The 72089-nt window shown below is 36.2% G+C and overlaps 4 protein-coding genes and 1 non-coding gene across 5 annotated transcripts; 2 read left to right on the forward strand and 3 right to left on the reverse strand.

Annotated features, from left to right (window-relative positions):
• Nucleotides 1-19843: 19843 nt before the first annotated feature.
• On the forward strand, nt 19844-19951 carry LOC112719267 (small nucleolar RNA R71). The gene has a single exon (XR_003161575.1). It is a non-coding gene; the product is annotated as a small nucleolar RNA R71 (small nucleolar RNA).
• Nucleotides 19952-27980: 8029 nt separating this feature from the next.
• On the reverse strand, nt 27981-28947 carry LOC112717627 (uncharacterized). The gene is made up of 2 exons (XM_025769607.1): nt 28756-28947; nt 27981-28520 (listed from the first exon to the last, which is right to left on the reverse strand). Exons 1-2 carry the CDS (start codon nt 28945-28947, stop codon nt 27981-27983), a joined length of 732 nt encoding a protein of 243 aa, XP_025625392.1.
• Nucleotides 28948-29114: 167 nt separating this feature from the next.
• Nucleotides 29115-30176, reverse strand: LOC140175666 (uncharacterized). Its single transcript, XM_072204199.1, has one exon. The coding sequence runs from the start codon at nt 30174-30176 to the stop codon at nt 29115-29117; it is 1062 nt and encodes a 353-aa protein (XP_072060300.1).
• A 6418-nt stretch (nt 30177-36594) lies between these two features.
• Nucleotides 36595-37794, forward strand: LOC112715676 (small heat shock protein, chloroplastic). The gene is made up of 2 exons (XM_025767465.3): nt 36595-37036; nt 37256-37794. The coding sequence occupies exons 1-2, from the start codon at nt 36760-36762 to the stop codon at nt 37690-37692; spliced, it is 714 nt and encodes a 237-aa protein (XP_025623250.1). The 5' UTR covers nt 36595-36759; the 3' UTR covers nt 37693-37794.
• An 882-nt stretch (nt 37795-38676) lies between these two features.
• LOC112715677 (uncharacterized) lies at nt 38677-39132 on the reverse strand. Its single transcript, XM_025767466.3, has one exon. It carries the CDS (start codon nt 39130-39132, stop codon nt 38677-38679), a length of 456 nt encoding a protein of 151 aa, XP_025623251.1.
• Between the last annotated feature and the right edge of the window lie 32957 nt (nt 39133-72089).

A 72089-nucleotide genomic window follows, 5' to 3' on the forward strand; every position in this document is an offset into this window, starting at 1 on the left:
CAACTCTCATAATCCCTAGTAATGGCGCCAAAGACTTGGTGCTCACTACCATGGCATAAACACAACTTCGCACAACTAACCAGCAAGTGTACTGGGTCGTCCAAGTAATAAACCTTACGCGAGTAAGGGTCGATCCCACAGAGATTGTTGGTATGAAGCAAGCTATGGTCACCTTGTAAATCTTAGTCAGGCAAACTCAAATGGGTATGGTGATATGCGAAAATATAAAGATAAAGATAGAGATACTTATGTAATTCATTGGTAGGAACTTCAGATAAGCGTATGAAGATGCCTTCCCTTCCGTCTCTCTGCTTTCCTACTGTCTTCATCCAATCCTTCTTACTCCTTTCCATGGCAAGCTTATGCAAGGGTTTCACCGTTGTCAGTGGCTACCTCCCATCCTCTCAGTGAAAATGTTCCTATGCTCTGTCACAGCATGGCTAATCATCTGTCGGTTCTCGGTCAGGCCGGAATAGAATCCAGTGATTCTTTTGCGTCTGTCACTAACGCCCCGCCTGCTAGGAGTTTGAAGCACGTCACAGTCATTCAATCATTGAATCCTACTCAGAATACCACAGACAAGGTTAGACCTTCCGGATTCTCTTGAATGCCGCCATCAGTTCTAGCCTATACCACGAAGACTCTGATCTCACGGAATGGTTGGCTCGGTTGTCAGGCGAGCACTCGGTTGTCAGGCGATCAACCATGCATCGTGCAATCAGGAATCCAAGAGATATTCACCCAATCGAAGGTAGAACGGAGGTGGTTGTCAGTCACACGTTCATAGGTGAGAATGATGATGAGTGTCACGGATCATCACATTCATCAAGTTGAAGAACAAGTGATATCTTAGAACAAGAACATGCGGAATTGAATAGAAGAACAATAGTAATTGCATTAATACTCGAGGTACAGCAGAGCTCCACACCTTAATCTATGGTGTGTAGAAACTCCACCGTTGAAAATACATAAGAACAAGGTCTAGGCATGGCCGTGAGGCCAGCCTCCCAATGATCTAAGAACTAGACGTCCAAAGATGATCTAGAGATCTAAAGTGATCAAAAGATTCAAATGCAATAGTAAAAGGTCCTACTTATAGAAAACTAGTAGCCTAAGGTTTACAGAAATGAGTAAATGACATAAAAATCCACTTCCGGGCCCACTTGGTGTGTGCTTGGGCTGAGCAATGAAGCATTTTCGTGCAGAGACTTCTCTTGGAGTTAAACGCCAGCTTTTATGCCAGTTTGGGCGTTTAACTCCCATTTTGGTGCCAGTTCCAGCGTTTAACGCTGGAATTCCTGAGGGTGACTTTGAACGCCGGTTTGGGCCATCAAATCTTGGGCAAAGTATAGACTATCATATATTGCTGGAAAGCCCAGGATGTCTACTTTCCAACGCCGTTGAGAGCGCGCCAATTGGGCTTCTGTAGCTCCAGAAAATCCACTTCGAGTGCAGGGAGGTCAGAATCCAACAGCATCTGCAGTCCTTTTCAGTCTCTGAATCAGATTTTTGCTCAGGTCCCTCAATTTCAGCCAGAAAATACCTGAAATCACAGAAAAACACACAAACTCATAGTAAAGTCCAGAAAAGTGAATTTTAACTAAAAACTAATAAAAATATACTAAAAACTAACTAGATCATACTAAAAACATACTAAAAACAATGCCAAAAAGTGTACAAATTATCCGCTCATCACAAGCCACGGTACTTTACCCAGGGAATCTTGTATATCAGATCATTCAAATTCATAAGCCATATAAATAATTCAATTATAATTCATCAACATCCACATCATTCTTAATTGCATCTCATTCATCATCATACATCAATCATACTCAATCATTATCCTTCATTATCGCACCTCCCATTCCGTCCATCAATAGTTCCAATTCAAAACATAATTCATTCTTTTCTAAATGAATCAAACTTAAAACATACTCTTTTTCTTCATAACTCAAAATCAAACCATATAACCTTTGAATCTAAATCTTTTTAAATAATCATCTAAACAAAATCTCTAATTTTTATAAAATTTCGATAGTATCTCCTCTAAAACTCGGACTTTGCCACCCATTTCGGGTCCAAACCTACATTCTTTTCAATTCAACGTACCCTTCCTTATCATCATAGCAATCACCATAATAAATCTACCTCAGATCAATAATTATACTCATACAATATTCAAATCCATCAACCAAAATTCAACCAAGAATCATAGTTCACAATCCTAGGCTTTTAACACAAAACCTCCATAACAACCTCATTATCATAACAACCTCCATAATAGTTATACCTCAAATCAATAATTCACCAAATTACTGATAAACCCCTAATTTGGTGGTTTATCTTGTGTTGAATATAGGGGATTTTATCAACTTTTTCCACATTTATTCACTAAAATAGCATGGTTTTGTAAATTCTCCTCTATTTGCGCTTAAGTGTGAAAACATGTTTTTTAGGTCTTAAAATAGCTAAATTTAATTCACATTGATTCCATTCGATGCCTTGATATGTTTGTTAAGTGATTTCAAGTTTAGAAGGCAAAGATTGGATTGAGGGAAAGAAGAAAAAGCATGTAGAAATGGAGAACTCATGAAGAAATGAAGGAATCGCCAAGCTGTCAATCTTGACCACTTCGCGCTTAATCGATCATAACTTGAGCTACAGAGGTTCAAATGAGGCGGTTTTAGTTGCATTGGAAAGCTAACATCTGGGGATTCAAAATGATATAAAATTTGCTATAGTTTCCTAGCGTTTAGAGATGCGTACGCATCATTCCACGCGTCGCATGATCAGCGTGGGTCCATTTTAGCAATTCGTAGTCAGCGATTTCTGAATCATTTTGGGCACAATCCAACCCATTTCTGATGCTATTGAACCCAAGGATTGAAGGGGGATGAACCAAGTAGTGTTAGTTAGAGTTTACACCATGCTTTAGGTAGAATTCTAGAGAGAGAGAAGCTCTCTCTTCTCTCTAGAAATTAGGTTAGGTTTAGATTATGATTTTCATAGATCTAGTTTTAATTTCTTATTTTCATCTTGTCTTCCTTACGATTTCTTGTTCTTATACCTTTGGTCATCTCGATTCTCTTGTTAATTTTCCTTTTTATACCTCTTTTATGTTTATGCACTCTTATTACTTTGATTTCCTTTTAATGCAATTTATGTTTTATGTTCTTTTAGTGTTTAATTGCTTTACTATTGTTATTTCTTTGCCTTGGGTAGTTGAAGATTTACATTTCTTGTCATTTTACTATGCTTTCCTTTTATGCCTTTCAAGTGTTTGATAAAATGCTTGGTAGGATGTTAGAGTAGATTTTTCTCCTCTTGGCTTGGATTGAATAATTGGAGATTCTTGAGTTATCAAACTCTGTTGTTGATTGATAATTGGAAGTTGCTAATTGACTTGAATGCCACTAAAGCTAGCCTTTCCTTAGGATTTGACTAGGACTTGTGGACTCAACTTGATTATATCCACTTGACTTTCCTTCATAGTTAGAGGTTAACTAAGTGGGAGCGATGGACGATTCTTGTCACAATTGATGATGATAATGAGGATAGGACTTCCAGTTCTCATTCCTTGCCAAGAGCTTTCTAAGTTGTTAGTTTATTCTTTTGCTATTTACATTTCTTTGGCTCTTATTAAAAACCCCAAAATATACAATCCATAGCCAATAACAAGAACACGTTCCTGCGATTCCTTGAGAGACGACCCGAGGTTTAAATACTTTGGTTATTTTTATTTGGGGTTTGTACTTGTGACAAACTAAATTTTTGATTGAGGAATGTTTGTTGGTTTAGAATTATACTTGCAACGAGATTACATTTGTGAAATTCTTTACCGATAATTTTTCTCCATCAAAATGGCGCCGTTGTCAGGGAATTACAAATGTGTGCCTAGTTATTGGTTATTGTACATATGTTAATATTGTGAATAGCTTGATTTTTGGATTGCTTGTTAGTTTTTGCTAGTTTTAAGACTTTGCTTTCATTAACTCTTATTAGCTTTTGATTTTATTTTATCTTTTCACCATGAATTCTCATCAATTTGGCTATGAGTGTAGTTACAACTATGTTGTAGGAAATGGGAATTTCAATGAGAATGTGCATCAAGGATGGGACAACTAAATGTGGGAGGAGCCTCAAGCTTATGACCAACCTTTTTGGCCACAACCTCCTCCGGTCTCTTATAGGTATAATTCCATTCCTAATGCATATCTATCTAATGGATGTGGTGAACCTCATTGTGGTTGTCAACAACCACCACTATATGCCTATGAACCACCCCCTCAACCCAGTTTTGAACCACCATACTCACAAGTCCTCTACCACCAAACACCTCCATTTGACCCTAATCCTTATCCAACATACCAACAACCATATGAATCATATGAACCACACATAGAACCACCACAATTCCAACACAATTACTCCCAAGAACCACCTCAATACACACCATCTCTATATTTCTACCAAGAAGAACCATCTTCGTATTATGAACCATTCCTCCCAAATAATAAACCCTCCTATCCACCCCAAGCCCCAGTGGATGATTCTTTCACTTTGTTGCTTCAAGGGCAAAGAGAAATGCAAAGGGAGACACTAGAATTTATGACTGCCTTGACCAAGATAGTAAACATTTTAGCCTCCCAATGTTTTAATACTCAAAGCACTCCCACGGACATATGTGGGGAATCAATTAAAGAGCATAGCATGAAGGAGAGATTGAAAACTCCAGTGGAAAATGAGGAATGCTACTTTGTGTTAGAACAGTTGGAGGAAGCCATGATTATTGAAGAAGAGAAAGAAGTAGTTGAAGATTTAGGAGATGTTGAAAGTCCATGGGAATATAGAATTAGAGAGCCCTCTTCCAAGAAGCTTGACATTGATGTTGAGGAGGGTGCGCAACCTCCAAGACATATCATGGTTGAAGACTTTGAAGAGGTTCATCAAGAGATGGATTCAATCATTGAAGAATTCTTATCTACAATTGAATCCTCTCCCATTGGATATGTGATTGAGATCAAAGAAGAAGGCACACAACCTCCCATGCCCTTGGTAAGTAATAAATAAGAGATTGAATTGGAAGAAAGCTACCAAGAGGAAGAGGTTAAAATTGAAGAAGCTTGCAAGGAGGTGGAAGTTGACAAGGAAGAACACAAGGGAGTGGAGCTTGCAAGGACATTGGAGACGCCTCTCCCCAAGCCATCACCATATATCCTTTCATTCAAGTGGGTAATCTCTTATCTAAGCTTCATTATCTAACTTGAATATGGTTTGCTTGATACGGATGGTCAACTTAGAGCTCTTTGTGGCTTTAAGAGCAAAAGGGAGATGCTTAGCGGTTGAAAACATCACTCTAGGTTTATGATGGTTGTATGTTCAAAGTTTGAGTGCAAGGTTTGGTGTAGAGTTAGATTACTTGGGTCTAGGAGGATGTTTGGGTGTTTAAATGAGAATTCGAAGGCTAACCCACCCGGATGGAATCATGATTATCAACTTGAAGATGGGTATGAAAACAAAGTATGGGATCCTGGATTACAAAAGGAGGATCAACTTTGGGAGCTCATGGTTTGTGAAGTTCTTCATCAAAGCTTGGAGCTATTAATCTTGAATGATGGAGCTTATTTGAAGTCCAAGCTTTGGTGGATGTTCAAGGATGGATTCAAGCACAAGCCACCTTGATGAGAACTCCCCATAAGTCCAACTTAAGGAAAATAAATAAAAGTGCTAGGTGGGAGACACCCCACCATGGTAAACTCTTTCCATTCTCTTGTAAATATAATCAATGAGTGATTTGAGTTGCCATTGTAGGTAGTTTTTCTTATTTTCTATACTCTTATACATTTTGCTTTTATTGATAGGTTGTTTGTTAAATTCATGCTTTGATTAGAATAGTTATTTTTGAATTGTATTTTGCTTATAGTGTAAGTTTTGTTTGTTTTGTATTTGAAAATTTTTCAAAAACCAAAAGATTTGTTGTTAAATTTGAATTTTGGGTGATTTAGAATGTTTATAGGTTAGGAGAGTGTTAAATTCTGTATTTATGCTTCTAAAAAAAAGGTCAATCCACGGTTAAGCATGGGCGATGCTTATGCGTGGATTGCCATATGGGAACTCCTGGTACAAAAACCAGAGAGTTGTGTCTACTTTGTGCTAACTTTGTGAGAAAATCCACGCCTAAGCATGGGTGACGCTTATGCGTGGATTGTCCCTGTTGCAATCCACGGGTAAGCATGGGTCACGCTTATGCGTCGATTGTCCCTGCTGCAATCCACGCTTAAGCATGGGCGACGCTTATGCATGGATTGCACTCTATTTTTCTCCCTTCTCCTTTCTTCTTCTTTCTTCTATTCTTCTTCTTTCTTTCTACTTTTCTTCTTCTCTCTTATTCTCTTCTTACTTTTTTCTTTTCCCTCTCTTCAAAAAAAAAAATAATAAATAAATAAAAAAAATATATATATAAATTATTTTTCTCATCTTTCATTTTTCTTTGTTTATTGCATTTGCATACTTTTATTCATTGAATTTTAATTTTGTTTTCATAACTTATTCTTATTTTCTTTTCTAAATTTCTTATTTTAATAATGTTGTTGAATTTTCCTACAAAATTGTTGAGAATTTCTTGCATTATTTTGATGCCTCTTGACTTGTTTGATATTGATGGGTGATGAAACTTTTAAATCAATGCTTAATCTTTTATGACTCTTGTTTTCCTTGTGCATTGATATGAACTCATATTATCTTTCATGATCCATTTTTTCTTGTTTGAACTTGATGCTCAATATGCTCTTCATGCTTTAACTCTACTCTTACATCAAGTATTAATATGCCTTAGCTTATATTGTTTTCTCACTCACATGCTTAGCTACCATGTAGTTGAGAACATTACCCTTATTTGGCATTAGCCCCCGCCTATGTTCTATTTGCTTTGATATCTTCGTTGTAGGTTTAATTTTCTTTCTTTTTCTCTCCTTTTAGGCTGGCCACCAAGAAGGAAAAAGGAAAAGTTTCTACATGGGGACAAACAAGTTCATATGCACAATCCTTTTAAGAAGCTCATCAATTGTACCAACCCGTCCACCTTGCTCTTTTTTGCATGCAGCGAGGACGGTGCAATCTTCAAGTGTGGGGACGTTCGGTCGATGACCGACTTCCGTGAGTAACCACTTCCTTTCAACACCAATTCTTAATTTTCTCTATTAGATTAGTCGTTGCATTGCATGATAGGTTGCATGTTAGTTAGAATTTGTATATATTTCACCACTTCTTTTTATGTTAGGACTACTTGGTTAGGGTGATGATTTCTTTTCCAAGAAATTGTTTTAGGGCACCCTACCAATCCCTACCAATTTAAAAAAAATTTTGTGTTGAACTTGCTTGAAGAATTTATTTTGGAACATAGTTTTTGAGCTAAGAACACATAAGCATGTGAGTTTTGAGCCCAATTGTGTGGTTACATCTTATAACCACTTATTTCCATTCTTGTGTGCATTATTCTCTTTCTATGATTGTAATCTTTAATTTGTTTGATTCTTTATGTCCATTATTCCATGTATACATGTATTTATATGATTGAGGCCATCATTTCATTTAGCTCACATACCTAAATAGCCTACCTTTCATCAATCGTTGTTAGCCAACTTGGAACCTATTTTAACCCCTTTATTCTTACTTTTAGCACATTACAAGCCTTGAAGTGAAAAATAATAAATGTCCCTTAACTTGGATCTTTGATTAGCTTAGGCTAGTGAGTGTGTATCATTCAAGTGTGGGAAAACTTGGGACATTGGTTGAGATAAGAGTGTGTTTTTATTTTCATTGAAGATTTTGGATATTGAGTACATACTCATGCATTGATGCTCTTGTATATATTTTTGGTTTGAAAAGAAAAAAATTATACAAAGGAAAAATAGAAAAAATATATATACAAAAAAATAAAAGAAAACAAAAATAGAAAAAGAAAAGCAAGAAAAAAGGGACAAAAATGCTCCAAAGTAAAGTTCAACAATATCAATGTATATAGGATATGAATTGAAAAGAGAATGCATGAGTGTGTAAAAAAGTGGAAAATGGGTACTTAGGCTTGTATTAGAATTAAATAGGTTGTGTTTAGGATAGGTGGGAAGTTTAAGTTAATCAAAGATTCAAATCCTAGTCCACTTGTCCAAATAAAACCTCACCTTGACCCTAACCCCATTACAACCTATGGATAAGCCCTCATGATATATGTATGCATGCATTAAATAATTGTTGATTGTTAGATGAAAAATAGATCTTGGAAAGCATGATTAGAAGAGAATTAAGTGATCAACCCTATACACTCAAGCGACTATAGTGCAAACACTTCCGGTGAAGGTTCGATGCTCAATTCCTTGTTCCCGGCTTTCATGAGCTTTCTTCTCGAAAGTCTATTTGAACTTCATTTTGATATTTGAATTGGTAGGATTCATGAATCGTCATACTATGTTAGCCCTACTTGCTCATATATGGTCTTGGAGATTGATTTATTTTTAACCAAGTAGGTAGAATCATTTTGCATTTAGTTGCATTCATATAGATAGGTTTATATAGTTTCTTTGCATTGAATAAATGTTCATTCCCCTTTTCCTATCCTTCATGGTTTAGCATGAGGACATGCTATTGTTTAAGTGTGGGGAGATTTGATAAACCCCAATTTGGTGGTTTATCTTGTGTTGAATATAGGGGATTTTATCAACTTTTCCCACATTTACTCACTAAAATAGCATGATTTTGTAAATTCTCCTATATTTGTGCTTAAGTGTGAAAACATGTTTTTAGGTCTTAAAATAGCTAAATTTAATTCACCTTGATTCCATTCGATGCCTTGATCTGTTTTTTAAGTGATTTCAGGTTTAGAAGGCAAAGATTGGATTGAGCGAATGAAGAAAAAGCATGTAAAAATGGAGAACTCATGAAGAAATGAAGGAATCGCCAAGTTGTCAATCCTGACCTCTTCACACTTAATCGATCATAACTTGAGCTACAGAGGTCCAAATGAGGCAGTGCTAGTTGCGTTGGAAAGCTAACATCCAGGGCTTTAAAATGGTATAAAATTTGTCATAGTTTCCTGGCGTTTAAAGACACGTACACGTCGTTTCATGCGTCACATGATCAGCGTGGGTCCATTTTAGCAATTCGTGGCCAGCGATTTCTGAATCATTTTGGGCCCAATCCAACCGATTTTTGATGCTATTGAACCCAAGGATTGAAGGGGGATGAACCAAGTAGTGTTAGTTTGAGTTTTCACCATGCTTTAGGTAGAATTCTAGAGAGAGAAGCTCTCTCTTCTCTTTAGAAATTAGGTTAGGTTTAGATTAGGATTTTCATAAATTTAGTTTTAATTTCTTGTTTTCATCTTGTCTTCCTTACAATTTGTTATTCTTATACCTTTGTTCTTCTCAATTCTCTTGTTAATTTTTCTTTTTATACCTCTTTTATGTTTATGCGCTCTTGTTACTTTGATTTCCTTTTAATGCAATTTTTGTTTTATGTTCTTTTAGTGTTTAATTGCTTTACTATTGTTATTCCCTTGCCTTGAGTAGTTGTAGATTTACATTTCTTGTCATTTTACCATGCTTTCCTTTATGCCTTCCAAGTGTTTGATAAAATGCTTGGTAGGATGTTAGAGTAGACTTTTCTCCTCTTGACTTGGGTTGAATAATTGAAGACTCTTGAGTTATCAAACTCTGTTGTTAATTGATAATTGGAAGTTGCTAATTGACTTGAATGCCACTAAAGCTAGCCTTTCCTTAGTATTTGACTAGGACTTGTGGACTCAACTTGATTATATCCACTTGACTTTCCTTCGTAGTTAGAGGTTAACTAAGTGGGAACAATAGACAATTCTTGTCACAATTGATGATGATAATGAGGATAGGACTTCTAGTTCTCATTCCTTGCCAAGAGCTTTCTTAGCTTTTGCTATTTACATTTCTTTGTCTCTTATTAAAAATCCCAAAATATACAATCCATATCCAATAACAAGAACTCTTCCCTGCAATTTCTTGAGAGACGACCCGAGATTTAAATCCTTCGGTTATTTTTATTTGGGGTTTATACTTGTGAAAAAACTAAGTTTTTGATTGAGGATTGTTTGTTGGTTTAGAACTATACTTGCAACGAGAATTCATTGAAAAATTCTTTACCGACAATTTTTTTCCATGAATCACCAATTAATCAACAAGCACCAAACCAACCATGTCCATCAACATGATACTAAGTATTAAATATACACATGCAATCCAACTTATCCTATGGTCATCTAACATAAATTTTCACAGAACATTATATATTAAATGCAATAAACCTAAACCATACCTTGGCCGATTTCTTCGTAGTGATCAAGGTAATTTATTAAACAAACACAGCTATTCCAAAACAAACATAGCCTTTCCAAAATTTAGTAAACACTAGGCTCAGCTTCTTCCAAGTTCCAATATTCACAATTCCAAGTTCCAATTATTTATTCACAACCTAATACACATTTATAACACATATATCCAATTTAATACTCAAAGCTCAAATTCAATAAAATTTAAATAGAATTATCATATCCTCACCTTATCCAAGCTTCACATAAGCAAGAGTAAATATTTTTCTCAAGCTAATTGGATCCTAAAACATCAAAGAACAAAGAAATTCAACATCTCTACTGAATTCTCCAAAAATTGGGGATGAAGAGGCTGAGATGAAACAGCAAGTTACCTATAAAATTGTTCTGGTAGAAACGTAGAGCTCGACACGGTGAACGTGTGGCCACAAATGGTGCGGCAATCGAAGCTCGAACGGAGAAGTTACATCAGTTGGAATTTCACCGTAGGGTTACGGGATTCCTTTCTCTCCTTTCCCTTGTAACTTCAATGTTGCTGAAATGGGGAAGAAGAGGACGTGGGTTCTTTTAAAAGGCTGGTTCAGTTGGGCCCACAGCCCGGTTTGGGTCCGGTTCAATCGGTTCGGTCCGTTCGGTTCAATCTTGGACCGATTTCTTTGAAAATAGTGTCAAAATTTTCGTTTCAATGAGCTCTATCCTAATTTAATATAATATTTTCATTTCTAATCTTCTTTATTAAAAACTAATTCATTGACTAATTATCTACTAATTTAACGGGGTTTACAACATGCGTGTTAGCTGTGTCTAATCGTGTTTTAATAAAAAATAAAAAATTCTTCTCCAGACACGTTTGGACACACCTGAATACCATCACGTGTTAGCGTGTCTAATCTTATTCTTAACATGTATTCTTAAAAGAAATTTATAAATAGTATGTATTATTTATTAAAATAAAAAATATTTTAAATATTTTATATAATTAAAATAATTAAAGAATTAATTTATATTTTAATATCAATAAAATATCAAAATATTATTACAATATATCTAAAAAATACTTTATATTTTATATGTATGCGTGTTTCCATATCTTATAAGATTTTAAAATTTGTGTATCGGCATGTCCCGCGTCGTGTCATGTATCGTATCTGTGCATCATAGTTGCTCACCATATTCGAAACATTTTTTTCAAAACCAACATAAATCCAAAATTAAAATTTATATCATAATCAAATATTAACATAATCAAAAACAAAATTTTTGCCATAACATAATTACAAATAGAGCACATAATCAGAACTCATAATAAGAATTTGTTAGTACAATTAAATTTTTTTAGCATAATTAGTGAACAAAAATAGAACCAATTCAGGTGAAGAAGCAGAAGCATAACGTCAAAGAAGCAAAATGAAACAGATGCAAAAGTAGAATCAAAACAAAGTAAAAATAGAACACACTAGAAGCAAGAAAAACCAGTCCAGAACCCAAAGACAACGAGCAATGGAGGTCGAATCTGTCTTTCACTCACTTCAATCATTCTCTCTTTCTCTTTCTTCGCGTTCTACGATGACCATGGCACCAACAACAGTAACAAAGAACAACTGGCTAGCCTAGAGGCGAGGTGATTTGAATGCGAGGCGAAGAAAACTGGATGCAAGGCAGGGGAGGCAGTGGCGAGCTAGAGCGAGACGAAGTTGGAGGTGAAGAGAGCTAGATCGGGTTAGGAGAGGAGGCAGCGAGCTAGAGAGAGACGAGGATGGAAGCAACACGATTTGAACGCAGGCAAAGGGAACTAGACGCACAGTGAGCTAGAGCGAGACAAGGCTGGAGGCGAGGGGAACTAGACGCAAGGCCAGGGGAGATGAAAAGGAGATAGATGCTGGAGGCGAGAAAGAAAAAAGTAGACACTAAAACAATGTTGAGGGCATTTTTGAAATTTAAAAAATAAGGATGTTGTCAATTTTTTTGGCTTTATGTGGTATATTCGATTTTTTAACGGAATATTCTGTTAATTTTAATATTTTTGTTATGATAGGGACTTAATTACAAAATTTAATATAGTATAAGGATCTAATTAAAATGAAAAAAATATAAAGACCCAATTGAAAATTTAAAAAAATTATAGAGACTATCAAAATAATTAAATTTTCTTTATTTATAGTATTTGAATTGCAGCAGAACAATTTATTTTTACTTGAACTGTGTATATATGTTTTACTCAAATTTTTGTTCCATTGTTAACAACAAATAAATCAACAATTTTCGAGTTTTGTTTCACAATCTTAATTCAAGGAGCGGAAACGACTCCTTTTGTGGGTGTCTCAAAGTCTCAATTGTAGTTTCGAAAGTAAAATTAAAGATAAAAAGAAAAACATAAAAGGTGCCGGAGGCAAAGTAAAATGCAGAAATTAAAACAAATAGGAAATTAAAAAGAAGATGAAAAAGACATAAGAGCAAAGGAATTTTATTAATAAAAACTGGAAAAAAGTAAAGTACAAGTGTTTGAGTTCAGAGGAATTACTTAGGATTCCCAATGTTACTCTGTGATGCCAAGGGGCTGAGAGCGTTTTGGGTTTCCAAGTGTTTTCCAAGAAGAACTGAACTGATTACAACCTATTCCTAAAGCTCTATTTATAGACCAGCCTAATCTCAATGGGCAGTTACTCTTTGTACACCACTTGTAGGAAATTTGATTTTCTTGTAGCTGTTTTCCACACTTCTTGCTTGATGTTAATTTCAAAATTTAAATAAATAACTAACTATCAAATGATCTAACTTAATTTAAAATAGATATAAATATTATATATAGGAATATTACCAAACAACTAATTATTTATTTTTATAATTTTCTTATGAAAATAATATTTTGTCTAACATAATGCCCCCAAAAATTTTCACTTGAAGTCATACAGGGATTGAAAGTGAACAAATTTTGTTGTTTATGATAATAAGGGAAGTATATACAAGTGTATGTTTATTTATTTATTTTTTTTAGTATATAAATGATAATAATAAATGCTGATAAGGATGAAATTTTGAAACAACATCTAGAGAGTACGTCAGAGTACTATACTCTTTCCCCTTTTTTTCATTGTTGTTTTGTTTATTTTTTTGAATTGGCTCAACAAAAATGAAATGACTCAGTCTTCTTATCTTCTTGTGGTACGTGTGAGAAAGATAATTGGTAGCGCGAAATTGTGATCAATACTTTTCACAAATCAAATAATCCTTGGTAATGAAACCAAAAACTTGGTGTTCAATACCATGGCATAAACACAACTTCGCACAACTAACCAGCAAGTGTACTGGGTCGTCCAAGTAATAAACCTTACGCGAGTAAGGGTCGATCCCACAGAGATTGTTGGTATGAAGCAAGCTATGGTCACCTTGTAAATCTTAGTCAGGCAAACTCAAATGGGTATGGTGATAAACGCATAAAACATAAAGATAAAGATAGAGATACTTATGTAATTCATTGGTAGGAATTTCAGATAAGCATATGAAGATGCCTTCCCTTCCGTCTCTCTGCTTTCCTACTGTCTTCATCCAATCCTTCTTCCTCCTTTCCATGGCAAGCTTAAGCAAGGGTTTCACCGTTGTCAGTGGCTACCTCCCATCCTCTCAGTGGAAATGTTCAATGCACCCTGTCACGGCACGGCTATCCATCTGTCGGTTCTCAATCAGGCCGGAATAGAATCCAGTGATTCTTTTGCGTCTGTCACTAATGCCCCGCCCTCAGGAGTTTGAAGCACGTCACAGTCATTCAATCATTGAATCCTACTCAGAATACCACAGACAAGGTTAGACCTTCTGGATTCTCTTGAATGCCGCCATCAGTTCTAGCCTATACCACGAAGACTCTGATCTCACGGAATGGCTGGCTCGGTTGTCAGGCAAGCACTCGGTTGTCAGGCGATCAACCATGCATCGTGTATCAGGAATCCAAGAGATATTCACCCAATCGAAGGTAGAACGGAGGTGGTTGTCAGTCACACGTTCATAGGTGAGAATGATGATGAGTGTCACGGATCATCACATTCATCAAGTTGAAGAACAAGTGATATCTTAGAACAAGAACAAGCGGAATTGAATAGAAGAACAATAGTAATTGCATTAATACTCGAGGTACAGCAGAGCTCCACACCTTAATCTATGGTGTGTAGAAACTCCACCGTTGAAAATACATAAGAACAAGGTCTAGGCATGGCCGAATGGCCAGCCTCCCAAAGAGGGTTCAATCATAAAAACATGATCAAAAAGCTCAAAAGATTGAAAGCTCTCCTAATACAATAGTAAAAGGTCCTACTTATAGAAAACTAGTAGCCTAGGGTGTACAGAGATGAGTAAATGACATAAAAATCCACTTCCGGGCCCACTTGGTGTGTGCTTGGGCTGAGCAATGAAGCATTTTCGTGTAGAGAGTCCTCTTGGAGTTAAACGCCAGCTTTGGTGCCAGTTTGGGCGTTTAACTCCCATTCTTGTGCCAGTTCCGGCGTTTAACGCTGGAATTCCTGAGGGTGACTTTGAACGCCGGTTTGGGCCATCAACTATTGGGTAATGTATGGATTATCATATATTGCTGGAAAGCCTAGGATGTCTACTTTCCAACGCCGTTGAGAGCGCGCCAATTGGGCTTTTGTAGCTCCAGAAAATCCACTTCGAGTGCAGGGAGGTCAGAATCCAACAGCATCTGCAGTCCTTTTTAGTCTCTGAATCAGATTTTTGCTCAGGTCCCTCAATTTCAGCCAGAAAATACCTGAAATCACAGAAAAACACACAAACTCATAGTAAATTCCAGAAAAGTGAATTTTAACTAAAAACTAATAAAAATATACTAAAAACTAACTAAATCATACTAAAAACATACTAAAAATAATGCCAAAAAGCGTACAAATTATCCGCTCATCACAACACCAAACTTAAATTGTTGCTTGTCCTCAAGCAACTGAAAATCAAATAAGATAAAAAGAAGAGAATATGCAATGAATTCCAAAAACATCTATGAAGATCAGTATTAATTAGATGAGCGGGGCTTTTAGCTTTTTGCCTCTGAACAGTTTTGGCATCTCACTCTATCCTTTGAAATTCAGAATGGTTGGCTTCTTTAAGAACTCAGAATCCAGATAGTGTTATTGATTCTCCTAGTTAAGTATGATGATTCTTGAACATAGCTACTTATTGAGTCTTGGCCGTGGCCCAAATCACTCTGTCTTCCAGTATTACCACCGGATACATACATGCCACAGACACATAATTGGGTGAACCTTTTCAGATTGTGACTCAGCTTTGCTAGAGTCCCCAATTAGAGGTGTCCAAGGTTCTTAAGCACACTCTTTTTGCCTTGGATCACAACTTTATTTCTTTTTTCTTTTCTCTTTTTTTTTCGAATTTTTTTTTTCATTGCTTTTTCTTGCTTCAAGAATCATTTTTATGATTTTTCAGATCCTCAGTAACATGTCTCCTTTTTCATCATTCTTTCAAGAGCCAACATTCATGAACCACAAATTCAAAAGACATATGCACTGTTTAAGCATACATTCAGAGAACAAAAGTAATGCCACCACATCAAAATAATTAAACTGTTATAAAATTCAAAATTCATGCAATTCTTCTCTTTTTCAATTAAGCACGTTTTTCATTCAAGAAGGGTGATGGATTCATAGGACATTCATAACTTTAAGGCATAGATACTAAGACACTAATGATCACAAGACACAAACATGGACAAACATAAGCATTAAAATTCGAAAAAAATAGAAAAATAAAGAACAAGGAAATTAAGGAACGGGTCCACCTTAGTGATGGCGGCTCTTTCTTCCTCTTGAAGATCCTATGGAGTGCTTGAGCTCCTCAATGTCTCTTCCTTGTCTTTGTTGCTCCTCTCTCATGATTCTTTGATCTTCTCTAATTTCATGGAGGATGATGGAGTGTTCTTGATGCTCCACCCTTAGTTGTCCCATGTTGGAACTCAATTCTCCTAGGGAGGTGTTTAGATGCTCCCAATAGTTTTGTGGTGGAAAGTGCATCCCTTGAGGAATCTCAGGGATCTCATGATGAGTGGGGTCTCTTGTGTGATCCATCATCTTCTTAGTGATGGGCTTGTCCTCATCAATGGGGATGTCTCCCTCTATGTCAACTCCAACTGAATAACAGAGGTGACAAATGAGATGAGGGAAGGCTAACCTTGCCAAGGTAGAGGACTTGTCCGCCACCTTATAAAGCTCTTGAGCTATAACCTCATGAACTTCTATTCCTTCTCCAATCATGATACTATGAATCATGATAGCCCGGTCTATAGTAACTTCGGACCGGTTGCTAGTGGGAATGATTGAGCGTTGAATGAACTCCAACCATCCCCTAGCCACAGGTTTGAGGTCATGCCTTCTCAATTGAACCGGCTTCCCTCTTGAATCTCTCTTCCATTGGGCGCCCTCTTCACATATGACTGTGAGGACTTGGTCCAACCTTTGATCAAAGTTGACCCTTCTAGTGTAAGGGTGTTCATCTCCTTGCATCATGGGCAAATTGAATGCCAACCTTACACTTTCCGGACTAAAATCCAAGTATTTCCCCGAACCATAGTAAGATAATTCTTTGGATCCGGGTTCACACTTTGATCATGGTTCTTGGTGATTCATGCATTGGCATAGAACTCTTGAACCATCAAGATTCCGACTTGTTGAATGGGGTTGGCAAGGACTTCCCAACCTCTTCTTCGGATCTCATGTCGGATCTCCGGATATTCACTCTTTTTGAGTGAAAAAGGGACCTCGGGGATCACCTTCTTCAAGGCCACAACTTCATAGAAGTGGTCTTGATGCACCCTTGAGATGAATCTCTCCATCTCCCATGACTCGGAGGTGGAAGCTTTTGCCTTCCCTTTCCTCTTTCTAGAGGTTTCTCCAGCCTTGGATGCCATAAATGGTTATGGAAAAACAAAAAGCAATGCTTTTACCACACCAAACTTAAAATGTTTGCTCGTCCTCGAGCAAAAGAAGAAAGAAGAGAGTAGAAGAAGAAGAAATGAGGAAGAAGGGAATGGCTTTGTGTTCGGCCAAAAGGGGGAGAAGTGGTGTGTTTGTTGTGTGAAAATGAAGGAGTGAAGGAGGGTTTATATAGGAGAGGGGGAAGGGTAGGGTTCGGTCAAGTGAGGGTGGGTTTGGGTGGGAAAGTGGTTTGAATTTCAATGGTGAGGTAGGTGGGGTTTTATGAAGGATGGATGTGAGTGGTGAAGAGAAAGAAGGGATTTGATAGGTGAAGGGTTTTTGGGGAAGAGGTGTTGAGGTGATTGGTGAATGGGTGAAGAAGAGAGAGAGTGGTGGGGTAGGTGGGGATCCTGTGGGGTCCACAGATCCTGAGGTGTCAAGGAAAAGTCATCCCTGCACCAAATGGCAAGCAAAATCTCGTTTTGTGCCAATTCTGGCGTTAAACGCCGGGCTGGTGCCCATTTCTGCCGTTTAACGCCAAGTGCTTGCCCTTTTCTGGCGTTTAACGCCAGTCTGGTGCCCCTTTCTGGCGTTAAACGCCCAGAATGGTGCCAGACTGGGCGTTAAACGCCCAACAGCTAGCCTCACTGGCGTTTAAATGCCAGTGGGTTCTTCCTCCAGGGTGTGCTGTTTTTCCTTCTATTTTTCATTCTGTTTTTTGCTTTTTTCATTGATTTTGTGACTTCTTATGATCATCAACCTACAAAAAAAATATAAAATAACAAAAGAAAATAGTTAATTATAAAACATTGGGATGCCTTCCAACAAGCGCTTCTTTAATGTCATTAGCTTGACAGAGGACTCTCATGGAGCCTCAGAAATGCTCAGAGCTATGTTGGAACCTCCCAACACCAAACTTAGAGTTTGAATGTGGGGGTTCAACACCAAACTTAGAAGTTGGTTGTGGCCTCCCAACACCAAACTTAGAGTTTGACTGTGGGGGCTCTGTTTGGCTCTGTTTTGAGAGAAGCTCTTCATGCTTCCTCTCCATGATGACAGAGGGATATCCTTGAGCCTTAAACACCAAGGATTCTTCATTCACTTGAATGATCAACTCTCCTCTATCAACATCAATCACAGCCCTTGCTGTGGCTAGGAAGGGTCTGCCAAGGATGATGGATTCATCCATGCACTTCCCAGTCTCTAGGACTATGAAATCAGTAGGGATGTAATGATCATCAACTTTAACCAGAACATCCTCTACAAGTGCATGGGCTTGTTTTCTTGAATTGTCTGCCATCTCTAGTGAGATTTTTGCAGCTTGCACCTCAGAGATCCCTAACTTCTCCATTACAGAGAGAGGCATGAGGTTTACACTTGACCCTAAGTCACACAAGGCCTTCTTGAAGGTCATGGTGCCTATGGTACAAGGTATTGAAAACTTCCCAGGGTCCTGTCTCTTTTGAGGCAGGTTCTGCCTAGACAAGTCATCCAGCTCTTTGGTGAGCAAAGGAGGTTCATCCTCCCAAGTCTCATTTCCAAATAACTTGTCATTCAGCTTCATGATTGCTCCAAGGTATTTAGCAACTTGCTCTTCAGTGACATACTCATCCTCTTCAGAGGAAGAATACTCATCAGAGCTCATGAATGACAGAAGTAAGTCCAATGGAATCTCTATGGTCTCATTTTGAGCCTCAGATTCCCATGGTTCCTCATTGGGGAACTCATTGGAGGCCAGTGGACGTCCATTGAAGTCTTCCTCAGTGGCGTTCACTGCCTCTCCTTCCTCCCAAAATTCGGCCATGTTGATGGCCTTGCACTCTCCTTTTGGATTTTCTTCTGTATTGCTTGGGAGAGTACTAGGAGGGAGTTCAGTAATTTTCTTGCTCAGCTGACCCACTTGTGCCTCCAAGTTTCTAATGGAGGACCTTGTTTCAGTCATGAAACGTTGAGTGGTTTTGATTAGATCAGAGACCATGGTTGCTAAGTCAGAGGTATTCTGCTTAGAACTCTCTGTCTGTTGCTGAGAAGATGATGGAAAAGACTTGCTATTGCTAAACCTGTTTCTTCCACCATTATTATTGTTGAAACCTTGTTGAGGTCTTTGTTGATCCTTCCATGAGAAATTTGGGTGATTTCTCCATGAAGGATTATAGGTGTTTCCATAGGATTCTCCCATGTAGTTCACCTCTTCCATTGAAGGGTTCTCAGGATCATAGGCTTCTCCCTCAGATGAAGCCTCCTTAGTACTGCTTGGTGCATTTTGCATTCCAGACAGACTTTGAGAAATCATATTGACTTGTTGGGTCAATATTTTGTTCTGAGCCAATATGGCATTCAGAGTGTCAATCTCAAGAACTCCTTTCTTCTGACTAGTCCCATTGTTCACAGGATTCCTTTCAGAAGTGTACATGAATTGGTTATTTGCAACCATTTCAATCAGTTCTTGAGCTTCAGTAGGCGTCTTCTTCAAATGAAGAGATCCTCCAGCAGAGCTATCCAAAGACATCTTGGATAGTTCAGAGAGACCATCATAGAAAATACCTATGATGCTCCATTCAGAAAGCATATCAGAAGGACACTTTCTGATTAATTGTTTGTATCTTTCCCAAGCTTCATAGAGGGATTCTCCTTCCTTCTGTCTGAAGGTTTGGACTTCCACTCTAAGCTTACTCAATTTTTGAGGTGGAAAGAACTTTGCCAAGAAGGCATTGACTAGCTTTTCCCAAGAGTCCAGGCTTTCTTTAGGTTGAGAGTCCAACCATGTCCTAGCTCTGTCTCTTACAGCAAAAGGGAATAGCATAAGTCTATAGACCTCAGGGTCAACCCCATTAGTCTTGACTGTGTCACAGATTTGCAAGAATTCAGCTAAAAACTGATGAGGATCTTCCAATGGAAGTCCATGGAACTTGCAATTCTATTGCATTAGAGAAACTGATTGAGGCTTAAGCTCAAAGTTGTTTGCTCCAATGGCAGGGATAGAGATGCTTCTCCCATAAAAGTCGGGAGTAGGTGCAGTAAAGTCACCCAGCACCTTCCTTGCATTGTTGGCATTGTTGTTGTTTTCGGCTGCCATAGGTTCTTCTTCTTTGAAGAATTCGGTTAGGTCCTCTACAGAGAGTTGTGTCTTAGCTTCTCTTAGCTTTCTCTTCAAGGTCCTTTCAGGTTCAGGATCAGCCTCAACAAGAATGTTTTTGTCTTTGCTCCTGCTCATAAGAAAGAGAAGGGAACAAGAAAATGTGGAATCCTCTATGTCACAGTATAGAGATTCCTTTAGGTGTCAGAGGAAAAGAAAAGTAGAAGACAGAAGTAGAAAATTCGAACTTATCAAAGGAGATGGAGTTCGAATTTTGCATTAAGGAATAGTGTTAGTCCATAAATAGAAAGATGTGAGAAGAAGGGAAGTAATTTTCGAAAATTAAGTGAAAGATTTTGAAAACATTTTTGAAAAACTTTGATTGATTTTCGAAAATGAAAGTGGAAAAGAAATCAAGTGATTTTTGAAAAAGATTTTGAAATTAGAAATCAAAAAGATTTGATTGAAACTATTTTGAAAAAGATGTGGTTAAGAAGATATGATTAGTTTTAAAAAGATGTGATTGAGAAGATATGATTTGAAAAACATTTTAAAAAGATTTGATTTTGAAAATCAATGACTTGGCTAACAAGAAAAGATATGATTCAAACATTAAACCTTCCTCAACAGAAAAGGCAACATACGTGAAATGCTGAATCAAATCATTAATTGATAGCAAGTATTTTTTTTTTAAAAATAGAAAGAAATCAATTTTGAAAAAGATTTGATTGAAAAGATATGATTTGAAAAAGATTTGATTTTGAAAAACTTTGAAAACTTGAAAAAAAATTGCATTGAAAACAGAATCTTCCCTCTTGTGCCATCCTGGCGTTAAACGCCCAGAATGGTGCACATTCTGGCGTTTAACGCCCAAAACTATACCCTTTTGGGCGTTAAACGCCCAACCAGGTACCCTGGCTGGCGTTTAAACGCCAGTCTGTCCTTCTTCACTGGGCGTTTTGAACGCCCAGCTTTTTCTGTGCAATTCCTCTGCTGTATGTTCTGAATCTTCAATTCTCTGTATTATTGACTTGATGAGACACAAATAAAAAATATTTTTGGATTTTTAATAATCAAAATGCAACTAAAATCAAATAACAATGCATGCAAGACACCAAACTTAGCAGTTTGTATACTATTGACACTAATGAAAATGCATATGAGACACATAAAACACTCAAGTTAAGAGAATTCAAAGATCAGAGTAAGAAATCATCAAGAATTATTTGAAGATCCTTAAGACACATGAATGAATGCATGCAGAACAAAAACATGCAATTGACACCTAACTCAAAATGAGAATAGAGTCTCAACAGGAAAAATATTTTTGGTTTTTATGATTTTGTAATTTTTTTTTGTGTTTTTCAAAAATTAAGTGGAAAAAGAAAATAAAGGTATCAAAATTCTTAATGAGAATTCCAGGAATCATGCAATGTTAGTCTAAAGCTTCAGTCTAAAGAAATTAGACATGGCTGAACAAGCTTCAGCAGGACATTGCATTCAAGAGCTAAATTGATGAAAATCAATCAGCTTTGGTGATGATAAGAACATCACCTTGAAACACTAGAATTCATTCTTAAGAACTCTGAAGAAAAATACCTAATCTAAGCAACAAGATGAACCGTCAGTTGTCCAAACTCAACAATCCCCGGCAACGGCGCCAAAAACTTGGTAGCGCGAAATTGTGATCAATACTTTTCACAAATCAAATAATCCTTGGTAATGAAACCAAAAACTTGGTGTTCAATACCATGGCATAAACACAACTTCGCACAACTAACCAGCAAGTGTACTGGGTCGTCCAAGTAATAAACCTTACGCGAGTAAGGGTCGATCCCACAGAGATTGTTGGTATGAAGCAAGCTATGGTCACCTTGTAAATCTTAGTCAGGCAAACTCAAATGGGTATGGTGATAAACGCATAAAACATAAAGATAAAGATAGAGATACTTATGTAATTCATTGGTAGGAATTTCAGATAAGCGTATGAAGATGCCTTCCCTTCCGTCTCTCTGCTTTTCTACTGTCTTCATCCAATCCTTCTTCCTCCTTTCCATGGCAAGCTTAAGCAAGGGTTTCACCGTTGTCAGTGGCTACCTCCATTCCTCTCAGTGGAAATGTTCAACGCACCCTGTCACGGCACGGCTATCCATCTGTCGGTTCTCAATCAGGCCGGAATAGAATCCAGTGATTCTTTTGTGTCTGTCACTAACGCCCCGCCCTCAGGAGTTTGAAGCACGTCACAGTCATTCAATCATTGAATCCTACTCAGAATACCACAGACAAGGTTAGACCTTCCGGATTCTCTTGAATGCCGCAATCAGTTCTAGCCTATACCACGAAGACTCTGATCTCACGGAATGGCTGGCTCGGTTGTCAGGCGAGCACTCGGTTGTCAGGCGATCAACCATGCATTGTGTATCAGGAATCCAAGAGATATTCACCCAATCAAAGGTAGAACAGAGGTGGTTGTCAGTCACACGTTCATAGGTGAGAATGATGATGAGTGTCACGGATTATCACATTCATCAAGTTGAAGAACAAGTGATATCTTAGAACAAGAACAAGCGGAATTGAATAGAAGAACAATAGTAATTGCATTAATACTCGAGGTACAGCAGAGCTCCACACCTTAATCTATGGTGTGTAGAAACTCCACCGTTGAAAATACATAAGAACAAGGTCTAGGCATGGCCGAATGGCCAGCCTCCCAAAGAGGGTTCAATCATAAAAACATGATCAAAAAGCTCTAAAGATTGAAAGCTCTCCTAATACAATAGTAAAAGGTCCTACTTATAGAAAACTAGTAGCCTAGGGTGTACAGAGATGAGTAAATGACATAAAAATCCACTTTCGGGCCCACTTGGTGTGTGCTTGGGCTGAGCAATGAAGCATTTTCGTGTAGAGAGTCCTCTTGGAGTTAAACGCCAGCTTTGGTGCCAGTTTGGGCGTTTAACTCCCATTCTTGTGCCAGTTCCGGCGTTTAACGCTGGAATTCCTGAGGGTGACTTTGAACGCCAGTTTGGGCCATCAAATCTTGGGTAAAGTATGGATTATCATATATTTCTGGAAAGCCCAGGATGTCTACTTTCCAACGCCGTTGAGAGCGCGCCAATTGGGCTTCTGTAGCTCCAGAAAATCCACTTCGAGTGCAGGGAGGTCAGAATCCAACAGCATCTGCAGTCCTTTTTAGTCTCTGAATCAGATTTTTGCTCAGGTCCCTCAATTTCAACCAGAAAATACCTGAAATCACAGAAAAACACACAAACTCATAGTAAAGTCCAGAAAAGTGAATTTTAACTAAAAACTAATAAAAATATACTAAAAACTAACTAAATCATACTAAAAACATACTAAAAACAATGCCAAAAAGCGTACAAATTATCCGCTCATCAATAATATGCTAGTGTTAAACTTTTCTTCAACAACTCTGTACTCCCCACGTACTCTCCCAAATTTTATCTATTACGATTGGCCTTCTCTGTTCACACGGGTTTGATTATACCTAATTTTTCCAATATTCCAAGTAAGATTTTACTGCTAGCTCTATCTCTATCTTTTCTTTTCCAAAATCTTTTCTTTTCTATCTTTATCCCATCTTTTCTTTTCCAATATCTTTTCTTTTCTATCTTTATCCTATCTTTTCTTTTTTTATAGCTTATTTGTTGATCGTTGACAACCTTAGCACTCAATACTTGAATTTTTCAATTTGTATCATTATGGCAACCTCAAGCCACCATCTGTCAACAATTCCTCCTTCTTCATCTAAAGCAGCCACTTGCGATAAACCTGTTATCAAGAATGGCAAGAATTTTTCTCCTGAACCAGAGGCCTCAGAATCGAAGACATGGGAATCTCAGGTGCTACTCCCTTTAACCATTGACGGTATAGATTCGGCTTTTGTTGGTCCTATTATTTCTCTTGAAGTGGCAAATAAGATAAAAAAAATATTTTTCCTGGTCACCCTCAAAGAAGGCCCGTCACTTTTCAAGACTCCATTCTCATTAGATACTTCGATTCCAACAACAGGCTATTCAGAAATTCCCCAAAGACCAACATTGGAGGTTACCACGGTTGGTTAAGTAGGGTTGAAACTGAGAAGACGACCTTGTGGAAAGAGATTGGGATATATGACCTAATTCAGCTTAGTAAAATCACCTACACTGTTAATTCAGGATTAATGGGAGGTGCATTGTACTTTTGGGACGAGACTTCTCATACATTTCACACCTCCTATGGTATGATTACTCCTACTCTTCTAGATGTAGCTGCAATAACTGGCCTATCTCCCTTAGGAGAGGAAATTTTAACCACTACCTGGTCAACCACAGGTGCTAAGTATGCCATTGACATTTCTTCTACTACTTACCAGAGTTTCATTCTTAATAACAGAGGTCGAGATGGAGAACCTGTTTTTGATAATGAGCACATAGCCTTCCTTCTCTATTGGTTGAGTGGCGTTGTTTTCTGTGCCAGAAATATTCAAGTTGAAATCGCCTATGTCCCATTAGCCGTTATGTTAGCTGAAGGCAAAAGGCTGTGTTTGGCCAAATTGTTCCTAGCTCGACTATATCTCACTCTAGATTGGATCACAGCCCATATGAGGGAAAAGAAAAGAATCACTAATGCTGATGGTCCCATTTGGTTTTTTCAATTGTGGTTATCCGCTATTTTTGAATCCGAGCTACAATCGCGTTCAACCCAAAAAAGTCTTACGGATTCTGCGATTGTCGGACAACGTTTGCTCAATTTAGTCTTTCCTGATAGGTTGATGCCTTCACATGATAAGATGAAACACTTCTTCCGCACTTTTTATTACTTGCCAGAGAAAGACCACAACGTCAATTTGACTCCTTTTGCTAATTGTCAAACTGGTCCAGAATGGTTGACGCAATCTCTTACCCCAGCTGGGGTTACACAAAAAGAAAGCATCATTATTTGGTCACAGTTCTTAACTCCTCAATTACTTTTTGCTGGATTCCCAGGTGAGAATGACCTAAGAACAGCGGTCTATATGCCAAATGCAGTTTCACGACAATTTGGGTTAGCTCAAGCTATTCCGTCTCCATATCATTTTCAAGAATCACAACCCTCGCATGTCAAAACTATTTCATTAGAAGACATGCTGCGTATTCAGAAAGATAATGCTGTACGGAGAAATAAATTCCACCTATTCCCTTTCAAGCCTTGCCCATTGACCACCTATTCATTCTTTTCTTGGTGGAAAAACTATTACTCCTCTATTGAAGTTGCTTTCAGTACTTACTGTCAAAGGATGACCACCGTTCTTGTAATGCAACAAGTGAGAAGAGCGAAAAAAGGTAATTACTACTAAACTATTTGCTCATTCCATTATTATTATTACTATTAGTTAAGGTAATTTCCTCTATTAGTAACATGTCCTCTCTGTGTTGTTACTATCCATTTTCTTCATATACAATGCCTTCTAATGCTATCACAATGGCACCTGTTTTAATTATTATTATTATTATTATTATTATTATATATATATATATATTATTACAGAGAACACAACTACCCCACTTGCCGCAAATCCTCTTTTGAGAAAGTCTTCTAGTAAGCTTATAGGAAAAAAGAAATGCAATTTTAATAGCTCAAACCATCTGGTAAAAAGAAGACTTGAACCAATTGAAGTTTCAGTATCTTCAAGTAGTAATGATAAGAATGACATATCAAATACATCCAATGACAATCTTGATGGACTGGTAATTTCTCAACACAATAAAAGGGACAACGAGAACATCTCGTCAAGTGATGAATCAGTCAGTAAATTCTCTTCGGAAGAAGATGTCAATGCTCTTAGCCCCAATGACCGGCTTGCTTCTCAGGTATTCTTATACATTTTCACATTGAAATAACATCATCTTAAAGAACTTACATGGTGATGGTATACTCATGTTGAGTCCCCTTTTATTACCTTTGTCCTCATTTTACTTTTTGATTTAGATCACTGTGACTCCTACCATTTCTTTGATCGTGCCTAATACTGAAAATATGATGGCTGCCATATCTAATAAACCTATGCCCAAAACCAATGCAAATAAGGTATGGCATGTCATTTAGCCTGATGGTTGGTATCTCCTCCTTGTATCTTCCTTAGTTTTGTGTTAACGTTTGCTTTTGTATTTTTGTCTAGCTTCAAGCTTCTGAACTCCCCCCAAGTGAGCGGTCAGAAAAATAAATACCCATCACTTCCATCCATGCTCAGACCCCTAATGTGGTGAATGATTTATTGGCTGATTTAGAAAGTTTAAATGAAGCATATGCATATAGCATGGATACACAGAAGGCCATAGTTGAATCTTGTTCCACCATTCAAAGTCACCCTTCAACAGAGCAGCCCCATACTATTCCTCCCACAACCAAGATTGTTGACACTTCCATCCTGCTTCCATTAAGCCAACAACTCAGTGTCATTCTATCCAAACCTGTTTTGACACTTGCTACGGATCCGCAGTTTAAGGCTCAGCTTTCTGATATTCTTCAAACTTTTTCAACTACACCACATCTTGAGACTACTGATCCTTTGTTGGCTCACTTGCGGATGGTCTATGAGGATCTTTATGCCAAATTTTCAGATTCTCAAGCAGCCATCTCATCGTGTCAACAATTAACTGAATATCTTTCTAAGTTGAAACAAGACACCTCCTCTTTTGAGACTGTCAAAGTTACCCTAACTGTCCATATTACAAAAGCTAAAGATCAGGGTCATGAGCTATCTGAGGAGATTCGAGACTTAGAACAACAGCTGGATGTCAAGAGAGGAGTAAAAAGTAGGCTGGACGTTGCTTTGACAAAGAATGAGGCTCAATTTGCCAAAGCAAGTAGCATGCTTGACAGTAGTAATGCAGCTCTACAGTCACTTGAAGAGAAGATGCTCTCCACACAGGAAGCTGCCAAAGAAGCCAGAAACTTCCAAACCGCTCTCCAAGCTGAAGTTATTCGCTTGAAGGAGATCTTTGAATCCTAGTCTTGCATTTCTTGTGTGAACCTTTGTGATTTTAATATGTGTCTGCAATCTTTACTCTTTGAACCTTCAGAATTTTGTTTATTATTTGCTTTTGAATGCACTCTATCCTTACTTTGGAGATTGGACACTTGCTATTTTGTTTTATAAAAATAAATGCCTACTAGTAATAGACTTAACAGAATTTCTAAGTCTATAAAATTTTTACATTATTAGTTGAACTGTTAGTGGGGTCTATTCTTTTGTATGAAATAGTCTTGACTCTCAATAGTTAATATCTCCACACTAACATTCTCAATAGTTAATATCTCCACACTAACATAAATATCTCCACACTAACATTCCAATAGTCTTGACTCCAAGCGCTAATAGACTCAACAGAATTTCTAAGTCAATTAGGCTCTTGTATTTATGAAGTGCATACCCAAATGTCAATGAGAGATTATTTTTGTCCAAGATTTTAAACCTGATGCTTTGGACACATATTTGTCTCATAATCTTAATGCTTTACACTGTCAGTAGAACTTGCAATTCAAAGAAATCACAAGGACATGTTAGCTTTTACGAACTGAATTGAAAATATTAATTAGCTCTTTACTTTTTCCTTTGACACTTCAACTAGATATTTTTGTGTCTTTAAGCATGTGGAATGTTTATCTCATGTATGTCTGGCCTATATACTTTTAAATATTTTCCATTTATTGAAGAAATTCTTCTTCGTGATCCGATTTCAATAATCTTATAGGCATTTCCAGGGTAAACCTTGTCAACTACATAAGGTCCTTCCCAAGTTGGAGACCACTTACCATAAGTTTTTGACTTTCTTTCTATAGGCAAGATTGTTTTCCACACTAAATCTCCAACTGCAAATGTCTTTGCTTTAACACGGCGGTTGTATGATTTTGACATAATCTCTTTTTGTCGAATCACCCGCTCTAAAGCTCTTAACCTTTCGTCATCTAGTTCATTAAGCTCATCATGCAAAGAATCCCAATAATCTACTACTGGTATCTCATCTTGTCTAGCCACCCTTATACTTTGCAGATTAATATCAATTGGCAACACTGCATCATGACCATAAACTAACTTATACGGGGTGGTTCTAGTAGATCCTCTCGGAGAATTTTGGTAAGCCCAAAAACTTGACTGAGAGTTTGGTGCCAATTTCTTGGCTGCCTTCCAATGTGTTTTTTAATTAATGCAATCAGAATTTTATTCGCTGCCTCCACTTGTCCATTGGCTTGGGCATAATATGGTGTAGAAGAAAGCATTTTTATATCCCTAGATTTGGCATATTCCATGACCTTTTTCCCAATAAACATGGTTCCTTGATCAGTGGTAATAGACTGAGGAATTCCAAACCTATGCACAATATGCTCCTCAATAAATCTATTATTTCATTGTAAGTCACCTCCCTTAGAGGGATAGCCTCTACCCATTTAGAGAAATAATCAACACCAACCAAAATGAACTTATGACCTTTAGAAGTAGGTAGGTGAATCTGTCCGATAAGATCTAGAGCCCAACCTCTAAATGGCCATGGCTTAATTATAACATGCAATTCTGACGCTGGAATATGTTGAAGCTTCCATGTTTTTGGCATTCTTCACAGGACCTGGCATAGTTTATACAATCTCTTTGAATAGTTGGCCAATACAATCTTCTCCTATTTATCACCCATTTCATTTTTTCCCTTGATTGATGGGCACCACAAATTCCCTCATGCACTTTAGCAAGAGTCAAGTACGCTTCTTTTTCTCCCAAACATGTCTAGAGGTTTCCATCAACAGATTTCTTAAACAAGACATTACTTATTAGAACATAACTTTGAGCCCTATATTTAAGTTTTCTATCGACACTAAGACTTGGATTTTTTAAATATTCTACAATTGGTACTCTCCAATCTTCTGGGTCTAGTTTTTCTAATGACAACACTTCTCTTTCTCTCAAAGGCATAAATATGTCCTTTATCCTTACCAATTTTTCTAGTGTTGAGGGCTTGATCTTATATCTTGAAGCAATTTGAGCTAATTCATTTGCTTCTTGATTTAACTCCCTTGGAACATGCCTTACAATGACACTATCAAATTTACTCAACAACTCTGTAGTCACATTGAAATACTTTCTTAAATTTTCACTAACACACCTATATTCAAGTGATACTTGACGGACTACATGCTGTGAATCTCCAAAAATTTTCACATTTTTAACTTCTCTTTCTAATAATAATTCCAGTCCCATTATTAATGCTTCATACTCTGTCTCATTGTTGGAACATGAATAATTCAATTCAAAGAGGAATTTACTTGGCTCACCACTTGGAGAAATAATTAAAATTCCTATACCAACACCACCCTTATGGCATGAACCGTCAAAATATAATTTCCAAGGCACCAAACTAACGAAACTCAGTAAATTCTCATCAATGTCAATACAAGGGTGATCAACCAGGAAATCGGCTAGAACCTGACCCTTAACCGCTCTTGCAGGAATAAAATGTAAAGAAAATTCTGTTAAGGCCAGCATCCATTTTCCTAGTCTACCATGCAATATTGGAGAAGACAACATATATTTAAGAACATCAAACTTAGAAATTACATAAACATTCCTAGGAATTAGATAGTACTTAAGTTTTAAATAGGAAAAATATAAAGCTAAACAAAGTTTCTCAATTGGAGAATAACGGCTCTCAACATCATTTAGCACACGACTTAGATAATAAATCACTCTCTCGTTGCCATTCTCATCTTCTTGAGCCAGCATTCCACCAATTGTTACTTCAGAAGCTAACACGTAAAGTTTTAGAGGTGCTCCGTGCCTTGGAGGTGTCATAATAGGAGGATTAGTCAAATACTGCTTGATGTTGTCAAAAGCTTCTTAATGCTCTGTTTTCCATTGGAACTCTTCCTCTTTTTTCAACTTGATCAGAGGCGCAAAAATCTTGGTTTTTCCTGACAGCTTGGAAATGAACCTTCTAAGGTAATTGACCTTCCCTAAAAATGCTTGCAGTTGCTTTTTGTTAGCTGGAGGAGGAGCCTCTAAGATAGCCTTTGCCTTATTTTTGTCAATTTCAATCCCTTTTTTCTGCACCAAGAAACCAAGAAAATTTCCTGCACTCACACCAAAGGCACATTTTAATGGATTCATTTTTAAATTTTCTAGATGCTCTTTTTTAACATTTGATTTGACAACCACATCATCAACATAAATTTCCATAAAATTTTCAATAAAGTCATGAAAAATTTTATTCATCGCCCTTTGATAAGTTGCACCAACATTTTTTAACCCAAATGGCATCACAACCCATTCAAAAGTTTCTAAAGCACCTGGACACCTAAATGCTGTTTTTGACACATCTTCCTCAACTATGTATATTTGATTATAACCTGAATATCCATCCATAAAATTTAACATTTCATGACCAGTAGTAGAATCTATCAACATATCAACTATAGGCATTGGATATTCATCTTTTGGTGTTGCAGAATTTAAATCTCTAAAATCAATGCAAACCCTTAATTTTTCATTGTTTTTCATGACAGGGACAATATTAGAAATCCAGTTGACATACATTGCTGTTCTTATAAACTTAGCCTTAAGAAGTCTTTCAATTTCTTCTTTAATATTCTATACGACTTCAGGAGCAAATCTCCTTGGTGGCTGCTTGACATGTTTAACATTAGCTTTCAATGGCAATTGATGTTCTACCAATTCACAACTCAAGCCTGGCATCTCTGCATAATCCCATGCAAAACAATCGCAATATTCCTTCAAAATCTCCACCAATTCTTTTTTGAAATCATCAGGCAGCATCTTGCTCACATATGTTGGTCTAGGATAATCACCATTACCAATATCTACTTCCTCCAAAGGATCCTGCACTTCAACCTTTTTTACAGTGTCAGTATTATTATTTTTTTCAAAACCTAAAGGACCATCATCATATATACAATCATAAGGTACACTGTCAGTGCACCCTTCTCTGTCTGCCATATAGGCTGACAGCCGAGCCAGTTGGCTCATCAAGCTCATATAAGTTTCTTCTGAGGCCGCATTCGGCCCGGCCTTAGGGACCAAAATAAAACCATTCATATCTATTTTGCACATCTCAATATTTTCAGGATTAAATGCATTGGTGTCAACTGTCAGCGGCTTGACTCCAGGATTATACATCCTGAACTCCACATGCATCTCATCGTAGTAACAGGTACTATTGTCTGCAAGAACTTCTTCTACTCCTCCATCTTCATTCCAGAAAATCAATTTTTGATGAAAAGTGGATGGAATAGCACCCATTCCATGAATCCAATCACGTCCCAAAAGCAAGTTAAAACCAGCCTTTGAAGGAACCACAACAAATAGAGTTGGCCTATTGACAAAACCAACCTCAATTGACAGCAGAACCACACCTCTAAGAGAAGAAGTCTTTCCATTAAAATCTGTCACCCTAATGCTACTTTTAATCAGATCTTTTTCAGTCTTTCCAAGCCTTCCCATCATTCTTTCAGGCATGAGATTAACAGCAGCTCCCCCGTCAACCAAAATCTTATTGACTATCCTTCCGTCAACACGAGCCTTGATATGCAGTGGACGTAAGTGTTCCTTATCATTTTCAGTAGGCTTCTCAAATAATCCTCCACCACACATATTGTCGTCTAGCAATAAGCATTCGCTTCCAGGAAAGACATCATAACAATCATCTTCTAATGACTCTACTTCCTGGACTTGACTATACTCCTCAGCCAGTATTGACACCACAGCTATAGGTTGCTTAACACCAAATATTGCTTCTAAGCTGTCATCAAAACCAGTGTCAAAATTATCAGTAATTAAATCTTCATCCTTTTCTCCCTTGTTTTCAACCATTACCCTCTTCCCAGCAAGATTCTTCTTGACATTTTTATTGCATTTAGGGTGATTAGAAGAATTGCCTGTTTCTGCAGACTTGGCCATGGTTAGCAAAGGAGGAAAATCTACTCCGTGTCCCTTGTATGGATCCAAAGGAACATACTCAGGTATATTCTCTTTCTGCTCAAAAATTGTAAAAGGAAAATATTTTGAAATATTTTGACAATTTGGCCAAGGAGAATAATTAGGAACCTGTTGCATGTTAGGATTATAACAAGAATAAATTGGCTTTGAGGGAATAGGCACATTTTTTGGAATATATATACTACCTCCGTCTTGTGCATGATTCATGTTCCATAACTGAGACTCATAGTACCTGGGCTTGAAAGGTCTAGCCTTCACCCATTTGTTTTTTCCTCTTGCAAAAGTAGTAGGTTGATTCTGCATATTTCTCACATTCTGGACCCATTTATTGTTTGAGATTTTGGTGGGAGGAACTCTTGTCTTTTGAGAAAATCCATCAGGTCTTCCATCAATCATGACCACAGTCTTCATCTTCTGGTTGACGGGTTGTACTCCAGTGTTATTGACGCACTTGTTCAAATGAGTTTGACCGTCCAACTTTTGTTTTTCCTCGGCTATCTTCCGCTTTAGCTCGTTAGTTTCATTTTCTTTTTCAACAATCTTCTTTCTCAACTCAGCCTTTTCTTTCTCTTCAATTTTGTACTTTTCAAACTCTTGCAGCTTCCTTGTCAAAAACAGCATTGCACTTTGGGCACATGGTGATGGTGCTGTCAGATTCTTTAATTCTTAACAAAAAATCTAACAGATCCTCACCAGGACGAGGATAAACTAGCTTCTTATCCTGCTCAAAGACTCTCAGGTCTTTATTTTCAGCACTAACCATTGTGGCATCAACTTCTACCATGTTGATTGACAAATTGAATGGCTCGACATAATTTGAGTTAGCAGCAAATGATTCGGTGTCCACCTTCATAGTAGTTTTATCCTCAAACTTCAATCTTCCCTCCTCAATTGCCTTTTGTATCAAGTCCCTGAAACGGACGCAATTGTTAGTGGTATGCGAAAATACCTAATGAAACTTACAAAATTTCTTATTCTTTATTTCATCAGTTGTAGGTATCTTTTTTTCTTCAGGTAAAATAAGCTGCTTATCTTTTAATAAAACCTCAAATATTTGATCTGCCTTAGAAATATCAAAAGAATAAGTCTTATTTTCAACTTTAGAATAAGAAGAAACTTTTTCTTTTCCTTTAACAGGCTTCAAAGATTTGCATACATAAGGAGGACCTCCACATAATTCGGCAATATAAATCTCTTTCTCATCTGAATCACTACTATCGAAAAAACAATCAACATATGCAACCTTTTTTGAACCCTTTTTAAAATTTTCTTTTTCTTTCTTAATTTGTTCTATCTGTCTTACTCTCTCAGCTAATTGGGAAAGATCTAAAATATGTAAAATATGTTGATTAACAAGTTTCTTCCTAACTCTAAATTCTAGCCCATTAGTAGCCATTTTGACAACTTCAGATTCTGGAATTGGAGTAAAACATTTATTCCTCATGTTTCTAAACCGTGCCAAATAAGTGTCAATGGATTCTCCTTCTGCACACTTGACAGAGAATAAATCTGTAAGACTAACTTTCAATTCACCTTGAAAAAATTGATCATGAAAATTTCTTTCTAACTGCGCCCAAGAATGAATAGAATTTGGTCTCAAATTGGAGAACCATGTAAATGCATTTTTTGTTAAAGAAGAAGGAAAGTATCTCATCTTGAGATATTCATTAGAAGCCGCTTCCCCAATTTCAACAGTATATCGAGCAATGTGCTCTACTGTAGACTCATTTTCTTCTCCATTTTGTAAGAGATTTTGAAATTTTTCAACCCCTTGGGAGCTCTACTTGTTGGACACATTCAGGAAAAGCAGATACAAAATATGACCTATTTAAGCAACCAACATTAAATCCCAAACGGTTTAAAACTTGTTCAACATTTCTTGCTAGATTATAATGCCCCCTAAGTTGTTTTGCCTAAGTCTTTCTAACATATCATCAGCATTTTGACCATGTCTAGGCATATGGACATCATAATTAGGAATTGCTCCACCATTTTGATTGACATTATCAAATCTTAAACCCTGATTATCATTTTCTTCTAAATTTACCACAGTAGCAATCCTATTGACTTGCCTATTTAATTGTTCAATTTTAGTGTTTGTGTTTTCTAAAAAAGGATTTAAAACTGTCACCATTTGATGAGTTAACATGTTTACTAGATCATGGTGGCTTTCATCCACCTGTTGCCTAATATTTGCTAAAGATCCCACAGTTTGACTAGGTTGGTTAACAGGCATTGCTCTTGACATGTCAGGAAATACAGGTCTGGAATTTTCTACCTTAGTGACAGTGGACGTAGTAAAATTAGATACACTGTTATTTCCTGTATTAATAGCATGTGAAAAATTTTGTTGTGATACGTGTGAACCTAACACCCCAGAAACAGGTACATTTGACATGCCATATGGATTTTGATAAAGAGGATTTTGAAAAGTTGAGTAAAGAGACACAGGTAATCCCTGTGTCACCATGGAGGGGACATACCCCGATGGCAAGCCATATGGCGGCCACCCCACGGTATTTATGTGAGTTGCATTTAACCTTGTATGGGCATGGCCAACGCCATCATGCCTCACTGACATCAAGGTAGGCTCTGCATTTGAAATCACAGGAGAATTCCCAGATTCATTTCCTCTAATCTCATCACTAGAAGTTGAAGAAGATGCTGCAGAAGTATTTGACATGCCAACTGACGCTGATTTCCTTGGCTCTGGACGCATGAACTTACCACTGCGCAACCACATGCAAATTCAAAACTCTTGATTTTTCTTTTGACAAACTACAATCTATTGACAATGTCCCATGGGGCGCTCAATTTTTTGTTCCATTGTTAACAACAAATAAATCAACAATTTTCGAGTTTTGTTTCACAATCTTAATTTAAGGAGCGAAAACGACTCCTTTTGTGGGTGTCTCAAAGTCTCAATTGTAGTTTCGAAAGTAAAATTAAATATAAAAAGAAAAACATACAAGGTGCTGGAGGAAAAGTAAAATGCAGAAATTAAAACATACAGGAAATTAAAAAGAAGATGAAAGAAGAAACATGAACGTAAAAAAGAAAAAGACGTAAAAGTAAAGGAATTTTATTAATAAAAATTGGGAAAAAGCAAAGTACAAGTGTTTGAGTTCAGAGGAATTACTTAGGATTCCCAATTTTACTCTGTGATGCCAAGGGGCTGAGAGCGTTTTGGGTTTCTAAGTGTTTTCCAAGAAGAACTGAACTGATTACAACGTATTCCTAAAGCTCTATTTATAGACCAGCCTAATCTCAATGGGCAGTTACTCTTTGTACACCACTTGCAGGAAATTTGAATTTCTTATAGCTGTTTCCCGCATTTCTTGCTTGATGCTAATTTCAAAATTTAAATAAATAACTAACTATCAAATGATCTAACTTAATTTAAAATAAATATAAATATTATATATAAAAATATTGCCAAACAACTAATTATTTATTTTTATAATTTTCTTATGAAAATAATATTTTGTCTAACAATATAAAATAAACTTAATTACATAAATTTTAAATCCAAACAAACTGAAATTTTTTATCTAGTCAGGAATCCTTTGTTGGTTTGAGGTGAAGTGAGAAGAAAATTAGTATAATTGTAGAAAATCAAAGAAAAATAAAAAAATAGTGAAATTCACTTAAAAATTTTTTTTCCTTATAACAGAGAAAAATGAAGAAGAAGTTTATTGAATACACTTCTTTTTATCCAAACAATTAAAGAGAAATTAAAATTTTACTACACTTTTTTTTTCATCTTTCCACGTACTTTTACAGTTTACTTCACTTATTTTTTTCTATTCAAACAAAGTCGAATTTTGTTATGTTTCTTGTTTGGGAAGAAAAATTTTAAATAACATAGCATATAAATTCTTTTATTTTTAAAACTTGTTTTTTCTTTTTTGTTAAACTGAAAATAAATGAATTGAAAATATTTAAATTATAAAATAAATAAAATAATTTTAAAAATCCTTAATTATAATTAACTGTTTATTTGATTTTAAAAATCTTAGTTGGTCAGTTGGTTTTGTTATTCTTAATTCAACCATTTTCATTTTGAAAAAAAGAAAAAACATATCATATTCTCATCACTTAATCATAATTAATCATTCAAAAATAATTTTCATTCCAATGGTGCTAGTATCCATCAAGTCAAAATAGTGAAGATTGGAAGAGGCTTCCGGAAAGCATGAGATTGATCCGAGATGAAGACAAATTAAAAAGGAACGGCGAGGATTGAAGGCACATTCCGGAACTTTCATACTTGCTCTCAAACTCTCACGAGCCTTCTCCATTTTTCACTTCCTTGTCACAAACCCCCTCACTCTATATATTCACCACCCATCTCCGCTTCTCAATCAGTGTATTTATTATTGGGTCCATTACTCTTCTTCTTGTTCTCCAATATCCACGCGCTATGGTTATGGCTCAAGCAATGGCAGTGTCGTTGTCAACTACTACTTCTTCTTCTCCCCTGCTGTCCCAAAAAGCAGGGCACTCTGCTTCAACTTCTTCAATGGCCTTCTTTCCGCAGAGGAAACCATTGTCAAGGTTGGGAAGGGTGAGAGCTCAGGCTAATGCCGACAACAAAGACAACTCTGTCGACGTTCATGTTACCAAAGGTAGTAGCAACGACCAAGGCACCGCGGTGGAAAGGAAGCCTCGCAGGCCTGTTATGGACATTTCACCATTCGGTAACTAAACTAACAATTCTTGCGTAGCGTGCGTGTCTCAAATTTATCTGCAAATTAAAACTATCATGTTTATATTTTTTACACATGGCGTATGGCAAATTCGTTTTCGTACCAGAACGAATTGCGTTCCATACTTGTATGTAACTATGGATTAACCATTATAACGATTTTTGTTAATGAAAATTCACTGATCAATAATAAATGTATTTTTATTTGTAGGTCTGTTGGATCCATGGTCACCAATGAGGAGCATGCGGCAAATGCTGGACACAATGGACCGAATTTTCGAAGACACCATGTCAATGTCATTCCCCGGAAGAGCCGCGGGAGGAGCAGGCGAAATTCGAGCCCCGTGGGACATCAAAGATGAAGAGCATGAGATAAAGATGCGGTTCGACATGCCGGGACTATCGAAGGAAGATGTGAAGGTGTCTGTGGAGGATGACATGCTCGTTATCAAAGGTGGTCAAAAGATGGAAGAAGGTGGTGATGATTCTTGGTCTGCAAAGAGCTATAGTTCCTATGATACCCGTTTGATGCTTCCTGATAACTGCCAGAAGGACAAGGTCAAAGGGGAGTTGAAGAATGGTGTGCTTTACATTACAATTCCTAAGACTAAGGTTGAACGCAAGGTCATTGATGTTGATATTCAGTGACATTAAGAATTTAAGATATCAAAAATTTCATAAAGCTTTTGTACACTACTTCTTGTGGAAGCCTATGTGATATATATAAAGGTTACCGTTTGTTAATAATAATGTTATACGCGTTTAGGGTTTAGGTTAATCTCAAAATTACTATCATCATGTTTAATACGAAATTAGTGGTGCTAATTCTAAATTTTTAAATTTGATAATATTTAATTAATTAAAAATTTGAATTTAAAATTTAATTTTACATTTGTTTTAGTTTGTTGTTAGTGTTGTTTAATATATATATTGTTCTCCTATATTTTTTTTTATTTAAAATATCAGATTTATTAAAAATTTTGAAGGGCATGCCAGAATTGAATAAAATAATAGCTTAATAAGCACAATTACCTAGCCTCTATTCTAATCCCAGAAACATACACATGAAATCAGTGAGCCCAACAACGGAATTACCTAACCTCCTATACAAATAGCATACTATATATATAGCCAATATATGAAACTAAGAAAATAAGAGTTCATTGGTAGATCGACCGTGCATTTGGAGCATCAAATTTATGATGAAGCACCAAGCAGATGCCAAAATTAAGGTTCTAGCCTAAACTCTCAAAGTCTAAATATGTCATTTTGTGAGCACAATACTGAATTAACCTAATCTCCATTCCGAGTTAAAAACAAATACAAAACCTAACATAACCGATCCGTGAAAATAAGATTAACATGAATCAAGAAAAGCTTCCAAAAGTGCAAAGAGAATGCTGAAATTTGAAAAACCAGTACTAACTATTTATTCTATATAAGGTCCTATGTCTATATCCCTTACATTCTTCCTTTCTTTTGTCCTTACAAACTTTACGAACCCCCCAAAAGAGAAAATAAAAGCAACAAAGATGGGAGAAGGGAAAGGAAAGATTTAAAACAGCCAAAAAGGAAAAAAAAAACAAAAAAAGACAAATATAAATTTTTCCTTATTCTATATTTGTATGGTACTCAATTTTCTTCAGGTATACAGTCCAATTTTGGCTTCCTATTATTATGAGCACCAACTGTTTGAAGATGAACCTCTGAGAATATATCCTCTACAGAGATCTGTTTGGTCACTAACTGTTGAAGCTGCTGCTTTGTTATGACAACTTTGATCCTCTTTAAGCCATTATTGTTGTTATTATTGTTATTACCTTGCTCTTTGACTCCTTGAGATGGAAGCAAGTAGTATAATCTTCCAGGCTTCAACTCATAATCTGGGGAGAGTGATTCTGAGGATACCTTCGAGATACCAACACTTCCAAAAGCTTGAAAATTTGACAAGATTTCTTTGACATGGATTGGGGTCCTAAATTCTAGGACCTTCCCATCTGGTTTGGCTACCCTCACAACTTTATTACCATGATTTGATGATATACAAGATCCTGAAATGGGTCTACAAAGAGCAAGATAATTTCCCATTTTTGATACAAAAGTGTATGTGGTTTAAGAGAATATAGATGATGAAATTCAAGCCAAGGTTTGTTTGATATAGCTATAGAGATAACTGAATAGAATGATCAACAAAAAATGTGTGTGACAGATTGTGTGAGAGAGAAAGCAGGGGAAGGGAAAGAGAGTTTGAGAGGAAAATATATGTGCGAGTTTATGGGGGATTGAAGGAAAAGCAAAGTGAGATCATGAGATATATAGTGAAGTGGGGTTATGTTAAACATAAAAATAGAGGGGCTTGTTTCGTGTGGAGTGGAGTAGAAAGTTGCCTTTCTGTTGTGAGTAAAAAACTTATGAAATAGGGCAAGAAAAGAGTGAGTATATAGAAAAGGATTAAGAGCAATGCTATTTAACCAAGCATACACTAAAATTAATCACTAATAAATAAAATACATATTAAAATATAAAATAAACACTAAAATAAATTATATAATAATTAATTTTAATATATAAATAATATTTTTATATACTAATAAAATTTTATCATTTTTTATTAATATTTAGTCAATAGTTTAAGAATTATATTTTAAATCTTAAATTTAATAGTATAAAAATAAAATATTAATTTAAAATTTTGACTAATATTAATAAAAAATATTAACTTGTTAATATTTAATTAATACTTTATTTTTATATTATTAAATTTTAAAATTTAAATTTAAGATAACATTTAAAATTTAAAATATTTGATGAAAAATAATAAATTTTAATAATCGTACAACATTATTTTAAATACAAATATATGATAGATTTTGTGTTGGGATGGAAAATGAAATGTTTGTCAACACGCATGGGACATAGGTCGGTTAGTGGAAAGTGGCGCAATTGCATTGCTCATTTTGGCTACTATATTTTAAGGCCCCCTCCACCCTTTAATAATGGATGTAACTATATTCCTATACTTATTGCTGTCCCATAAATAGTGCATGCTATTGCTATGTATGAGAGCTTCAAAGCTAAAATGGTACAAGTGGCATGATGTGTGGTAGACTGGTAGGGTGGGCCTGCACCCATAGGCATTGCTTTTCGACTAAACTAACATGTCCCTAATATGGTGGAATAAAAATCTGCATCAACCACATAACAGTGGCCAGGATATTTTTGTTCCATAATGTGCGTCTGAATATATATCACATATCTTACTTTTTTTAATAAGCCATGACATGCTTCTTTTGTTATTATTTTCATATTGCATATATATATAAGACGTGGTTTTAAGTGATGTCAATGACATATTTATAATAATTAAAATATGGAAGGCTTAAAGGCACAACACAACAAGCAGATACAACAATGGAATATCTTCTTTCATTTTTGCTTTCGGTAGGAAGAAAACGAAGAATTGAAATGGATAATATTAATGTATTTGTCATGCTGAGGCAGTGACGTATCTGAAGCAGTTCATATAAAGAAAGTTCTGGTAATATAATGCCAAGAGTAATGTATAGGTTGTACTTGATTTTTGTAGTTCTATTTATATTCATATTTTATGTGTTTATATAGAGTTAGAAATTGCAAATTAGTTAACCCTTCTTATCAAGAAAAAGAAATTAGTTAACCTATGCCAACGACTACTTAACTGCTACTTTGCTGTTACTCTATGCATGGCGACTTCTAAGTTGGTCATATATGTAACAGTATAATTGATGATATTACATTATTAATGATGCTGTTATAGTATACTTTATAATGATAACAAATTAACAATAGATGATTGTATTTGATATTAAAATCAGCTAGCATACGTGTATAATTAAAACCATCTATAAAATTAATTATTTATATCAAATATATATTAAAATATAAAATATATATTAAAAATGAGTTAAATAATATAATAATTAATTTAATAATTTCTTTTTAATATACACATTACATTTTTGCTTATTGTTCCGACCAGTTCAATAAGGATCGAAAATCCATTCTATAGACTACCGATATAACAGACTATCAATTTGTATATATGATAGTAACCCATACTTTACTTTGCTTTATTTTTTAATAAAGACCTAGAAAATTGACAAAATCTTTCAGATAGACAGGTTCAAGTCAGAAAATCCACCCGATTCACCGATAATCAGAACAACATCTCTCCATAAAACTCGCATCCAAATTCAAATATCACCTTCACTCAACCCATTATTCACGATCCGACATCTATCCGATCTACCATTCTAATTAGTAACTAACCCGAACATTTATGTAGTTATGTTCAGATAGAATAGAATTATAATGATTCCTTCAAAACGGAGAGTAATAGATAGTACGCCAAAATTAAGAGGGTAAGATCAAGTTAGGTGGCAAACTACAGCTGTAAAATGATACCAACGATAGTAACACACCTTAAAAAGTGTCTGAAAAATAATCAAAACCATGTAATATGTCACATTCTTCAATTATAGTTACATGAGGTTCAACAGCTACATCTAACCGTTCATTGAAAACACCCCTTTACCTGTAACTATTCTTCGATTCCATCATACCTTCAATTTCTCAGATTAACGTCTAGGAAGCTCCACACTTGGGGGGTAGAATCAAGTAGATTTTAATCCAAGACTAGTTTAATTTGCGATGGAGTTAAATAGAAAAGAAAAACTTTAACATATTAATTAATTTAATGGGAGTTGATCCTAACTTTTTTTTAATCTCTATATTATTATTCATAGCAAATTTACTTTTATTATGTAAATTTTAAGATACAAAATTAACCATTTATTTATAACACATAAAAATTGATACTAAATTTTTCTACAATAATAAATTTAAGCTATTTTTTGCTAATAGTACCATCTCAACAATTCTAATGACTTGATAAAAGATGAAAATCAACTAATTACTTTTTAGAAAAAAATTTAAAAATTAAAAGAAAAAGTTTTTATTTATTATTTTTCAATTAAAACGTAAAATATTAATAAAATACAGTAAACATACATTAAAAATATCATAATAATAATAATTATAAAAACTTTTAATTATAAATATTGAAATTCTATAATTTATATACATCTTAAAATTCTTACTACTATACTAATATTTGGTCTATTCATATATGTTACATAAGATTTGTATTATTCTTTATTCTTAATATCTCATACCAATTGATAAAGACTCTTTTAAGTAAGTTAAATTTGGCACGTCTCTTTACTAGATACATTCAAATATATTATCATTATAAAGTTAATTCATAATTTTGTATTACATTTTTGGTTTTTTCATTTTTTTTTCTAATTCAAGTTTAAATTTGACATATTTTTTATTAGGTACATTCAAATATATCATGATTATAAAGTTAATTCATAATTTTATATTATATTTTTGATATTTTTATGTTTATTTATTTTTTCTAACCTTTTTTTCAATTATTTGCAAATCAAAGAACTATCCTATAAAAAGACTAAATATGGTACCTAAAACAAATATAAAAATGGAAACAACCAATTAAATGAAGATATAATTTTACAAAATTCAAATATAAAAGACTTATGTCATTTTAAAAAAAAGGAATTAAATTTTTAAATAATAAATTATATTTTAATTTGTATTATATTTTAGTTAAATAATTATATATAAATTATCAAATAAATATTTTATAAATTTAATATAAAATATTCTAAATTTAATATTAATTTATATATATATATTATCTAATTAATTTTTAAATAATATAATATCGATTAAAATATATTATATAGTATAATTAATTTATTTATACGGATAGTGAGACTCTCTTTCTAATATTATTAAAGCCACCAAGCGTCTGTTTCATTATTATGGACTTTGCATTTTGTGTGTTTGTATTATGGAAAGAATTTGGGAATCAAAATAATTCAACAATAATTAGTCAAAAAAATTTTAATTTGATTTTATTTATATAATTTTTTTATATTTTGATTTTTTTATTTCACTCTTTATTTTATCACTCAACTTATTATTATTATATTTTTAACTATAAGGATATAACATATCATATATTAATGAAACACTTTATAATTTGATTTTTATATATACTATTGCATTAAAGATTAATCATAATAATATACTTTAAATGTCATTAATATTATTTAATTTTTTTTGTAACCACTAATTTATTATTTCCTTATTGTTTTACTGTACTTAGTAGAAATTTGAGTAATTTAAATTTTAATTATTATTAATTTTAATTAATTTATTTTGTAATCACTAATTTATTATCTCACTTACGTAATATTTGTTTCATATTTTTTAAAGTGGAATAATAATTTATTCTATTTTTAACACAAATATTTTCAAATTTTATCATAATTAAATTTAAAAAATATCAAATACTTAAACTAATTTATTCAATTGACAAATTTACTCATAACATCTATAGTTTCATATTAATAACATCCATAATTTCATACTCATAACATTCATAATTTTATACATATAATATATATATTTAAAAAATTCTTATAATTAATATTACGAAATTTTAAACTATGTGTCTTATTGTATTTTTCAAATTCTTATCTCATATGTACAGTAATGGGTCATAAATTTAATTATTTTAACATTTTTATTTAATATTCATATGTATGTTTATTTATTGAATTTAATATAATATATATGTTAATAATTATTTTTAAAAATTTATTTTTTAATTTTTGTTTATATTTTATTTTTTATTTTTTTATTTTTTAATAGTTTATATGTAAAATATGGGTCATGTAGTAGAAGTTGTTCAAATTTTTTAATTTAACATCTATAATTTTATATGTATAATATTTATAATTTTAAACACATAATATCTATAATTAATGAATTGGTGTTAATTTATTATTTATTATTTTATTTTGTAGGTTAAAAATTAATAATTTTGGACGTTTTTAATAAATAGAGACTAATCAAATATAAGATATTTTTATTTTTTATAAAATGTATTGAGGTGATTTGAGATATTTTTAAGATTAAAAATATCAAAATTAAATTTTTATTAGAAAAAAATTATAGAATTATGAATATAATAATAATAAAAGAGTATTTTTTATATTTAATTTATATTAAATTTAGAATTGATTTTTAATATAATTAAATGAAAAAATAGTTATAAAAAGAAATTAATTGTGTTAATTAAATTTAAAAAATAATTCATACTCTCTTATAAATACAAATATTATTAATCATATATTTTTATTTATTATCTATAATATTTTGACTACCTAATATTACTCTTGTATTATATTATACATGTATAATCATAATTATTTTAGTTACATTGAATCAACTCAATTGTTTTTAAAATCAAGTGTACAATCTAAATTTAATTATATTCTTCGCACATCATCTAATACTAAAAAAAACTACTATCAATATATTTGAAAAAAAATCATGTACAATTATTTTTATATAAAATTAAAAATTAAAAATTATTAAATAATTATTTAATCAAATTTATTAAATTATCCAACCTTCTAAGGTATTAATTTCTCATCAAAACAATTGTACTTAAGTTTCTACCCTACAAAAATCGCAAATTCAATTAATATTGTAAGATTCTCCCATCCATGGGTATATAAAATAGTAGTTATAGTGCTGCTCATTCGCTAAGTATGCACCGACTAATAAACACACCACAAACCAATAAACAAAGTTTGTATTCCTTAAAGTGCTCGTAGGTAGCTTTGGGTCCAACAAAAACTAATGTATATGTCATTATCATACTTAATAAAAAGATCAGACAAAGATCTTCTAAATCCACAAAGCCCCTTTTGTTGAATTTGTCGACCTCTACCTGACCAAAAAAAAAAAAAAAAAAAAAAGAATTTGTCGACCTCTCAGCTCTTTCTTTCTTAAAATAATAAGAATAATAATAGTAACATAAATATTTGATAACAAAAAAATTAATTATAAATAATTAAAATTTATTTTATTTAATATTTATTAATTATTATAATAATTAATAAATATTAAATAAAAAGATTTTAATTTTTTAATTTTTTTAATATTTTTTAAATATTTTTTTATATTTTAAGTAGAATATCATTTTCAAAAGAAGGAGAGCAAGATATCAAAGTAGCAACATTTTAGTTCGTACAAGACTGAACTAACATGATTACAACTTATAATTATAAAGCCAAACACATATAAATTACACATACGAACTCTTATTCCATAATAATAATGCTAATGTTATATAATCAATAAATATTATTTTATATCAACAGTTAATTAATAATAATTTATACGTATATTTAAGAAAATTTATACAAATAAAGCATATAATTTATACGTACACATAAATTAATATAATTTATATATATATTTATTAAAATGTATACATATAAATTAATAAAATGTATTTATTAAAAATAATTTAATATTTATACGGATCAATTATTGACCAAAATTGATAAAATCTGCTTGCCCTCCAACTTTTTTATTCCCAAAAATATATTTCCTCACCATCACCTTTGCAACCGTGTCTTGTAAATCACATTCATGTTTTAGCAATTACCATGAAGCAGATGGTCACACTAGTCCAAGGGTTAGTTTTAAATTAATTCCAAAGGACATTTTGGTATAGTATAATTCTCGAATATAATTATATTCCAGTAGTTTCCATATATTGTTAGGATTTTTTTATTCCTTAACTCAAAGATTATGTATATTAAATCATTAAAAAATAAAATACTTGAATAAGCGTACCTGAATTTATAAATATGAATTCTGATTGGAAGAGTTTGAATCTTGTGATTCTTTCGATCTTCATCAAATAAAGTTTTTTGTATTTCTAGGCGGTCGAATTACAACTTCTTTGATGGGGAAAGAGTTGCTGAGGCATCTTTAGTATCTTGGAGATCGAAATCCTAAAGACAGTATTTATATTTGAGTATGACATTCATTAAATCCTAAAGCCCAAATAAAATAGTATCTAAAGTCCAAAAGATAATATATCTAAAATCTAAAAGATAATTATCTAAAGAACAAAAGATAATATATGGTTTTATTCTCATTTAATTCTAAATTAAAAGTAATTATGACTTATTCAAGTTAGCATTTATAACAATAAATGAGATCACCATTATATAAGTCATTTAATTTGAAATAGCATAATTTGTGATTATAATTAATATATGTATTATCCACAAACAAATTAGGAAATTAAAATAATTTTCTAACAATCTCCTACTTGGACTATACATATATTCTTTCTTAACATAATTACATCTTATAAACTTTATGCGCGCATCTGAATGTTATTTTCTTTATTACTTTAACAATTTGGTTCATCCATACATTAGATATGGAACTACCACAACTTTTATCACATTAATGTCGTGACTAAAGCACGACAATCACCATCCTAATATATTTGATGACATAGATCAAATTTGGATGAGTAATATGGAAACTACATGCCAAGTGATGTCATGCATGTCTATTTCCAACTGGTCTAACTTTAAAACTTTATTAAGATCAAACAAAAAATAAATATTGCAAAATGAACATTTCACATAACATGAAATAAACCATCAACTTAATTCTGCAGAAAATAATTCAATATCTGTCATAGGACATATAGCATAAAATAAACTCCCACTAAATTAAGGCATCACAAATATTGACACCCATCCGGGCAGTGTGCTCATGAAAGACTTTAGGGGTCAATCCCTTGGTAATGGGTCTGCTAGCATATACTATGTTCCTATATATTCTATGGAAATCTATTTTTCTTAACCTTTCTCTTTTACAACTAAGAACTTGATGTCTATATGCTTCAATTTTATCAAGCTCTTACTGTTGTTGGAGTATAGTATTGTTGACTTATTGTCACAAAATATCTTTAATGGCCTTTCAATGTCATTTATTATATGAAACTCAGTGACAAAGTTTCGCAACCATATGCCATGAAATCGGAATCAGAGTATGTAATGATCTCTAAAATTTTTCTGATCTCCGATAAATAAGCATGTAATCCTTTGTTCTCTTTAGATAACGCATTACACATTTAACAGCTATCCAATGATCCATGTCCGGATTGCTCAAGTATCTACCTAACACTCCCACTGAACTTGCGGTATGCATACATTCATCTATAATGTTTACCTCAAAATCATGAGATAATGACTTGATGAACTTGTGATACCATCGACGGGAAGCTTGTTTGAGACCATAGATGGATTTTCTCCTTTCTCTGTTGGATCTCCTTAATGACACTTTTTGAGGTTGTTGAGCTTGCTGTATGGGTTGAGATTTAGGAGGATTCTCATTATTTCACGTGCTATAGTAGTATCGTGAGCAACAACAATATTCTCATTATTCTCTTGTATTGTAACTGGATCTACAGTAGGATTCTCATTGTGCTCTTGTACTATTATTGTATCTTGAACAATAATAGAAACAAAGACCTTATCATTGTCAGTTATAGAATTCTCATCAAAAGCATCATTCCTAATATTTTCTTCCCCCCAAACTCAATATCCTCAAGAAATCTCGCATTTTCCGTTTTCAAAAATAGACCTTGATACAGGATTGTAACACTTGTACCCCCATGAACGCTCAACGTAACCAACAAAGTAACAACTAATTGTCCTTGAGTCCAATTTTCTTTTATGTAGCCTATAAGGTCGCGCCTCAGCTAGATGATGCACGAAATTGTGATCATCAATGGCGCCATCAACATGGTACGCTCAATTGCAATCTCAACTCTTTATCACAACTTCGCACAACTAACCAGCAAGTGTACTGGGTCGTCCAAGTAATAAACCTTACGCGAGTAAGGGTCGATCCCACGGAGATTGTTGGTATGAAGCAAGCTATGGTCACCTTGTAAATCTTAGTCAGGCAGATTCAAATGGTTATGGATGATATACGAATAAGGCATAAAGATAGAGATACTTATGTAATCCATTGGTGAGAACTTCAGATAAGCGTATGGAGATGCTTTGTCCCTTCCGTCTCTCTGCTTTCCTACTGTCTTCATCCAATCCTTCTTACTCCTTTCCATGGCAAGCTGTATGTTGGGCATCACCGTTGTCAGTGGCTACAATCCCGTCCTCTCAGTGAAAATGTTCAACGCACCCTGTCACGGCACAGCTAATCATCTGTCGGTTCTCAATCAGGTTGGAATAGAATCCATTGATTCTTTTGCGTCTGTCACTAACGCCCAGCCTTCAGGAGTTTGAAGCTCGTCACAGTCATTCAATCATTGAATCCTACTCAGAATACCACAGACAAGGTTTAGACCTTCCGGATTCTCTTGAATGCCGCCATCAATTCTAGCTTATACCACGAAGATTCCGATCAAGAGATCTAAGAGATAAACATTCAAGCCTTGTTTGCTTGTAGAACAGAAGTGGTTGTCAAGCACTCGTTCATAAGTGAGAATGCTGATGAGTGTCACATAATCATCACATTCATCATGTTCTTGGGTGCAAATGAATATCTTAGAACAAGAATAAGATGAATTGAATAGAAGAACAATAGTAATTGCATTAATACTCGAGGTACAGCAGAGCTCCACACCTTAATCTATGGTGTGTAGAAACTCTATCGTTGAAAATACATAAGAACAAGGTCTAGGCATGGCCGTGAGGCCAGCCCCCAAAACGTGATCAAAAGATTCAAAGATCTAAAGATGAAAAATACAATAGCAAAAGGTCCTATTTGTAGAGAACTAGTAGCCTAGGGTTTACAGAAATGAGTAAATGACATAAAAATCCACTTCCAGGCCCACTTGGTGTGTGCTTGGGCTGAGTATTGAAGCTTTCATGTGTAGAGACTTTTCTTGGAGTTAAACGCCAGCTTTTGTGCCAGTTTGGGCGTTTAACTCCCATTCTTGTGCCAGTTCCAGCGTTTAACGCCGGGCAGTTTTGAGCTGATTTGGAACGCCAGTTTGGGCCATCAAATCTCGAGCAAATTATGGACTATTATACATTGTTGGAAAGCCCAGGATGTCTACTTTCCAACGCCGTTGAGAGCGCGCCAATTGGGCTTTTGTAGATCCAGAAAATCCACTTCGAGTGCAGGGAAGTCAGAATCCAACAGCATCTGCAGTCCTTTTTAGCCTCTGAATCAGATTTTTGCTCAGGTCCCTCAATTTCAGCCAGAAAATACCTAAAATTATAGAAAAACACACAAACTCATAGTAAAGTCTAGAAAAGTGAATTTTAACTAAAAACTAATAAAAATATAATAAAAACTAACTAAAACATACTAAAAACATACTAAAAACAATGCCAAAAAGCGTATAAATTATCCGCTCATCACAACACCAAACTTAAATTGTTGCTTGTCCCCAAGCAACTAAAAATCAAATAAGATAAAAAGAAGAAAATATGCAATAAATTCCAAAAACATCTATGAAGATCAGTATTAATTAGATGAGCGGGGCTTTTAGCTTTTTGCCTCTGAACAGTTTTGGCATCTCACTCTATCCTTTGAAATTCAGAATGATTGGCTTCTATAGGAACTCAGAATCCAGATAGTGTTATTGATTCTCTTAGTTAAGTATGATGATTCTTGAATACAGCTACTTTATGAGTCTTGGCCATGGCCCAAAGCACTCTGTCTTCCAGTATTACCACCGGATACATACATGCCACAGACACATAACTGGGTGAACCTTTTTAGATTATGACTCAGCTTTGCTAGAGTCCCCAATTAGAGGTGTCCAGGGTTCTTAAGCACACTGTTTTTGCCTTGATCACAAATTTATTCTTTTTCTCTCTTTTTTTTTCGTTTTCTCCCTTTTTTTCTTTTTTTTTTCCATTTTTCTCCCTTTTTCTTTCTTCAAGAATTATTTTTATGATTTTTCGGATCCTCAGTAACATGTCTCCTTTTTCATCATTCTTTCAAGAGCCAACATTCATGAACAACAAATTCAAAAGACATATGCACTGTTCAAGCATGCATTCAGAAAACAAAAGTATTGCCACCACATCAATATAATTAATCTGTTATAAAATTCAAAATTCATGCAATTCTTCTCTTTTACAATTAAGAACAATTTTTTCATTTAAGAAAGGTGATGGATTCATAGGACATTCATAACTTTAAGGCATAGACACTAAGACACTAAGACACTAGTGACCATAAGACACAAACATAGGTAAACATAAGCATAATTTTCGAAAAACAGAAAAATAAGGAACAAGGAGATTAAAGAACGGGTCCACCTCAGTGATGGCGGATTGTTCTTCCTCTTGAAGATCTTATGGAGTGCTTGAGCTCCTCAATGTCTCTTCCTTGCCTTTGTTGCTCCTCTCTCATGATTCTTTGATCTTCTCTAATTTCATGGAGGAGGATGGAATGTTCTTAGTGCTCCACCCTTAGTTGTCCCATGTTGGAACTCAATTCTCCTAGGGAGGTGTTGATTTGCTCCCAATAGTTTTGTGGAGGAAAGTGCATCCCTTGAGGCATCTCAGGGATTTCATCATGAGGAATTTCCTCATGCTCTTGATGAGGTTCTCTTATTTGCTCCACCCTTTTCTTGGTGATGGGCTTGAGGTCATGCCTTCTTAGTTGAACCGGCTTTCCTCTTGAATCTCTCTTCCATTGAGCGCCCTCTTCACAAATGTCTATGAGGACTTGGTTCAACCTTTGATCAAAGTTGACCCTTTTTGAGTTTGAAAGGGACCTCGGGGATCACCTTCTTCTTGGCCACAACATCATAGAAGTGGTCTTGATGCACCCTTGAGATGAATCTCTCCATCTCCTATGACTCAGAGGTGGAAGCTTTTGCCTTCCCTTTCCTCTTTCTAGAGGTTTCTCCGGCATTAGATGCCATAAATGGTTATGGAAAAACAAAAAGCAATGCTTTTACCACACCAAACTTAAAAGGTTTGCTCGTCCTCGAGCAAAAGAAGAAAGAAGAGAGTAGAAGAAGAAGAAATGAAGGAGATGGAGATGGCTTTGTGGTTTGGCCAAAAGGAGAGAAGTAGTGTTTAGGTTGTGTGAAAATGAGGTGGTAAAGATGGGTTTATATAGGAGTGGAGAGAGGGGTAAGGTTCGGCTATGTGAGGGTGGGTTTGGGAGGGAAAGTGGTTTGAATTTGAGTGGAAAGGTAGGTGGGGTTTTATGAAGGATGGATGTGAGTGGTGAAGAGAAAGATGGGATTTGATAGGTGATGGGTTTTTGGGGAAGAGGTGTTGAGGTGATTGGTGAATGGGTGAAGAAGAGAGAGAGTGGTGGGGTAGGTGGGGATCCTGTAGGGTCCACAGATCCTGAGGTGTCAAGAAAAAGTCATCCCTGCACCAAGTGGCGAGCAAAAATGCTCTTTATGCCAATTCTGGCGTTAAACGCCGGGTTGGTGCCCATTTCTGGCGTTTAACGCCAGCTTCTTTCCCTTTCCTGGCGTTTAACGCCAGTCTGGTGCCCCTTTTTGGCGTTAAACGCCCAGAATGGTGCCAGACTGGGCGTTAAACGCCCATTTGCTGCCCTTACTGGCGTTTAAACGCCAGCAAGGTCTTCCTCCAGGGTGTGCTATTTTTCTTTCTGTTTTTCATTCTGTTTTTGCTTTTTCAATTGATTTTGTGACTTCCCATGATCATCAACCTACAGAAAACATAAAATAACAAAGGAAAATTAGATAAATATAACATTGGGTTGCCTCCCAACAAGCGCTTCTTTAATGTCAGTAGCTTGACAGTGGGCTCTCATGGAGCCTCACAGATACTCAGAGCAATGTTGGAACCTCCCAACACCAAACTTAGAGTTTGACATTGGGGGCTCTGTTTGACTCTGTTTTGAGAGAAGCTCTTCATGCTTCCTCTCCATGGTGACAGAGGGATATCCTTGAGCCTTAAACACAAAGGATTCTTCATTCACTTGAATGATCAATTCTCCTCTGCCCACATCAATCACAACCTTTCCTGTGGTTAGGAAGGGTCTGTCAAGGATGATGGATTCATCCATGCACTTCCCAATTTCTAGGACTATGAAATTAGCAGAGATGTAATGGTCTTCAATCTTTACCAGAACATCCTCTACAAGCCCATAAGCTTGTTTTCTTGAATTGTCTGCCATCTCTAGTGAGATTCTTGCAGCGTGTACCTCAAAGATCCCTAGCTTCTCCATTACAGAGAGAGGCATGAGGTTTACACTTGACCCTAGGTCACACAAGGCCTTCTTGAAGGTCATGGTGCCTATGGCACAAGGTATTGAGAACTTCCCAGGATCTTGTCTCTTTTGAGGTAATTTTTGCCTAGACAAGTCATCCAGTTCTTTGGTGAGCAAAGGAGGTTCGTTCTCCCAAGTCTCATTACCAAATAACTTGTCATTTAGCTTCATGATTGCTCCAAGGTATTTAGCAACTTGCTCTTCAGTGACATCTTCATCCTCTTCAGAGGAAGAATATTCATCAGAGCTCATGAATGGCAGAAGTAAATCAAATGGAATCTTTATGGTCTCATTATGAGCCTCAGATTCCCGTGGTTCCTCATTAGGGAACTCATTGGAGGCCAGTAGACGTCCATTGAGGTCTTCCTCAGTGGCGATCACTGCCTCTTCCTCCTCTCCAAGTTCGGCCATGTGGGTCATGTTAGTGGCCTTGCATTCTCCTTTTGGATTCTCTTTTGTATTGCTTGGAAGAGTACTAGGAGGGAGTTCAGTAATTTTCTTGCTCAGCTGTCCCACTTGTGCCTCCAAGTTTCTAATGGAGGACCTTGTTTCAGTTATGAAACTTTGAGTGGTTTTGATTAGATCAGAGACCATGGTTGCTAAGTCAGAGTGGCTCTGCTTAGAATTCTCTGTCTGTTGCTGCGAAGATGATGGAAAAGGCTTGCCATTGCTAAACCTGTTTCTCCCACCATTATTGTTGTTGAAACCTTGTTGAGGTCTCTGTTGATCCTTCCATGAGAGATTTGGGTGATTTCTCCATGAAGGATTATAGGTGTTTCCATAGGGTTCTCCCATGTAATTCACCTCTTCCATTGAAGGGTTCTCAGGATCATAAGCTTCTTCTTCAGATGAAGCGTCCTTAGTACTACCTGGTGCAGCTTGCATTCCAGACAGACGTTGAGAAATCATATTGACTTGCTGAGTCAATATTTTGTTCTGAGCCAATATAGCATTCAGAGTATCAATCTCAAGAACTCCTTTCTTCTGATTTGTCCCATTGTTCACAGGATTCCTTTCAGAAGTGTACATGAATTGGTTATTTGCAACCATTTCAATTAGTTTTTGAGCTTCTGCAGGCGTCTTCTTCAGATGAAGAGATCCTCCAGCAGAGCTGTCTAATGACATCTTGGACAACTCAGACAGACCATCATAGAAGATACCTATGATGCTCCATTCAGAAAGCATGTCAGCGGGACACTTTCTAATCAATTGTTTGTATCTTTCCCAAGCTTCATAGAGGGATTCTCCTTCCTTCTGTCTGAAGGTTTGGACTTCCACTCTAAGCTTACTCAATTTTTGAGGTGGAAAGAACTTTGCTAAGAAGGCATTGACTAGCTTTTCCCAAGAGTTCAGGCTTTCTTTAGGTTGTGAGTCCAACCATATCCTAGCTCTGTCTCTTACAGCAAAAGGGAATAACATAAGTCTGTAGACATCAGGGTCAACCCCATTAGTCTTGACAGTGTTACAGATTTGCAAGAACTCAGCTAAAAACTGATGAGGATCTTCCAATGGAAGTCCATGGAACTTGCAATTCTGTTGCATCAGAGAAACTAATTGAGGCTTAAGCTCAAAGTTGTTTGCTCCAATGGCAGGGATAGAGATGCTTCTCCCATAGAAGTCGGGAGTAGGTGCAGTAAAGTCACCCAGCACCTTCCTTGCATTGTTGGCATTGCTGTTGTTTTCGGCTGCCATGTCTTCTTCTTGTTTGAAGATTTCTGTTAGGTCTTCTACAGAGAGTTGTGCCTTAGCTTCTCTTAGCTTTCGCTTCAAGGTCCTTTCAGGTTCAGGGTCAGCCTCAACAAGAATGCTTTTGTCTTTTCTCCTGCTTATATGAAAGAGAAGAGAACAAGAAAGTATGGAATCCTCTATGTCACAGTATAGAGATTCCTTGAGGTGTCAGAGGAAAAGAAAAATAGAAGAAGAGGTAGAAGAATTCGAACTTATCAAGAAAGATGGAGTTCGAATTATGCATTAAGGAGGAGTGTTAGTCCATAAATAGAAGGATGTGAGAAAATGAGAAGAAATTTTTTGAAAATTAAGTAAAAGATTTTAAAAACATTTTGAAAAACACTAATTGATTTTCAAAAACTAAGAGTGGAAAAGAAATCAAGTGATTTTTGAAAAAGATTTTGAAATTAGAAATCAAAAAGGTATGATTGAAAACTATTTTGAAAAAGATGTGATTAAAAAGATATGATTTAAAAGTTATGGTTTTTTTTAAAAAAAAGATGTGATTGAGAAGATATGATTTGAAAAACAATTTAAAAAGATTTGATTTTGAAAATTAATGACTTGGCTAACAAGAAAAGATATGATTCAAACATTAAACCTTTCTCAACAGAAAAGGCAACATACTTGAAATGTTGAATCAAATCATTAATTGATAGCAAGTATGGAAAGAAATTGATTTTGAAAACATATGATTGAAAAGATATGATTTGAAAAAGATTTGATTTTGAAAAATTTTGAAAACCTGAAAAAAATTTGAATTAAAAATAGAATCTTCCCTCTTGTGCCATCCTGGTGTTAAACGCCCATAATGGTATCCATTCTGGCGTTTAACACCCAAAACACTACCCTTTTGGGCGTTAAACGCCCAACCAAGCACCCTAGCTGGCGTTTAAACGCCAGTTTTCCTTCTTCACTGGGCGTTTTGAACGCCCAGCCTTTTTCTGTGTAATTCTTCTGCTGTATGTTCTGAATCTTCAATTCTCTGTATTTTTGACTTGAAAAGACACAAATTAAAATTTTTTTTTGGATTTTTAATAATCAAAATGTAACTAAAATCAAATAACAATGCATGCAAGACACCAAACTTAGCAGTTTGTATACCATTGACACTAACAAAATGAGAATGCATATGAAAAACAACAAAACACTCAAGACAAGAGAATTTAAAGATCAGAATAAGGAAATCATCAAGAACAACTTAAAGATTAATGAAGACACATGCATGAATGCAAAAAATAGAAACATGCAATTGACACCAAACTTAAAATGAGATACTAGACTCAACAAGAAACATAAAATATATATTTTTTTATTTTTATGATTTTGTAATTTTTTTTGATTTTTTGAAAATTAAGTGGAAAAGAAAGTAAAGATATCAAAATTCTTAATGAGAATTCCAGGAATCATGTAATGTTAGTCTAAAGTTTCAGTCTAAAGGAATTAGACATGGCTAGCCAAGCTTCAGTAGGACATTGCATTCAAGAGCTAAATTGATGAGAATCAATCAGCTCTGGTGATGATAAGAACATCACCTTGAAACACTAGAATTCATTCTTAAGAACTCTGAAGAAAAATACCTAATCTAAGCAACAAGATGAACCGTCAGTTGTCCAAACTCAACAATCCCCAGCAACAGCGCCAAAAACCTGGTGCACGAAATTGTGATCATCAATGGCGCCATCAACATGGTACGCTCAATTGCAATCTCAACTCTTTATCCCAACTTCGCACAACTAACCAGCAAGTGTACTGGGTCGTCCAAGTAATAATCCTTACGCGAGTAAGGGTCGATCCCACGGAGATTGTTGGTATGAAGCAAGCTATGGTCACCTTGTAAATCTTAGTCAGGCAGATTCAAATGGTTATGGATGATATACGAATAAGGCATAAAGATAGTGATACTTATGTAATCCATTGGTGAGAACTTCAGATAAGCGTATGGAAATGCTTTGTCCCTTCCGTCTCTCTGCTTTCCTACTGTCTTCATCCAATCCTTCTTACTCCTTTCCATGGCAAGCTGTATGTTGGGCATCACCGTTGTCAGTGGCTACAATCCCGTCCTCTCAGTGAAAATGTTCAACGCACCCTGTCACGGCACGGCTAATCATCTGCCGGTTCTCAATCAGGTTGGAATAGAATCCATTGATTCTTTTGCGTCTGTCACTAACGCCCAGCCTTCAGGAGTTTGAAGCTCGTCACAGTCATTCAATCATTGAATCCTACTCAGAATACCACAGACAAGGTTTAGACCTTCCGAATTCTCTTGAATGCCGCCATCAATTCTAGCTTATACCACGAAGATTCCGATCAAAGGATCCAAGAGATAAACATTCAAGCCTTGTTTGCTTGTAGAACAAAAGTGGTTGTCAGACACTCGTTCATAAGTGAGAATGATGATGAGTGTCACATAATCATCGCATTCATCATGTTCTTGGGTGCAAATGAATATCTTAGAACAAGAATAAGCTGAATTGAATAGAAGAACAATAGTAATTGCATTAATACTCGAGGTACAGCAGAGCTCCACACCTTAATCTATGGTGTGTAGAAACTCCACCATTGAAAATACATAAGAACAAGGTCTAGGCATAGCCGTGAGGCCAGCCCCCAAAACGTGATCAAAAGATTCAAAGATCTAAAGATGAAAAATACAATAGCAAAAGGTCCTATTTGTAGAGAACTAGTAGCATAGGGTTTACAGAAATGAGTAAATGACATAAAAATCCACTTCCGGGCCCACTTGGTGTGTGCTTGGGCTGAGTATTGAAGATTTCATGTGTAGAGACTTTTCTTGGAGTTAAAAGCCAGCTTTTGTGCCAGTTTGGGCGTTTAACTCCCATTCTTGTGCCAGTTCCGGCGTTTAACACCGGGCAGTTTTGAGCTGATTTGGAACGCCAGTTTGGGCCATCAAATCTCAGGCAAAGTATGAAGCATTATACATTGCTGGAAAGCCTAGGATGTCTACTTTCCAATGCCATTGAGAGCGCGCCAATTGGGCTTCTATAGCTCCAGAAAATCCACTTCGAGTGCAGGGAGGTCAGAATCCAACAGCATTTGCAGTCCTTTTCAGCCTCCGAATCAGATTTTTGCTCAGGTCCCTCAATTTCAGCCATAAAATACTTGAAATCACAGAAAAACACACAAACTCATAGTAAAGTCCAGAAAAGTGAATTTTAACTAAAAACTAATAAAAATATAATAAAAACTAACTAAAACATACTAAAAACATACTAAAAACAATGCCGAAAAGCGTATAAATTATCCGCTCATCACTAGACATCTCCAAATATGCAAATGCTTTATACTAGGCCTTTTTTCAGTCTAAATTTCATAAAAAGTTTTATTAGCTGCTTTGTTTGGCATCCTATTAAGGATGTACACTGCGGTCTTTAAGACTTCTCCCCAGAGTGATTAAGGTAAGGAAGAATGACTAATCATACTTCTCACCATGTCCTTAAGGCTGCGTTTGTTTATAGAGACAGGACACTGGAACATGGACACAGAGACACAAAATTATATTTGACAGAGGAGACACGGATAGAGACAGTGTGTACATGGACACTGAATTAGTGTATTTTGTGTCCATCCTGACAGGAAGGACATGGGAACACTAACAAGGGACACAACTTATTTTTTATTTTTTCATTATTTTTGTTAATTTTTTATAATTATATTTTTTATTATTATATTTTTTATCTCAAATTTTTTGAATGAAAAAAATGAGAATAAAATAGATTTTCATAATTTGTTCTAGTTTATTACCAAACAGAATACAAACACAAAATTTTGTGTTTTTGTCCATCAGTATCTTGTCCTGTCCTGTTCTTAGTGTCTTGTCCTGTCCTGTTCTCAAAAACAAATGCAGCTAAGAGTTCGGTTCATTCGCTCTGCAATACCATTCATGCTAGGTTTGTCTGGCATGATGTATTGCGGAACAATACCACACTCCTCTAGGAAAATAGCAAAAGGTCCAGGACGTTGCTCAAAAGAACCGTCATATCTTTTGTAGTATTCACCACCACGATCAGATTTGCCAGCTTTAATTTTCTTTCCAAGTTGAAGTTCAACTTCAGCTTTGAAATACTTAAAAACATCCAAGGCTTGGGACTTTTCATGAATTAAATATAGATACCTGTAACGAGAGTAATCATCTATGAACGTAATAAAGTACCGTTGTCCATTCCAAGAGACAGTAGGAAATGGGCCACATATATCGGTATGTATCAGTTCTAAGACATCTTTAACTCTCTCGGAACCTAATTTCCTTTCGTTTGTCCTTTTTCCCTTTATGCACTCAATGCAGACTTCAAAGTCCGCCAAATTTAGGGGTCCAAAAATTTCATCCGACATGAGTCTCTGAATTCTTTGTTTAGAGATGTGACCTAGGCGTTTGTGCCATAATGATGCCGAATTCTCATTTAGGTTTTCTTTTGCACCTGTTTGCAGTATTTCATTATTATAGGAATTTAAATCAAGCTTATATAGATTATTCACCAAATGACCAGAGCAAATATTATTCGAATTATAAAAGAGATTAATTTTATTGTTTTCGAACGAACAAAATAACTTGATTTGTCCAAACGAGAAACAGAAACTAAATTCCATCTAAATGACAGTAAATAAAATGTCTCTAATAAATCCAAGTAAAATCCACTCGTGGAACATAATCTAAAGGTTCTTATAACTTTGACTACAACTATATTGCTGTCTGCCACATAGATGTATCTTTCAGCATCATTTGGCGGTTGGCTCCATAGGCAACCCCTTCATAGTAACACTTACATGAGTAGTAGCAATAGAATCTACCCACCAAGTATCAACAGGTGCATAACTCAAACAAGCCTCAGAACAAACAAAAGTAAGAATTATACCTTTCTTTACACGCCAAGTGACATATTTAGTATAATCTTTTTTCATGTGTCCCACCTTCTTATAGAAGAAACAGGTTAAAACTTGATCCTGTTTCTTAGCCTTTTTCTGCTGAGAAGGCATATCCGCAGTAGTATCACGCTTTCTTTTATATTGAGAAGATGAAGCCATGTGAGCACTTTCAGTCTTATCTTACTGTAGCCTCTCTTCTTCTTGCACACAGTGAGATATGATGAGCGGATAATTTATACGCTTTTTGGCATTGTTTTTAGTATGTTTTTAGTATGCTTTAGTTAGTTTTTATTACATTTTTATTAGTTTTTAGTTAAAATTCACTTTTCTGGGTTTTACTATGAGTTTGTGTGTTTTTCTGTGATTTCAGGTATTTTCTGGCTGAAATTGAGGGTCCTGAGCAAAAATCTGATTCAGAGGCTGAAAAGGACTGCAGATGCTGTTGGATTCTGACCTCCCTGCACTCGAAGTGGATTTTCTGGAGCTACAGACGCCCAATTGGCGCGCTCTCAACGGCGTTGGAAAGTAGACATCCTGGGCTTTCCAGCAATGTATAATAGTCCATACTTTGCCCAATATTTGATTGCCTAAATCGGCGTTGCAAATCAGCTTCAGAATTTCCGGCGTTTAACGCCGGAACTAGCATAAGAATTGGAGTTAAACGTCCAAACTGGCATACAAGCTGGCGTTTAACTCCAGAAAAAGTCTCTACACATAAAAACTTCAATGCTCAGCCCAAGCACACACCAAGTGGACCCCGGAAGTGGATTTTTACGTCATTTACTCATTTCTGTATACCCTAGGTTACTAGTTCACTATTAATAGGATCTTTTGACATTGTATCTGTACCTCATGACACTTTACACGTTCCTCATTGTATTTTCTACAGCATGAGTCTCTAAACCCCATGGTTGGGGGTGAGGAGCTCTGCTGTATCTTGATGGATTAATGCAATTACTACTGTTTTTCATTCAATCACGCTTGCTTCTATTCTAAGATATCACTTGTTCTTCAACCTGATGAATGTGATGATCCGTGACACTCATCATCATTCTCGCCTATGAACGTGTGCCTGACAACCACCTCCGTTCTACGTTAGATTGAGTGAATATCTCTTGGATTCCTTAATCAGAATCTTCGTGGTATAAGCTAGAATTGATGGCGGCATTCAAGAGAATCCGGAAGGTCTAAACCTTGTCTGTGGTATTCTGAGTAGGATTCAAGGATTGAATAGCTGTGACGAGCTTCAAACTCCTGAGGGCTGGGCGTTAGTGACAGACGCAAAAGAATCACTGGATTCTATTCCAACCCGATTGAGAACCGACAGATGATTAGCCGTGCTGTGACAGAGCGCGTTGAACATTTTCACTGAGAGGATGGGAGGTAACCATTGACAACGGTGAAACCCTACATACAGCTTGCCATGGAAGGAGTCTTGCGTGCCTGAAGAAGAAGACAGTAGGAAAGCAGAGATTCAGAAGATAGAGCATCTCCAAAACCTCAACCTGTTCTCTATTACTGCAAAACAAGTACTATTTTCATGTTCTTTTACTTTTTACAATCAACCCTGATAATTATTGATATCCTGACTAAGAGTTACAAGATAACCATAGCTTGCTTCAAGCCAACAATCTCCGTGGGATCGACCCTTACTCACGTAAGGTATTACTTGGATGACCCAGTGCACTTGCTAGTTAGTTGTGCGGAATTGCAAAAGTGTGATTGCAATTTCATGCACCAAGTTTTTGGTGCCGTTGCCGGGGATTGTTCGAGTTTGGACAACTGACGGTTTATCTTGTTGCTTAGATTATGACTGTTTTATTTTTTTTGTTGGTTTAGAGTCTTTTAATTGAGTTTAGTTTCATATTCTAAGTTTGGTGTCTTCTTTGTGTTTTCCTTTAATTTTTCGAAAATTTGTGTCTGATTTTCTAAAAATTTTAAGTTTGGTGTCATTTTGTTGTTTTTCTCTTTCCTCATTTCAAAAAAATCAAATCTTTTTCAAAATAATTTTCAACAATATCTTTTCAATTGCTAATTCCAAAATCTTTTTAATTAACTAATTGGTTTAGTTTTCAATTTGCTTTGATCTTATTTTCTTTTAGTTTTCGAAAATTTATTTTATTTTCCTTTTGTTTTATTTTATTTTTTTCGGTCAAAAAAAATTTACTTTACTTGTGAATTCATATCATATTCCCTTTCTCCATCATGGACCTTAGTGGAATTGAACAGTCCAGAAGGACTCTGGGGTCATATGCTAACCCCATTACAGCTGCATATGGGAGCAGCATCTGTATACCTCCCATTAAAGCAAGCAGCTTTGAGCTAAATCCTCAACTCATTATCATGGTGCAGCAAAATTACCAGTATTCCGGTCTTCCACAGGAAGAACCTACTGAGTTTCTGGCACAATTCTTACAAATTGCTGACACAGTACGTGATAAAGAGGTGGATCAGGATGTCTACAGACTTTTACTGTTTCCATTTGCTGTAAAAGATCAAGCTAAGAGGTGGTTGAATAACCAACCTACAGCAAGCATAAAGACATGGAAACAGTTATCAGACAAATTCCTGAACCAATTTTACCCTCTAAAAAGGATGACACAGCTAAGGTTGGACATCCAAGGCTTTAAACAAGAGGATAATGAATCCCTTTATAATGCATGGGAGAGGTATAGAGGTATGCTAAGAAAATGCCCCTCTGAAATGTTTTCAGAGTGGGTACAGTTAGACATCTTCTACTATGGGCTTACAGAAAAAGCTCAGATGTCTCTAGACCACTCATCTGGTGGATCTATACATATGAGGAAGACGATTGAAGAGGCTCAAGAGCTTATAGAAACTGTTGCTAGAAATCAATATTTGTACTCTAGCAATGAGTTCTCTACAAAAGAAGAAGTTATGGCAGTAGCCACTGATCCTAATCCTCAAGAACAGATGGTTGAGCTTAATCAGCAATTACACCTGATGACAAAACAGTTAGCAGAATTTAAAGAAATGCTCCAAGAAACTAAAATTGCTAACAAGAACATAGAATCACAGTTGAATCAGGCAAAACAGTAGCTATCTAAACAGATAACAGAAGAATGCCAAGCAGTTCAACTGAGGAGTGGGAAGACATTGAATAACACTGCTCAAAGTAGCAAAAAACCAAATAAGGAACAATTGACAGAGGATAACCAAACCACTGTCCAAAATCCCTCTGAGGACAGTAAGAGCCCAGAGAGGAATACTTTTGGCGTTCAAACGCCAGAAAAGGGGGGAAAGCTGGCGTTAAACGCCCATTCTCTGCCCAGTTCTGGCGTTCAAACGCCAGAAAAGGGAGAAAAGTTGGCGTTAAACGCCCAATATTCACCCAATCCTGGCGTTCAAACGCCAATGGAGGATCAGACACCTGAGAGTGCTGATAATAACCCCTCTAAAAAGGCTTCTCCAACCACTTCTGTAAGGAATAAACCTGCAGCAACTAAGGTTGAAGAATATAAAGCCAAGATGCCTTATCCTCAGAAACTCCGCCAAGCGGAGCAGGATAAGCAATTTGCCCGCTTTGCAGACTATCTAAGGACTCTTGAAATAAAGATTCCATTTGCAGAGGCACTTGAGCAAATACCTTCTTATGCTAAGTTCATGAAAGAGATCTTAAGTCATAAGAAGGATTGGAGAGAAACTGAAAAAGTATTTCTCACTGAAGAATGCAGTGCAGTCATTTTGAAAAGCTTACCAGAAAAGCTTCAAGATCCAAGAAGCTTTATGATACCATGCACATTAGAAGGTGCTTGCACCAAGACAGCCCTGTGTGACCTTGGAGCAAGTATCAATCTAATACCTGCATCCACTATCAGAAAGCTTGGGTTGACTGAAGAAGTCAAACCAACCCGGATATGTCTCCAATTTGCTGATGGCTCCATTAAATATCCATCAGGCATAATTAAGGACATGATTGTCAAAGTTGGGCCATTCGCCTTTCCAACTGACTTTGTAGTGCTGGAAATGGAGGAGCACAAGAGTGCAACTCTCATTCTAGGAAGACCTTTCCTAGCAACTGGACGAACTCTCATTGATGTACAAAAAGGGGAAGTAACCTTGAGAGTGAATGAGGATGAGTTCAAGTTGAATGCTGTAAAAGCTATGCAGCATCCAGACACACCAAATGACTGCATGGACGCTGACATTATTGACTCTTTGGTGGAAGAGATCAATATGACTGAAAGTCTAGAATCAGAGCTAGAGGACATCTTCAAAGATGTTCAGCCTGATTTGGAGGAATCAGAGAGAATAACAGAACCTCTGAAAATCCATCAGGAAGAAGAGAAACCTCCCAAAACAGAGCTCAAACCATTACCACCATCCCTGAAATATGCATTTCTGGGAGAAGGTGATACCTTTCCTGTAATCATAAGCTCTACTTTAAATCCACAGGAAGAGGAAGCACTGATTCAAGTGCTAAGGACACACAAGACAGCTCTTGGGTGGTCCATAAGTGATCTTAAGGGCATTAGCCCAGCAAGATGCATGCACAAGATCCTATTGGAGGATAATGCCAAACCAGTGGTTCAACCACAAAGGCGGCTAAATCCAGCCATGAAGGAAGTGGTGCAGAAAGCGGTCACTAAATTACTAGAGGCTGGGATCATTTATCCTATTTCTGATAGCCCCTGGGTGAGCCCTGTCCAAGTTGTCCCCAAGAAGGGAGGCATGACAGTAGTTCATAATGAAAAAAATGAACTGGTTCCTACAAGAACAGTCACAGGATGGCGTATGTGTATTGACTACAGAAGGCTCAATACAGCCACCAGAAAGGATCATTTTCCTTTACCATTCATAGACCAAATGCTAGAAAGACTAGCTGGTTGGTGCACGAAATTGTGATCACTACAACTTCGCACAACTAACCAGCAAGTGTACTGGGTCGTCCAAGTAATAAACCTTACGCGAGTAAGGGTCGATCCCACAGAGATTGTTGGTATGAAGCAAGCTATGGTTACCTTGTAAATCTTAGTCAGGCAAACTCAAATGGATATGGGTGATGATATACGAATAAAACATAAAGATAAAGATAGAGATACTTATGTAATTCATTGGTAGGAATTTCAGATAAGCGTATGAAGATGCTTGTCCCTTCCGTCTCTCTGCTTTCCTACTGTCTTCATCCAATCCTTCTTACTCCTTTCCATGGCAAGCTTATGCAAGGGTTTCACCGTTGTCAGTGGCTACCTCCCATCCTCTCAGTGGAAATGTTCAACGCACCCTGTCACGGCACGGCTATCCATCTGTCGGTTCTCGATCAGGCCAGAATAGAATCCAGTGATTCTTTTGCGTCTGTCACTAACGCCCCGCCTTCAGGAGTTTGAAGCACGTCACAGTCATTCAATCATTGAATCCTACTCAGAATACCACAGATAAGGTTAGACCTTCCGGATTCTCTTGAATGCCGCCATCAGTTCTAGCCTATACCACGAAGACTCTGATCTCACGGAATGGCTGGCTCGGTTGTCAGGCGAGCGCTCGGTTGTCAGGCGATCAACCATGCATCGTGTATCAGGAATCCAAGAGATATTCACCCAATCTAAGGTAGAACGGAGGTGGTTGTCAGGCACACGTTCATAGGTGAGAATGATGATGAGTGTCACGGATCATCACATTCATCAAGTTGAAGAACAAGTGATATCTTAGAACAAGAACAAGCAGAATTGAATAGAAGAACAATAGTAATTGCATTAATACTCGAGGTACAGCAAAGCTCCACACCTTAATCTATGGTGTGTAGAAACTCCACCGTTGAAAATACATAAGAACAAGGTCTAGGCATGGCCGAATGGCCAGCCTCCCAAAGAGGGTTCAATCATAAAAGCATGATCAAAAAGCTCCAAATACAATAGTAAAAGGTCCTATATATAGAGAACTAGTAGCCTAGGGTGTACAGAGATGAGTAAATGACATAAAAATCTACTTCCGGGCCCACTTGGTGTGTGCTTGGGCTGAGCATTGAAGCATTTTCGTGTAGAGACTCTCCTTGGAGTTAAACGCCAGCTTTTATGCCAGTTTGGGCGTTTAACTCCCATTCTTGTGCCAGTTCCGGCGTTTAACGCTGGGAATTCTAAGGGTAACTTTGAACGCCGGTTTGGGCCATCAAATCTTGGGCAAAGTATGGACTATCATATATTTCTGGAAAGCCCAGGATGTCTACTTTCCAACGCCGTTGAGAGCGCGCCAATTGGGCTTCTGTAGCTCCAGAAAATCCGCTTCGAGTGCAGGGAGGTCAGAATCCAACAGCATCTGCAGTCCTTTTTAGTCTCTGAATCAGATTTTTGCTCAAGTCCCTCAATTTCAGCCAGAAAATACCTGAAATCACAGAAAAACACACAAACTCATAGTAAAGTCCAGAAAAGTGAATTTTAACTAAAAACTAATAAAAATATACTAAAAACTAACTAGATCATACTAAAAACATACTAAAAATAATGCCAAAAAGCGTACAAATTATCCGCTCATCACAACACCAAACTTAAATTGTTGCTTGTCCTCAAGCAACTGAAAATCAAACAAGATAAAAAGAAGAGAATATGCAATGAATTCCAAAAACATCTATGAAGATCAGTATTAATTAGATGAGCGGGGCTTTTAGCTTTTTGCCTCTGAACAGTTTTGGCATCTCACTCTATCCTTTGAAATTCAGAATGATTGGCTTCTTTAGGAACTCAGAATCCAGATAGTGTCATTGATTCTCCTAGTTAAGTATGATGATTCTTGAACACAGCTACTTATTGAGTCTTGGCCGTGGCCCAAAGCACTCTGTCTTCCAGTATTACCACCGGATACATACATGCCACAGACACATAATTGGGTGAACCTTTTCAGATTGTGACTCAGCTTTGCTAGAGTCCCCAACTAGAGGTGTCCAGGGTTCTTAAGTACACTCTTATTGCCTTGGATCACAACTTTATTTCTTTCTTTTTCTTTCTTTTTCTTTCTTTTTCTCTTTCTTTTTCTGTCTCTCTCTTTTTTTTTGTATTCACTGTTTTTTTTCTTGCTTCAAGAATCATTTTTATGATTTTTCAGATCCTCAGTAACATGTCTCCTTCTTCATCATTCTTTCAAGAGCCAATATTTATGAACCACAAATTCAAAAGACATATGCACTGTTTAAGCATACATTCAGAAAACAAAAGTATTGCCACCACATCAAAATAATTAAACTGTTATAAAATTCAGAATTCATGCAATTCTACTCTTTTTCAATTAAGAACAATTTTTTATTTAAGAGAGGTGATGGATTCATAGGACATTCATAACTTTAAGGCATAGACACTATGATACTAATGATCACAAGACACAAACATAGATAAACATAAGCACTAAAATTCGAAAAACAGAAAAATAAAGAACAAGGAAATTAAAGAACGGGTCCACCTTAGTGATGGCGGCTTGTTCTTCCTCTTGAAGATCCTATGGAGTGCTTGAGCTCCTCAATGTCTCTTCCTTGTCTTTGTTGCTCCTCTCTTATGATTCTTTGATCTTCTCTAATTTCATGGAAGAGAACAGAGTGTTCTTGGTGCTCCACCCTTAGTTGTCCCATGTTGGAACTCAATTCTCCTAGGGAGGTGTTTAGTTGCTCCCAATAGTTTTGTGGAGGAAAGTGCATCCCTTGAGGCATCTCAGGGATTTGATGATGAGAGGGGTCTCTTGTTTGCTCCATCCTCTTATTAGTGATGGGCTTGTCCTCATCAATGGGGATGTCTCCCTCTATGTCAACTCCAACTGAATAACAGAGGTGACAAATGAGATGAGGAAAGGCTAACCTTGCCAAGGTAGAGGACTTGTCTGCCACCTTATAAAGTTATTGGGATATCACCTCATGAACTTCTATTTCTTCTCCAATCATGATTCTATGAATCATGATAGCCCGGTCTATAGTAACTTCGGACCGGTTGCTAGTGGGAATGATTGAGCGTTGGATAAACTCCAACCATCCCCTAGCCACGGGTTTGAGGTCATGCCTTCTCAATTGAACCGGCTTCCCTCTTGAATCTCTCTTCCATTGGGCGCCCTCTTCACATATGACTGTGAGGACTTGGTCCAACCTTTGATCAAAGTTGACCCTTCTAGTGTAAGGATGTTCATCTCCTTGCATCATGGGCAAGTTGAATCCCACCCTTACATTTTCCGGACTAAAATCCAAGTATTTCCCCCGAACCATAGTAAGCCAATTCTTTGGATCCGGGTTCACACTTTGGTCATGGTTCTTGGTGATCCATGCATTGGCATAAAACTCTTGAACCATTAAGATTCCGACTTGTTGAATGGGGTTGGTAAGAACTTCCCAACCTCTTCTTCGGATCTCATGTCGGATCTCCGGATATTCACTCTTTTTGAGTGAAAAAGGGACCTCGGGGATCACCTTCTTCAAGGCCACAACTTCATAGAAGTGGTCTTGATGCACCCTTGAGATGAATCTTTCCATCTCCCATGACTCGGAGGTGGAAGCTTTTGCCTTCCCTTTCCTCTTTCTAGAGGTTTCTCCGGCCTTGGATGCCATAAATGGTTATGGAAAAACAAAAAGCAATGCTTTTACCACACCAAACTTAAAAGGTTTGCTCGTCCTCGAGCAAAAGAAGAAAGAAGAGAGTAGAAGAAGAAGAAATGAAGGAGATGGGGAAGGCGTTGTGTTCGGCCAAAAGGGGAAGAAGTGGTGTTTTGGTTGTGTGAAAATGAAGGAGTGAAGATGGGTTTATATAAGAGTGGAGAGAGGGTAGGGTTCGGTCATGTATGGGTGGGTTTGGGTGGGAAAGTGGTTTGAATTTGAAGGGTGAGGTAGGTGGGTTTTATGAAGGATGGATGTGAGTGGTGAAGAGAAAGATGGGATTTGATAGGTGAAGGGTTTTTGGGGAAGAGGTGTTGAGGTGATTGGTGAATGGGTGAAGAAGAGAGAGAGAGTGGTAGGGTAGGTGAGGATCCTATGGGGTCCACAGATCCTGAGGTGTCAAGGAAAAGTCATCCCTGCACCAAATGGCATGCAAAAATGCGTTTTGAGCCAATTCTGGCGTTAAACGCCGGGCTGGTGCCCATTTCTGCCGTTTAATGCCAAGTGCTTGCCCTTTTCTGGCGTTTAACGCCAGTCTGGTGCCCCTTTCTGGCGTTAAACGCCCAGAATGGTGCCAGACTGGGCGTTAAATGCCCAACTGCTAGCCTTACTGGCGTTTAAACGCCAGTAAGTTCTTCCTCCAGGGTGTGCTGTTTTTCTTCCTGTTTTTCATTCTGTTTTTGCTTTTTCAATTGATTTTGTGACTTCTCATGATCATCAACCTACAAAAGAACATAAAATAACAAAGGAGAATAGATAAAATATAACATTGGGTTGCCTCCCAACAAGCGCTTCTTTAATGTCAGTAGCTTGACAGAGGGCTCTCATGGAGCCTCACAGATACTCAGAGCAATGTTGGAACCTCCCAACACCAAACTTAGAGTTTGAATGTGGGGGTTCAACACCAAACTTAGAAGTTGGTTGTGGCCTCCCAACACCAAACTTAGAGTTTGACTGTGGGGGCTCTGTGTGGCTCTGTTTTGAGAGAAGCTCTTCATGCTTCCTCTCCATGATGACAGAGGGATATCCTTGATCCTTAAACACAAAGGATTCTTCATTCACTTGAATGATCAATTCTCCTCTATCAACATCAATCACAGCCCTTGCTGTGGCTAGGAAGGGTCTGCCAAGGATGATGGATTCATCCATGCACTTCCCAGTCTCTAGGACTATGAAATCAGCAGGGATGTAATGGTCTTCAACTTTTACCAGAACATCCTCTACAAGTCCATAGGCTTGTTTTCTTGAATTGTCTGCCATCTCTAGTGAGATTTTTGCAGCTTGCACCTCAAAGATCCCTAACTTCTCCATTACAGAGAGAGGCATGAGGTTTACACTTGACCCTAAGTCACACAAGGCCTTCTTGAAGGTCATGGTGCCTATGGTACAAGGTATTGAAAACTTCCCAGGATCCTGTCTCTTTTGAGGCAGTTTCTGCCTAGACAAGTCATCCAATTCCTTGGTGAGCAAAGGGGGTTCATCTTCCCAAGTCTCATTCCCAAATAACTTGTCATTTAGCTTCATGATTGCTCCAAGGTATTTAGCAACTTGCTCTTCAGTGACATACTCATCCTCTTCAGAGGAAGAATACTCATCAGAGCTCATGAATGGCAGAAGTAAGTCCAATGGAACCTCTATGGTCTCATTTTGAGCCTCAGATTCCCATGGTTCCTCATTGGGGAACTCATTGGAGGCCAGTGGACGTCCATTGAGGTCTTCCTCAGTGGCGTTCACTGCCTCTTCCTCCTCTCCAAATTCGGCCATGTTGATGGCTTTGCACTCTCCTTTTGGATTTTCTTCTGTATTGGTTAGAAGAGTACTAGGAGGGAGTTCAGTAATTTTCTTGCTCAGCTGACCCACTTGTGCCTCCAAATTTCTAATGGAGGACCTTGTTTCAGTCATGAAACTTTGAGTGGTTTTGATTAGATCAGAGACCATGGTTGCTAAGTCAGAGATATTCTGCTTAGAACTCTCTGTCTGTTGCTGAAAAGATAATGGAAAAGGCTTGCTATTGCTAAACCTATTTCTTCCACCATTATTGTCGAAACCTTGTTGAGGTCTCTGTTGATCCTTCCATGAGAAATTTGGATGATTTCTCCATGAAGGATTATAGGTGTTTCCATAGGGTTCTCCCATGTAATTTACCTCTTCCATTGAAGGGTTCTCAGGATCATAAGCTTCTTCTTCAGATGAAGCTTCCTTAGTACTGCTTGGTGCATTTTGCATTCCAGACAGACTTTGAGAAATTATATTGACTTGTTGAGTCAATATTTTATTCTGAGCCAGCAAGGCATTCAGAGTGTCAATCTCAAGAACTCCTTTCTTCTGATTGGTCCCACTGTTCACAGGCTTCCTTTCAGAAGTGTACATGAATTGGTTATTTGCAACCATTTCAATCAGCTCTTGAGCTTCTGTAGGCGTCTTCTTCAGATGAAGAGATCCTCCAGCAGAGCTATCCAAAGACATCTTGGATAGTTCAGAGAGACCATCATAGAAAATACCTATGATGCTCCATTCAGAAAGCATGTCAGAGGGACACTTTCTGATTAATTGTTTGTATCTTTCCCAAGCTTCATAGAGGGATTCTCCTTCCTTCTGTCTGAAGGTTTGGACTTCCACTCTAAGCTTACTCAATTTTTAAGGTGGAAAGAACTTTGCCAAGAAGGCATTGACTAGCTTTTCCCAAGAGTTCAGGCTTTCTTTAGGTTGTGAGTCCAACCATATTCTAGCTTTGTCTCTTACAGCAAAAGGGAATAGCATAAGTCTGTAGACCTCAGGGTCAACCCCATTAGTCTTGACAGTGTCACAGATTTGCAAGAACTCAGCTAAAAACTGATGAGGATCTTCCAATGGAAGTCCATGGAACTTGCAATTCTGTTGCATTAGAGAAACTAATTGAGGCTTAAGCTCAAAGTTGTTTGCTCCAATGGCAGGGATAGAGATGCTTCTCCCATAGAAGTCGGGAGTAGGTGCAGTAAAGTCACCCAACACCTTCCTTGCATTGTTGGCATTGTTGTTATTTTCGGCTGCCATGTGTTCTTCTTCTTTGAAGATTTCTGTTAGGTCCTCTACAGAGAATTGTGCCTTGCCTTCTCTTAGCTTTCGCTTCAAGGTCCTTTCAGTTTCAGGATCAGCCTCAACAAGAATGCTTTTGTCCTTGCTCCTGCTCATAAGAAAGAGAAGAGAACAAGAAAATGTGGAATCCTCTATGTCACAGTATAGAGATTCCTTGAGCTGTCAAAGGAAAAGAAAAATAGAGGGCAGAAGTAGAAAATTCGAACTTATCAAAGAAGATGGAGTTCGAATTTTGCATTAAGGAATAGTGTTAGTCCATAAATAGAAGGATGTGAGAAGAGGGGAAGTAATTTTCGAAAATCAAGTAAAAGATTTTGAAAACATTTTGAAAAACACAAATTGATTTTCGAAAATAAAAGTGGGAAAGAAATCAAGTGATTTTTGAAAAAGAATTTGAAGTTAGAAATCAAAAAGATTTGATTGAAAGTTATTTTGAAAAAGATGTGGTTAAGAAGATATGATTGGTTTTAAAAAGATGTGATTGAGAAGATATGATTTGAAAAACATTTTTAAAAAAAATTTGATTTTGAAAATTAATGACTTGGCTATCAAGAAAAGATATGATTCAAACATTAAACCTTTCTCAACAGAAAAGGCAACATACTTGAAATGTTGAATCAAATCATTAATTGATAGCAAGTATCTTTGAAAATGGAAAGAAATCGATTTTGAAAAAGATTTGATTGAAAAGATATGATTTGAAAAAGATTTGATTTTAAAAAGATTTTGAAAACTTGAAAAAAAAATTGCATTGAAAACAAAATCTTCCCTCTTGTGCCATCCTGGCGTTAAACGCCCAGAATGGTGCACATTCTGGCGTTTAACGCCCAAAACTCTACGCTTTTGGGCGTTAAACGCCCAACCAGGCACCCTGGCTGGCGTTTAAATGCCAGTCTGTCCTTCTTCACTGGGCGTTTTGAACGCCCAGCTTTTTCTGTGTAATTCCTCTGCTGTATGTTCTGAATCTTCAATTCTCTGTATTATTGACTTGAAAAGACACAAATTAAAAATATTTTTGGATTTTTAATAATCAAAATGCAACTAAAATCAAATAACAATGCATGAAAGACACCAAACTTAGCAGTTTGTATACTACTGACACTAACAAAATGAGAATGCATATGAGACACATAAACACTCAAGTCAAGAGAATTCAAAGATCAGAGTAATGAAATCATCAAGAACATCTTGAAGATCCTTAATACGCATGAATGAATGCAAGAAGAACAGAAACATGCAATTGACACCAAACTTAAAATGAGAATAGAGTCTCAACAGGAAAAATATTTTTGGTTTTTATGATTTTGTAAAATTTTTTTCGTGCTTTTTCGAAAATTAAGTGGAAAAAGAAAATAAAGGTATCAAAATTCTTAATGAGAATTCCAGGAATCATGCAATGTTTAGTCTAAGACTCCGGTCCAGGAATTAGACATGGCTTCACAGCCAGCCAAGCTTTCAAAGAAAGCTTCGGTCCAAAACACTAGACATGGCCAAAGGCCAGCCAAGCCTTAGCAGATCACTGCTCCAATAGCAAGATTGATAGAAATCAACAAGCTCTTGTGATGATAAGCTGAAACCTCGG

The sequence above is a fragment of the Arachis hypogaea genome, chromosome 10 (assembly GCF_003086295.3).
Source record: "Arachis hypogaea cultivar Tifrunner chromosome 10, arahy.Tifrunner.gnm2.J5K5, whole genome shotgun sequence".
Classification (NCBI taxonomy): Eukaryota; Viridiplantae; Streptophyta; class Magnoliopsida; order Fabales; family Fabaceae; genus Arachis; species Arachis hypogaea.

Bases quoted from the DNA above. Each gene is read 5' to 3' on its own strand.
- LOC112717627 (XM_025769607.1), bottom strand. From the start codon at position 28,947: ATGCCAAAAACATGGAAGCTTCAACATATTCCAGCGTCAGAATTGCAT. The intron at 28,521-28,755 runs GTGACTTACAAT...ACACATTGGAAG, and splicing joins AGGCTATCCCTCTAAGGGAG to GCAGCCAAGAAATTGGCACC.
- LOC140175666 (XM_072204199.1), bottom strand. From the start codon at position 30,176: ATGACACCTCCAAGGCACGGAGCACCTCTAAAACTTTACGTGTTAGCT.
- LOC112715676 (XM_025767465.3), top strand. From the start codon at position 36,760: ATGGTTATGGCTCAAGCAATGGCAGTGTCGTTGTCAACTACTACTTCT. The intron at 37,037-37,255 runs GTAACTAAACTA...TTTTATTTGTAG, and splicing joins TATGGACATTTCACCATTCG to GTCTGTTGGATCCATGGTCA.
- LOC112715677 (XM_025767466.3), bottom strand. From the start codon at position 39,132: ATGGGAAATTATCTTGCTCTTTGTAGACCCATTTCAGGATCTTGTATA.